Source organism: Urocitellus parryii, chromosome 5 (genome assembly GCF_045843805.1).
Source record: "Urocitellus parryii isolate mUroPar1 chromosome 5, mUroPar1.hap1, whole genome shotgun sequence".
In the NCBI taxonomy this organism is placed as follows: domain Eukaryota; kingdom Metazoa; phylum Chordata; class Mammalia; order Rodentia; family Sciuridae; genus Urocitellus; species Urocitellus parryii.
This window is the reverse complement of record NC_135535.1, coordinates 64,795,393-64,866,879: the sequence shown is the minus strand read 5'-3', so window position 1 is coordinate 64,866,879 and position 71,487 is coordinate 64,795,393. Positions and strand designations below refer to the sequence as shown.

At 43.9% G+C, this 71,487-nt stretch overlaps 2 protein-coding genes and 1 pseudogene across 2 annotated transcripts in view; 1 reads left to right on the top strand and 2 right to left on the bottom strand.

Moving 5' to 3' along the window:
- The window catches only part of Cela1 (chymotrypsin like elastase 1), a 15,187-nt gene extending 10,712 nt beyond the window's left edge, over positions 1 to 4,475 (bottom strand). Inside the window, exons 1-4 of the mRNA XM_026398626.1 lie at positions 4,436 to 4,475; positions 3,666 to 3,748; positions 2,233 to 2,333; positions 1,065 to 1,190 (exon numbers count right to left, since the gene is read on the bottom strand). Coding sequence (XP_026254411.1) covers positions 1,065 to 1,190; positions 2,233 to 2,333; positions 3,666 to 3,748; positions 4,436 to 4,475 — 350 coding nt within the window. The remainder of the gene's footprint in view (positions 1 to 1,064; positions 1,191 to 2,232; positions 2,334 to 3,665; positions 3,749 to 4,435) is intronic.
- A 13,651-nt stretch (positions 4,476 to 18,126) lies between these two features.
- Galnt6 (polypeptide N-acetylgalactosaminyltransferase 6) lies at positions 18,127 to 40,462 on the bottom strand. Its single transcript, XM_026398810.2, has 10 exons — positions 39,972 to 40,462; positions 38,061 to 38,233; positions 28,828 to 28,977; positions 27,794 to 28,028; positions 24,633 to 24,750; positions 22,872 to 23,072; positions 22,190 to 22,321; positions 21,481 to 21,582; positions 20,021 to 20,173; positions 18,127 to 18,240 (listed from the first exon to the last, which is right to left on the bottom strand). The coding sequence occupies exons 1-10, from the start codon at positions 40,460 to 40,462 to the stop codon at positions 18,127 to 18,129; spliced, it is 1,869 nt and encodes a 622-aa protein (XP_026254595.1).
- Positions 18,499 to 19,260, top strand: LOC113189814 (large ribosomal subunit protein mL46 pseudogene; annotated as a pseudogene).
- Positions 40,463 to 71,487: the final 31,025 nt, after the last annotated feature.

Sequence of the window (71,487 nt, the reverse complement as noted above, 5' to 3'; positions counted from 1 at the left end):
CTCTGATCTGTGCATCCCTGGGAAGTGGAGAATGGGTAATCAGAATGGAGCAGATGGCATGATATTGGGGGCAGCTTTTAAAGAAAGATGTGAAAGACTGCATGGCTCTGAAAGCTCTGCAGAAGTGTCCCAATACTTGTACCCATCCCCACCTCCACACTCTACAGAATTATCACCTTTTTTTCCTTTATTCTTTCTTTTAAACTTTTTCTTTCCTTCCTTCTCCCTCCCCCCTCTCTCTCTTTCTTTTTCTTTCTTTCTTCTTTCTTTCTTTTGGTGTTGGGGATGAAACCTGGGTCTTCATTCATGATAGGCAAGTGCTCTACCACTGAGGTAAATCCAAAGCCTTGAAAAAAATCACTTTAATAATTTCTTCCCCAGGGCTGGGGTTGTGGCTCAGTCGTAGAGCACTTGCCTTGCATGTGTGAGGCACTGGGTTCAATTCTCAGCACCGCATATAAATAAATGAATAAAATAAAGATCTGTCAACAACTAAAAAAAATTAAAAATAATTTCTTCCCCAAAAGTGTACAACTTGGTCTTATGTAAGGTTCATTTTAAGAAATTTCCTTTTGACACTGGGTCTTAGCCCAGTGGGAGAGCTCGTGCTTAACATGCCTGAGGCCCTGAGTTTCTTCTCCAGCACCAATAGAAAAAAAAAAATCTCCCTTTACTTATAGAGTGTATTCCATAAAGTGAATAATAAATAATAACAAACAAATAAAGCCTAGAGACATTAAAATAGAGAGAAGGGCTTTCACTTAATCAAATCACGCAAACCCACCTACATCGAACAAATCCTAAAGATCTTCAGAAATTCTCAAGCCCTCCCCAATCTAAATTCTCAAAGTTCTTCTGGATGAATGAGCCAGTTTATTACTCCCTGTAGGACATAGTGCCCAGAGATTCTCCAGACTCCTCATCAAAGGCCCCATAAGCCACCAAGTTTCAGGCAATGCAGGCCCCTCTAGCCTCTGGGAGAACACGTGAAGGGAACCAAGACCCAACTAGATCCAGCAGCTGGCTCATCAGCTCTCCACCCCCCAGTTCCACCTTGTCCCTACCCGGCAGCCACGTCCTTGCTGTCCCAGTTCGGGTGTATCACGATCTTATCCACTTCCATGTACTGCTCCGTCCCTTCTTCCTTTCCGAGGTTGTGGTCCCCAGCCACCACACGGAAGACCATTGGGCTGGAGTGAGAGGGGAAAGCCCTGAGTGATTCAGGAGGCTCCCTTTCCTCCCGAGAGGAAAGTTGAAAAGAACTCTTTTATCTTTAGGATAGGAACCCATCTTAGTTGGCCCGCAGACGAGGATGGAAGACCCTCCAAGAGGAGGAAGTAACAAGCTCTCTCATTCCTTAATTTACTACTGACTTGTGGAAGTGGGAAAACTATCAACTTCATGTTCACGGTTTATTAAGCTAAACATCTTCACCTGGGACAGCTGTAGTAAGCACAGTAAAATCATGGCTCTTAGCCACAGAAGGACTTTAAAGGAAGAACAAACTTCTCGGCTAGTAATTGTGGTCCTGGAACCAGCCTCACTCGGGACTAACCAAATCAGAAACTTTGCTGAGTGGAGCCTTGTGCTTTCCAGGTGACCCCCACACAAACACCACACACACACACACACACACACACACACACACGGGATTGAACCCAGGGGTGCTTTACCACTGAGCTACATCCCCAGTCCTTTGTATTTTTTTATTTTGAGATGGAGTTACATTAAGTTGCTGAGACTGGCCTCAAACTTGTGATCCTCCTGCCTCAGCTTCCTCCCAAGTTGCTGGGATTAGAGGTGCACCAGGTGATTCATGCTCAAATATGAGAACTTCTGCTCATGACAAATATGAACAAACTTTAGTTCTATGTTGACTAGGCACTTAGATATTTACTCACTCCTCATAACGGCTCTACAAAATAGGTATTATTACCTAGTTTTAGAGATAAGAGAATGGGAGACTAGAGGAGCTAAGCAAGTTGCCCAAGGCTACATGGGTAGGAGACAGTGCAACAAAATTTGGAAGGGATCCTTCCTGACTCCAAAACTTGTACTTTTCTCTCATACCCTTGCTCCACTGACTCCTAAACACAGATGGGCTGGGCAACAGCCCACTGCCCACACCCATATTATACTGCCCCTGTATAAGTTAAAGTTGCGTATTTCTCCAAAAAGATAACTTTTTCCCCTCCCAGAGGCTCAGAAATGTTAGTCTTTGTTTTTTCTCACTGGTCCACGCAGTGAGCCGCTGTCAACACCCAGTTCTCTTTGACGAGGGTCCCTCCACAAGTGTGAAACCAGGAACTTCCAGACTGGTACTGGAGGGAAACCTAGACGGGGAGGAAAGAAAAGAAGAATAGGCTGGTGTTTGCCCAAAGTCTTTGCCCCCAAACATGTCACCTTAAATTCCTGACTTCCCTCAGGACATCCTCTTAACTTTCTGGACTAGGGAGAGCAGGCAGGTTTCCTTTGACCAGTCAATTGCTATTGTTTGTTTGGTAATGGCTACTCAGGGGGTGTTGTTGAGAAGGGGTGCATAGATGTTTCTGGGGTCAGCTGGAAAGGGTGCTCCATTGTTTGGTGATGTTTGCTGTGCACATGGATAGGGAAATAAAGGCACAATACTGTATTTGGCATTTATAGGCTAGTGTTGCAATGGGCCTAGAGCCCAGGTCCTTTTATCTCTGTACCCTGTTGGAAAGGAAATGTATCCAGTTGTAACTCCTTCATCTAAGCCCTATACCATTTAGTTCTCAAGAGTTCTCCCTTCAATGTTTTCAAGAAGTATCCTGTACCCCCAACCCAGGGAATACTTAGAAATGCTAATGGAATGCTTTTTTTTTTTTTTTAAGTTCATGCTTCCTTGTATCACACAGCGAATCTCCTGAAGATTGGGGCTCAAACTGTCATAAATTGAATCTAGTTTAATTTCCAGGTGTGGCTATTCACCAATCAATATGCCAGTTTTTGCTTTTTTGGTACCAGGGATTTAACTTAGGGGTGTTTAACCACTGAGCTACATCCCTATCCCTTTTTATTTTATTTTATTTTTTGAGACAGAGTATTGCTAAATTGCTTAGAGTATTGCTAAGTCACTTAGCGCTTCACTAAGTTGCTGAGGCTGATTTTGACCTTGTGATCCTCCCGCTTCAGCCTCCCAAACTACTGGGATTACAGGCATGTCCCACTGCACCCAGGCTGCCAGTTTTATATATTTACATTTGCTTGGATCAGGGGCCAGCTCCTGCATGAAGCAAGTGGTAACTCTAGCCAAATAAGCACAGCGCTCAATGCGTGTGGTACTGTGTGGTGCGTGTACATGTGTACTTCATGCGCTGGTGAGGGCATGCGTGCTTGAAGGTATGTGAAGCCCAGTGTGTGGGTCTAGCACATAGTCCTGCAGGTGTGTCACAGTAGTGTCTCTGAGGTATAAAAGTCATTGTGTTTGGGTGCATGTCTGGGAGAGTATGGCTGATATTCAAACCCCTTCTTGCAAGGCTTTTGCATTTAGAAATCCACACAAGCCTGGTCCCATCCATCTTTAAAATAGACAATTGGAGAGCTGCCTGTTGATCAGGACGCACACAGACAGCACAACACTTTTTCTGAGTGTGCAGCAACTCTTATTTGGGTAAAAGTTTGGGCTGTGAAGGAACACCCACCTGAGAGGGCCAGGAATTCTTCTGGGCCTCAGTCCCTCCAACCACCCGAGCATTAGTTTCTGGAAAGTTCGGGATGCTGTTTCCTTTGTGGGACAGAAGAAAAGTGAGTGATGACTAAGCATGGGGTCAACCCTGGGTGGAAGTGGGGGTGGGGGTGGGGAGTGGTGGTTGTGTTTGAGGAATGTTAGCTTTGTCTGCAAATTCACAGCTCTTTCCTAACAAATGAGGGGCCCAGCTCTGAGTTCTCTGAGTTCTCTGAGCCTTTTTTTGAAAGTAAGGGAGTCTGCAGTGCCAGAAGTCCCAGGAGTCCTGAAATTCTGTCTTGCTGTGAAGGACCTATCCAAAATCACCAGGCTAGGGACTAGAGGACCCTGTGATCTTAGCTCACCCAAGGTCACCCCTGGGCTGGAGAAGAATCCTCTCCCATACTTTAGCAGGATTCTCCAGGGGACAGGGACAGACATGCACATCCCAGGTGGGCACTGGCTGAGGATGTCCTCTGGCGAAGGAGGCTGGTGGAGAAGCCCAGGTACCCCCAGAAGGGGCTTCTTTCTGCTTCATGATTCAGAGAACTGCCACCCAGAAGGGTCTTACCATGGCCCTCATCTTTCCTATCATGTGCTCCAGAAAAGTAGAACTTTTGCTGGATTCACAGGCAGAGCGTCCCACTCTCCTCTGGGATAGGCAGCTGGCTCCAGCATCAGGAAGGCTTTCCCACCCTCCGGATCAAACCCCCTTACTGTGGAACTCAGGTCAAATGATCCACTTACCATAAAGGACTAGGGTGGCGAACACCAGGAAGCACAGCATGTTGCCAGCAGAGTAGACCACTGTCCCTTGCCTTGAGCCAACCTCTTTATACACCTCTTATCAGCAGCTTTGCTGACCTTCTTCCTGCCAGCTGGCAGGGCTGTGGGTGGAAGGCAGGGAAAAGCACAGGTGACATGGAAGTACAAATGAAAAGATTTCTTTTCAAGTAAACTAATTAATCTGTTCTTCAAAGACAGAAGAAAGTTGGAGCTCAATTAATCATCTGCTTTCAGTTGAAAAACATCCAACAAAATTTCAGAAATAAAATGGAGAACCAGGATGGCTTTCCCCTGGGGTGCACCCCTCATCATCCTACCTTGTCATCCGTCACTGCTCCCACAGTCCTCCAAAGCACCACAGATGCAAAGACCTGCCTGGTGCACGAGTTGATGAAGGCAAGGAGGGGGGAGTGGTCAGTAAGAGGAAGGAGGAGTTAGTCATGGTGGTGCACACCTGTAATCTCTGCTACTTGGGAGCTGAGGCAGTGAAGCAAGAACAGAGATCAGGCAGTTAGTGTAAATAGATGATCAGGTCAGGAAGATAGAAGCTGAATGGGGTCTGGAAGATGGAGGCTGATTCAAAGGAAATGGAATGTTAATATCTTCAGGACACATTCCCTTCACTCATGGCCAAGTCACTTGCCACTGGAGTACTGAAATGCTAATACCTTCAGAGTCCTCTCCCCTGCTGCAACCTGTTGTCAAGGTGATCTCCTTCCAGGGAATTGTTCCTCCCAACAAGGGGCTGTTAATGAATGCCTCCTGGGCTGCTCCCTTTCTTCCTGGACCACTGGGCATTTTCATTCCCACTCTTGGCCCACCTTTTGATCATGAGTCACTTTGGTCATGGGTCATGTAAGCAGGATGGGGAGTGTGTGAGAACAAAGAAATTCTAAAATATATAAAAGGGGCAGGACACCCCCACTTCTTCAGATACCCGCTATGGACCCCTTCTTTCTCCTGGGAGAAGTCTGTTTCCATCCTTTAAATAAAACTTGCTTTCTATGCTTTCTTCAGTGTTTCTCGGGTGTTCAATCTTCACATCTGGGGAAAAGGAACTTGGCTGTGATTGATTCTCATCACCAGCCAGATCTCATTTGGAGGTCCCACCAAGATCACCACAGAGGTATACTCCTTCACATGCACCCCATATCTTTTCTTTCTTTCTGGAGTACGCCCCTTCCCTCACAGATCAGATTCTAGTTATTCGGACTCTAGGGTTTTGAGGGAGGGACGTGGAATTGTTCTTAGGGAAGTGCCTGGGTTCCCTTTGTTCATAGCATTTACAGGTAGTCGAGATTCTCCCCATTGTTGTTTCGATGTGCTTTGCTGCCTTCTTTGACTACAAAAATGGAGATTTATACCCACAGCCTTATAACAATTCTTTTGATCCACAGTGAGCATAAACTCTTTATTCCAGCCTTACCCCCTAGTGTTCTGCTGCTGCCAAATGTGATCTCAATACCAACCGTCTATGGAATAGAGAATCATGGCCATTAGAGGGAAATATAAATTTTAATACCATTCTACAGATCAGCTTGTTCTGTAAAAAAGGAAGGAGATAGTCTGAGGTTCCAACCTTGTTTAAGATACCCAAATTTTGCCAAAAATGTAAATTAGACTCAGCTATGATCCCCATTCTAAGTGAGGCCAAATTTCCCTTCCCAAAAGTTTATTAACCAATGGGAGGCTCAACACAGACAGATCAAGGTTCATTTCAAAAACATGCTGTATGTTCTCCCAGGGAATTACAAGTCATACTGTAAGCACAAATAACCGAGGCAAAAGAAGACCTCAACGTATTTAGCAATGCCGTTTATTAAGCACTGGAGGGGCTCATTTTGAGGTAGAAAATGGCTGCTGGTTACAGAAAGAGTCTGTGTTTTATAGTTTACAATGAGGGTGGCTTAATCACTGGAGACTGAAGCAGAACCTGTTGGTTTAGGCAGTCGGAAAAAGGTTGTGAAAAGTCTGAAACTGATTGTTACTGGGAAGGGATGAAAGCTCAGAGCCCAGTGCTCATTGGTTATCTTCTTCCTCCAGGATCCATTGTACCCAGAACTTCATTATTTGCTTTTCTCCTTCCAGGACTCATCAGCAATGAGAACAGTGAAAGTCCAGGGTCCAGGGCCCAGCACTCAGTATCTGCCTCCTCCCTTCAAGTCCCATTGTCACTGGAAAGGGATGAATGTTTGCCTTTTTCTTCTCTCCTTCATCCAAGGCCACACTGTCCTCCTTTCTTCCTGGGCTGTTTTGGGGGAATGTTACTTTCATATCCTTACATTCAGTAAAGGTGGATAGTCCCGAGGCTTGCATCTTTTTCATGGCCACCCATGAAAAAGCACAGGGTTCATGACCAAACTGGTAAGGCAGCAGTTAAATCCAGAGGTCACACATGGAAGGATGGGTAAAGAGGCTCCAGGAATACAGACTCTGATATCACAGAGACATCCCCTAGCCAAAGAGACAGTTGCTCAGCCAAAGAGACTGTTGCTCAGTGTAGGCACTTATGGGATCTGTTCTCTTTCCCTGCGTTTTTTGTTTTCATGTGTTCAGAGGGAAGTCTCATCCTCAGAAGTAATGGGAGAGGATGTCTCATGATTTTCTGCTTTCAAACTTGCCTTGATTACCAACTGAGGAAATAAAAATAGTTTAAAAATGCCCTCAAAACAACAGTTTCCTTTACTTAGTTTATGCCAGATCTATCTCACCAAGTCTTGCATTAAAATGTAAATTGTGGAGCCCTGGGAAGCTTGCAAATTTCCACAGGAGTCTGGTTTAGGATGGAGATAAAAAAAATGTGGATTTTAAATCCTAGCAGCTTGAGAGACATAAATGGCTGGCTGCAGCACAGGGAGGAAAAGTAAAATAAATGGTCAAGTCTTCTTTACCTTTAGAATTTTTACCCAAGGATTTTAGGGCTCTCTCTCTTTCTTTCATCTGAACTCACTTTAATCTGAGCCAGAAGTAAACTCTGATCTGATAAAAATGTTCTGCATGCTTCTTTACTAGAGTAATTAACCAACACGTCATTTTCACCCCCTAGAACTCTTGTTTTTTTTTTAAATTCTATATATTTTTGAGCTCATGGTTTTATGGTGAATTCACATTTTGATTCTGCATGCCTAATTTAATATGTTTTCCTGGCCAGTCTTATTTTATCTAATTATAGTGGTTTTTACACTGTTTTGTTCAGAGGCCAAATATTTCAAGGATTAGCTCTCAATCTAATAGAGGCTTTAGTAAATATCCGTAGCATTGCAGTGGAGCTCTACCCACAATGGTCTTTGTTTCTTGTTCGTTTTGTGTAAGTGTGCACATCTGTGTGTTGTTATGTCTACATGTGCCTGTGTCCATATATCATGTACATGGTATCAAAATTGGCATATAGATAAATGGGTGCTCATAAATTAAAATTTAAAAGTAAAATGAATCCAAATACCCCTAGTTCACGTGATTTTAAAAGTTCAATTTAAATTAGATAAACAAATGAGAATAAAGATGTCTTTAAAATTACTAACTCACAAGTTTTTCTAGGTGGTCAGAAAATGAATAGAATGTTAATTTCTACAAAATGTCTAGAATGTAATGTCCTTTGTTTCTAGGATTTTTCTTCAACAAGGAAGAGATGGCTAATACTGTTCATTACACTTGTCCGATATCTTGGCTTTTACACTTAGAAATAAGTAAATTAGGAGATAGGGATGTGGCTCAGTGGTAAAGTACTTGCCTAGCATGTGTGAGGCTCTGAGTTCAATCCCCAGCACTGCCAAAAAAAAAAAAAAAAGAAAAAGAAAAAGAAAAAGAAAAAGAAAGAAAGAAGTAAATTAGATTTAATATCAATAGCTAATTCACAATGGAGGCAGGGGAGAAAAGTGGTATTTTGGACTAAACAGAGCATAGTGAAGGTAGGGGAGGGGGCATGGGGGTGGGAATAATATTAGAATGAATTGGACTTTATTACCCTATGTGCATATATGATTACATGACCTATGTAACTCTACATTGTGTACAACCAGACAAATGAGAATTTATACTCCATTTACATATAATGTGTCAAAATGCATTCTACTGTCATGTATAACTAATTAGAACAAGTAAGTAAATTAATTAATTAATTAAAAATATTTAACACAATGGGATTAATCTTCATAAATCCGTTTGTTAAGGAGACACCTGGTTAACTTAAAAAGTCACAGTGCTAACTGATAAATATAAAATGAAAACACTTGATATCTTAAATTCCATAAGGTAATTTATTTAAATATTATGTGGGTTTTCATAAAATGGGTAAAGGAAAAAGGTTTAAGATTGTCGTATGTCAATATGTATATGGGGTAAAAATGGGAGTTCATAATCTGCTTGAATCAAATGTATGAAATATGATATGTCAAGAGCTTTGTAATGTTTTGAATAACTAATAATAAAAAAAAAGAATAAAAAAAAGATTGTCTTATGTCTAGGCCTTCACTAAAGCAAGGTTACTAAGAGTTAAAGTTCTAACAGGTGTAATTCTATATGCTAAGGGTCCAAAAAGTTTCAACTGTGTTACCATTAAAGCATTGTAAATAGTATAAAGTATTTCATCTTATTAAAGTAATTTGTCTAAATTCAGAAATTTCATAAGTGTTGTTTCAGAGTATGAATTAAGAGAAAGGATCAACAGCTAGGAAAGAAAGTTCTAGGTATGGAAATATATTTTAATATAGAAAGTAGATGGAAAAAGAAATGTTTCTGGATAAGAAAGTCTTTTATGTGATAAAATAAAATGCCTAAGCAAAGTTGCAAAGAGTTCATGAAGGGTAAATTTTAAAAAGTTAGTTTGTGTATAACTAAGTTGGTTATATGAATATAAGTAGTATAAAGAGTTAAAGCTATTCAAGTTTTCCCCTTAAGGTCAAATGTTAATGTACTGATATAAACCAAAGTTTAATCTTTGTTGAAATAACAAAGATTTCTTATCTCTCAAGATAATCTGTTGTTTTATTCTTTAGAGAAACTAGTTTTAAAGGAATTAGGGTTTGTACAACTCTGGTTAAACAGCAACTGTTATTTTAGAGTATTACACTATATTACAACATCAAGATTTTTCTTTAAAAGCTAAACTTGGTTAATATAAAAACGTTAGTGTAATTGTGGTGCTATTACTAGATTCTTTGTATACTAAATGTATTCATATCTTTCAGATACACGAGTCTTTAAAGTATGAGGTTTAAAAGAGCATTTTATCAAGTTAGTGTTCTCCAAACTAAAGTTATCTATAATGGTAATTTTAAACTTAAAAACATAGCAAATTTAATTGTGGATTTATATCATTTAATTTCTGTAACTGGACCTGTTATCAATAAGACATATATAAAATCTTGTTACTTTTTACACTGGGCTGGAAATTTAAATGTATTTTTAAAAGACAATGAGAGCCAGCTCTTTTAGCTTTTGTTTGATTCATGTATCAGATGTAATGTTATGTTATGTTACAAACACCCATAATAGACACAGGAAATGGTATATAAAAACTTTGTAATATGATATATAAAAAAGAGGCAAAAATCAGCTTCAGAATAAAACACTTTACCTAAGATTTGTCAAGAGTCCCACCTCACCTGAATTAAGACTCTACCTCTCACCTTACTTTATGTTAAGATAATTTCGAAGTAGGCTAGACTTAAGCTCATTTAAAGTTATGTTCAAAGGATAAATTTCTGCTGTAAAGATTACTGTGATCTCAAAACAAATAGGAGATATAATATATAATTAAGATTTAAATAAAGGTTTGGGATTATAGAAGTTATGTTTCTTGGTTTATAGCTATTATATAAAGTCAATATGTTTTTATTCTTGTTAATTTCATTTTGTATTTTCCATGTAAACTTTAACTGTTGTCTGTTAGTGCCTTATAGAAATACAAATTTCAATATGACAACCTGAGTTAATTGAGATAGTAGGCCATCATAAATAGACAGGATATAAGGCTAATTTTCAGTACTAATACTGACCCCAATTAAATATAAGGTTGGTAAATGACTGTAAAGTTATAGACATTAGAGTTAAAACCTAGTACTCTTTAAAACTTGTGAAACTGGCTTGCTGGATGTTTTAAGACCAAAACTTGGAGACTAAAGTTAAAAAAATAAAAGGGACAAGAAAGAAAATAGCCAATATTTGGCTCTTGCACTCCGAGTTAGCTTGAATCCAGGGAATAAGAGGAATTCTTTAGGGGCTTTGCAACTCTGGGCCACATGACCTCTCAACCAGGGAGATCACTGAGACCCTGGAGAGCAGAAAACTGATCAAAGCACATGCTGCAGACCAGCACACATGCTGCAAAGAGGAGGGTCATTGGAGAAGGGAGGCATCCCTGAATCTGCCAAGGGAAGCCACATGGTCAGCAAAACCTTGACCTGTCCTGGAAGATGGCACTAAAGGAGTTAAGAAGGCTGCTCACAAGTTCTCTGAGAGTGACCCCTTGAGGGAACTCAGCCAACTCTTAACAACAGATAGGAACAAGGTCAATTTGACCAGCTCTTGAACATCTAAAATAACAGTTAAAACTAAAGCACAGCTATCCCCGGGCATTTGAAAGGAAGACAATAGTTATTTTAATGTAACTGAAGATGTACTGTGTAAAACTGGAGGTTACAAAAGAGGGATTCTAGGTAGGAGTACCTGATAACTATCAAAAGAGACTATCAGAGTCAGAAGTTTTTTTCCAATAGTCAAAAGGCCTACAAATCTTCCTAATCTCCTACACACGTAGGCTTGATCAGTGTCTACCGGTATGATTATTTAGCCCTAAGTAACAGAAATAAAGGGATCTCTATTAAGCACAGAGGTTATGTCATTTTTTTATAAAAATCAGATGACATTAAATAGCTTAACTACAATTTATGGGGGCATCTGTGACATTATAAAAATTAAGTAGTGTGTTTACATTCCTGATAACTCTGACCATGTTAAATTTTACATTTCCAGATAAAGGCCTTGTCCTCACCCAGCCTTGTCATGGGGACAACTACTCAGCTCTTGTATCTCCTGGTGAAAGATTACTGGTTTCTATTGTCTTCATGATATTCATTGACCTATATCAGATGCTGCAACATTTATTTTGTATTAATCTCATTCCAGTACTCATGTATTTTTGCTTCTCTCATAGAAGCACTTACCCCAAGATGACTTTACAACCTGTTTTTTTCTGAACCAGACTTTTGCCACAGACCCCTCAATGAACCTGATTTCTAAAAGGGAAATCTGAACTGCTTGCCCCATGCTGCCCCCTTTCAGCTTTAAGCAGCCAGAGCAGTCATCATCCATTTTCCTTATAACTATCAGTAAGGATTCACTAAAATCAGAGGGGGGAATGAAACAAGAACAAATATCAAGTAGTTAGTGAAGATAGATGATCAGTCAGGAAGATGGAAACTGATTCAAAGGGAATGGAATGTTAATATCTTCAGGACACATCCTCCTTACTCAAGGCCAAAGTCACCTGCCCTTGGGGTACTGAAATGCTAATGCCTCCAGAGCCCTTCCCCCTGCGTAACCTGTTGTCAAGGTGACCTGCTTCCAGGGAATTGTTCCTCCGTACAAGGGGCTGTTAATGAATGCATCTGGGCTGCTTCCTTCCTTCCTGGACCCTTGGGTGGCTTTGTTCCTGGCCTTGGCCCACCTTTTGATCACAAGTCACTTTGGTCATGAGTCACTTTGGTCATGGGTCATGTAAACAGGATGGGGGAAAGGTCATGAGAACAAAGGAAATCTAAAATGTATAAAAGAAGCAGGACACCCCCACTTCAGATTCCAGCTGTGGATCCCTTCTTCCTCTTGGGAGAAGTCTGTTTCCATCCTTTAAATAAAACTAGCTTTCTACGCTTTCTTCAGTGTTTCTCGGGTGTTCAATCTTCACATCTGGGGAAATGGAACTCAGCCCTGATTCTCATCACTGGTGGTATCAGCAGGAGGATCACAAGTGGAAGCCCAGTGTGGACAACTTAGTGAGATCCTATCTCAAAATAAAATTATAAGGGCTGGAGGTGTAGCTCAGTGGAAGAGCACTTTTGGAGCATGTGAGAGGCCCTGGGTTCCATCTCCAGTACTAGGAGGGCGGGTTGGGAGGGAAAGTAGGGAGACTAACAGCGGGAGACTAAAAGCCAAGCAGGGGCTATGGAGAGATCTCTAGTAGGGAGAGAGTTCCGTAGAGATGCTCAAGTGGAGATCCAAAAAAAGTGGGGAGAGTCTTGGAGTAGGAGAATATGGGGCAGTAGAGAGAAGGGAAACCTCCGCAATAGGGAAACAGTCTGAGGGCTTGGGGGTAGAAAGCCCTGGGGGTAGAGGGCCATGAGGGTAGAGGGCCATGAGGGTAGAGGGCCCACAGGAGACGAGTGGGTGGGCCCTGCAGGAGATGCAAGAATCTGCCACCCAAGGCCAAAAGCAGAGGAAGGAAGGAGAGCATGGAGGTCGAAAGCTGGAAAGTCACCTGGGGCTTTTGTTACCTTCACAACTCCAGAATCCAGGCTTCAGGCCTGCAGGGGTGGGAGAGATCTGGGAAAGGTCTCAAGTAGTCAGACTGCCACCTTTAATGGTCCTTGAGCTGTTCAGTGGAGTTACACTTTGAGACTCAGGTCACCCCGGGGGGCGGGGGGGGGGGCTCCCCAGTCCAACCTTTAGCATTCAGACACAAAGTGGACTGCAGGGAAGAGGGCTGAGCATTGAGCTAGGGGGCCTACCTCCTGGTCTCTCTGGAGAGTAGGGAAAATGTCAGCCCAGGACCCAGAGTCCAAGAGGAGGGGCGAGGGCCTCCTGGAAGTTATGCTTTGACATCAGCATCACATACTGGAAAGTGGTGAAACTTTAAGGCAGGGCCAATTTCACATCTGTCTTTGTACCCTTGGCCTGACGCACAGAAACTCAATCCATAATTGCTTAAAACCCAAATACTAGTTGGGCATGTTAAAACATAGCTGTAATCCCAGCAACTCAGGAGGCTGACGCAGGAGGATCACGAATTCAAAGCCAGTCTTAGCAATTTAGCAAGGATGTGTTTCAAAATAAAAAGGGCTGGGGATGTGGCTCAGTGGTAGAGTGACCCTGGGTTCAGTCCCAGTACTATAAACAAAACAAAACAAAAACAACAACAATAAAAAACCCAAACTCTAGGACTCAAGCCCTTCACAACAGATACTTAATCTTCCATGTGGTCAGACTATTTTATTCTTGCTCTTAGGGTTAGGCATACAGTGGCCTTGGCTTATATTCGAGGCTCTGCAATTCTAAGTGATTCCAATGCTAGGAATGCATTCTTTTGAAATAAACACAAGCACAAAAATAAATGAATGAGGTTGTAGGTTATAGTATAGTTTGTCACCATACTTTGTGTGGTATGGTTTGTCACAAAGTTTGTCACAAAATTGGGAGATCTTAAGTATTCATCAACAGGGAATGGTTGAATAAATTGGATCTAACCCCACTAAGAAGTACTATGTGTCTTTTAAAAAGAATGAGCTAGACTTAAATGAACCAACATGAAAAGACATCCTTAGTATGTAAAGTGAATAAAGCAAGTTGCAAAAAATCTGGTACTATATGTGTGTATATTTGTACTTTAAAAAAGGCATGGAGTAGAGAAGAGGAAAAGGATGGGGAATGGGGGGAATAATGAGAAATGATAATGGCCAAATTATATTGTTATATTGTGTGCATGTATGAATATGTAACAACAAATCCCAGCATTATGTACAATTATAATGTACCAATAAAAAATATGGAAAAAATAAAGAAAAAGGCATGTAAAAGTCCATATAAAATTAACGTAAAAATAGTTATTAGTTGTAGAGAATAAATAGATAGGTCTGAAACATTTTTCTATACTATTCAACTTTTCTCCATTGTATTACTTTTGTTTGTTTTGGGTAAGGAGATAGAACTCAGGGGCACTCAACCACTGAGCCATATCCCCAATCCTATTTTGTTTTTTATTTAAAGACAGGATCTCACTGAGTTGCTTAGCACCTCACTTTTGCTGATCCTCATGCCTCAGCCTCCTGAGCCACTGAGATTATAGGCATGTGTCACTGCAGCTGGTTCTATTATATTACTTTTATAATTAAAAAAGAATAAATTTCCCGGGTATGGGGGCGCTTGCTTGTAATTTCAGTGACTCAGGAGGCTGAAGGAGGATGATCACAAATTTGAGGCCAGATTCTGCAACTCAGTGAGACCCTGTCTCAAAACTAAAAAATAAATAGGGCTGGGCATGAAGCTTAGTGGTAAAGAATGCCTAGGTTCAATCCCCAGTATCAAAATAACTAAGTAATTACAAAATAAATAAATTCTGGGATATTAAGCTATCTTTAGCAAGGGTCCAACAGTCTTCAGGTCAGGTATAGATACCCAGAGGCTTCAATGATCTGTTGTTGGGAAATAGTTGGTATAGGGCTGGCAGCAGGTTTTAAGAGGCAGAGGCTCTTGGTTAACTCTCAGAATGGTCAGGGTATGGGTTTTAAGGAAAAGTGCAGGTGTTGAGTTAGGGCAAGGCCAGCCATGGCTGGAAGGCAAGAAACTAATTTCTTAGCATTCTTACAACTCCTTTTCCTCTTCTTTACCATTGCTCCTTTCTGTCTCCCCTTGCCCAAGTTGGCATGTGTACTAGTAAGGGTTCTCTAGAGGAACAGAACCAACATATATATCCTAGACACTCTCATTGACACATCCAGAAGCCTCTTACTTTCAGGCATCTTTTAATCCAATCAGTTGACAATTCAGATTAACCGTACAGCATGTGGTCCTTTCTTCCCCTTCTGTACCTCTCACTCCCTGTGAGATGCTCTTAGCTCACTCTTCCTGGGCAATGCTATGCTATTTTTTTGGCAGGCTTGAAGAAGCTTCTTGGCACAACATAAGTTTGGTGGGCATGATATGATTTGGCTGGGGAGCTGTTGAGTGATGATATAGGTGCTGTGAGGCGAGCTGGAATAAGTGACAAAAAAAAAAGACTAATAAATGTTTGGATGTTTAATACAACCAAGAGTAGGGTCAGGAGCTGGGATTATGGGGCTGGGGCTGTAGCTCAGTGGTAGAGCACTTGCCTAGCACATGTTGAGGCACTGGGTTTGATCCTCAGCACCACATAAAAACAAATAAAGGTTTTGTGTTTACAACTAAAAATATATTTAAAAAATAAAAGATCAGGCATTATATGAGTCTATGGCTAACTTGACTTATTAGCACAGATTTTCTCAATTGGGCCCTAATCCATTCTTCTATAGAGCAGATTTACCTGGTAGGCAGAGTGCCTAAGCCCCATAATACTTCTAGGGGCCCACAAAAATGTTGAAGATTAAAAGATGTAAATAGAATCTATATTACATTCACCCTTATGCCAATGTAATCATAATTTTTTATGGAGTCAGGGTCCTATGAAGTGCCTAGGGCCCATCAAAGTTAAAACATGGCCCTTATCTTTTACCTTCTATAGCTGTTGTTCCCTTTCCCTGATGTCTTCTTGGTTTCTCAGAACCTTTTGTATCTTTGTCCTTCTGTGTCCTTGCTCATACTGTTTGTGTGACATCTCTGCTTATCGGCTCCTTCCCACCTGAGAACTCACCCATTCTTTGTAAGGCCTTTCCCAATTCCCCTGAGGGGAAGGGACTGTTCCTTCTAACACACATAGCACTTTTTTTTTCTGACTTCTCCAAGCTTCTCATGACTAATTTAGAGTAGAAGTTCCACAGGGAAATAACCTCATCTTACACTTCCTCATAACTTCATGTACTTGACATCCAATACATAGATATTTGGGAATAACAGCCAGTGACTGTAACAGAGTATTTCAAATGTATGTGGTTCTTCCCAGTCTAACTCAACAGATACAGCTAAGGGACAAAGCAGGAAAAGAACCCAACACACACTTCTTCTACCAATGCCCTAAAATCTTTATTTCCACTGGGATTCCATGCCCAATTCTCTTGTTTCTAAGAACTTCTCCTTTTCCCCACTCTAGGTCACATCCTGGCCACTTCTTTCTTTCCCTTTGGCTGGGCCACCCTAGAGTATCTTCTCTATAATGGGCTCCCAAAGGGTACCAGGGAGCTTCCTACAGGGTTGAGTTGCAGGGAACAGGAGGCAGCTGTGGTTCCATGGCACCCTCAAGTGGTGATAGCCTGCTACTGATATCAGAAGAAGACTTCCTGGTCAGAATTTGTTTTCAGCTAGTGGGGGGGGGGGCAGGGAGGGCTTTCTTTTTTTTTTTTTTTTGGTACCAGGGATTGAACCCAGGGGTGCTTAATCACTGAGCCATATCTCCAGCCCTTTTAAATATTTTATTTAGAGACAGGGTCTTGGTAAATTGCTTTAGGGCCTCACTAAGTTGCTGGGGCTGGCTTTGAACTCATAATCCTCCTGTCTCAACCTCCTGTGTGTGTCCTTGGGATTATAGGCATGTGCCACCAGTCCAGTCCTGACAGTAGGGGGAGCTTTCTACCTCGGGCGAAGAGCCAGTAGCACATTAAGTCTGCTCCATACCATGCCTATGCCAGTACAGTGGAAGGGATCAGTCTTTTAGTCTTGTTCGACTCTGCAAATTGTCCCTGCTTGAGTTCTAGTCTCACGGTTGCCAATACCTTGCTGGGTGTCCTTGGACAAATTCACTCGTCTGGTCTCAGTTTCATAATATGAAATTAAAGGATTAAAATATCAGTTTTCAAATTAGGTTCATAGACCTCTACAAGTTCATGGATTGGAGAGCATTGCCCTTCCCTCCCTCAATTTTCACCATGCTGCTTTGCTTTTTCTACTTTATATATGGGGCTTAAACTTGAGAATCACTGCTTCCATGAACTTTTTTTCAGCGTTAACATCCCAGGATTCCCAAATGTGGTTTCCTTCCACATGGCTACATAGCTCTATTGTTCTAGGCTTTATGGAAGCCAGCCAGCTGTAAATGATCAGAATGGGGTGAAGAGGGCATAGTAAAGCTGGTGGCTTGTCTAGTGTTCTTGTGTGGTGGAAGGAGCTTTGGTTCAGCAGTGAAGAGCCTCAGTCTTAGCTACAGCTATCCACTAGCTGTGTGACTACAGACTCATTTACCTCTTTCTGCTTTAGTTTCTTGTCAGTAAAATGGGCACAGTGGTTCCTGTCCTGTCTTTCTCACAGGATTATTGGACAAATGAAATAAAATAAAGGATACTCAATGGGATACTTCCTATGAATCATGATCAGTTCTACACACTTTGGGCTGTGAGCAAGGGAGGCTCTCTTTGACCTCTAATCCCTCCATGAGAGCACCCTGTTTCACTAGATTCTGCAGGTGCTCTGGGTGACCAGGGCTTCAGGATGGGGATACAGAGGTATTCTTCTTGTGTTCAGCATTGCTGTCCTGGGCCCTCCCCCAGCTGCCTTCTCTGCTTTGGAGGACTCTGTTTCTAGGGAAGAAGGAGAGCCCTAGGCCAAGTATCATGTGTCCTCAAGGACTCTTCCATCAGTGTGGAGGAAAGAAAATGGGTCCAATGTTGCAAGGAGCAAGATGGTCCTGCTTTGACATCCATTGGGTTTAGCAATCCATTTTTAAGGCCTATTGAGGAGCTAGTGTCAGTTTGTCAGACATCAGCAATCCGGTTTCCTGAGAGGATCGCAGGAGCTTGCTGGGGATGATCCAGGGCCTAGACAAAGAGCCAGAGCTGGTGGGTGTCCCTGGGATCACAGGGGGCCATAGTTGGTTTTTTGTCCTGGGATGTCAGGCAGGTACCAGATCCTGAGTTCCTGATGAGGTGATCCTAAAAGACAGAACAGCAAAGGATCAACTTGGGGGCAGACCTCTAACAGTGCTACTGGGGGGCAGTGAGATAGGGGACAATTGAAGGAGGCAAAGGAACCCAACAAGGCACAAAGAAGACATTTGCAGTTTCTCTCCTGGGAGGCAGACACTCTGATGAGCTGCATTTGTGATTCCCTGTCTGAGGCCAATTCCCCAGCCCCAGCTTTAGCTTGAGTGGCTGAAATAAAGGAAAGCAAGACCAGAGGCTAATAGAAAAATGCTTTCAGAGGGTGTAGGCAGGTAGCCTGGGTTCTTGCAGCCTGATCCTTTAGGCCACACTCTTAAGCAGTGGGTCCCAGTGGTGCCTGTTGGGTGTGTTGTCTGCAATGGCCACCGCTAATCTCCAACCCACTGACCCCATGGAAGCTCTGCTAAAACAGATATATAGAGAGAACAAACTATATTCAAACCATGAGCTAAGTCCAGTGACTAGCAAAGAAGAAAGCTGACCTTTGATGAAGAACAAGATGAACAGAATATATTACTTGGGCAAGATTTGGAAGACATGGGAGCAGAAATTCCTATTGTAAATCTGGAGCTTGTATAACAGAAGCTGATAAAACAAACAAACAAACAAACCTTATTGTACTAGAAGCTAGACTAGGAATTTATCCTATTAGAGAGAAGCCTGAAGATGAGGATGTTTAGATGCTGCCCTCTCAGACAAAGTAGCAGTCTGGGGAGCCCCTCCAAGTGACAGCTGAACAAACCCTGGCCACTCTCGCAGAAAACAATATAGAAGCCAGGTTCTTAGGAAATGCATCTTGTGGCTACTACACGTTCAAGTTCCCCGCAGGCAACGTGGACAGAAAGTAACTTTGAAGCCAAAGTATTCTTCTTCAAAGCACTACTACTAAGCAGAGACTTTTCCCAGGCCAGGAAGAAGGGCCATCATGTGTGCACCAGTAAGGAGGAACTGGGCGACTATTTGAAATCAAAACACTTGACCCAGGTTAGGAGATTTCTTTTGGATCTCTGAAGGAAGGAGCTTCCTGTGGACAATGCTCAGACAAGTCAGGGGTTAGTACTTCAAGGATGTGTGGTTACTCCATATTTGCAGGAAATATCAAGTAGCAAACTAAATTCTGAGAATTAAATGTCAAGAAAGAGAGAGAGAAAAGAAAAGGAAAGGAAAACAAAAGGAAAAAAAGAAAGAGAAAAATGCTCTAAGGGACTCCTGCCAACCTAGATGTCCAGGCTCAAAGACCTGAGGTCACTGCTGCCTGCCCCCCATTTCCTGTCTTTGATTTTATTTTGACTCCTCCCTTTCCTACAGCCTCGGGTTAGGCTCCTTTTTCCTGAGCTGAAAATGGGCTCAGCGATATGGACGCTACATTACATATCCTGGAACAGTGTGGCACCATGGAAAGAGCCTGTGCTTTCAAGCCAGACAACCTAGGTCTGAATCCCAGCCTTCCAGTTCCTTGTGATGAGTCTTGGGTCAGTTGTAAACTTGTTGAGCTTCATCTGGCTCATCCAAAGGCATGGGGCCACTGCCTACCTAAAGATGCTTGTGCCACAGCAGAACTGGCCATGGGCCATAATTGCCAACCCTATGTTTGTATCAGCCAGAACCAGTCATCACTCGACATTGATCAAGTCCTGAGAACCCTGCCTGTCATCAAGCCCACACTCAGCAGGTAACCTCATGGCATCTCAGGCAGAAGATACAGAGAGTAAGCAGCAGGCAGATGTGGCCTTGAGTTCTTGATTCCAAGATTTCTGGGCAACTGACTCACCTGGGTCAATTCCCATTCCTCATCCTTGGGCACGTGGCTATTTTTGCCAGTGAACTGACATTTCCGAAGGCCCAGTGTTCTAGCGCTGGCATGTAGACACAGCTGCTTTGCGACATTGTGGCGAAGGTCCCTCTGGGTTGTGTACTCAAAGTACTGGAAGTCAAGACAAGAGGAAGTTTTGAGGAGCAGGTGGGGAGTGGCCCACTGCCTTCCAAAGCCACATGCCCTAAGATACCATCCACAGGTGGACTGCTGGGAAGGAAAGCAAGTGGACCAGGCCATGCTAAGACTCTTAGTAATTCTTGTTGCCTTCATGATTTTTACCAAATATAGGTTATACTGGAATAACAATGAACGTATATTTATTTATTAAATTAAATTAATTAAAATTTAATTAATTAAATTAATTAAAATTTACTGTGCATGGTGGCACTTGGCTGTAATCCTAGCAACTCAGAGGGCTGAGGCAAGAAGATCACAAGTTTGAGGCCAGTCTCAGCAACTTAGCAGGGACCTGAGCAACTTAGTGAGATCCCTGTCGGAAGTAAAAAGTAAAAAGGACTGGGGACGTAGCTTAGTGGTAAAGTACTTCTGGGTTCAGTCCCTAGTACCAAAGTAAGTAAATAAAAAAGTAAAATTTAACCTAATTTAGCCTCATTTTAAGCAACATCTATGTGTAAAATCATATGTTGGATAGTTCTATCTCTGCTATTAAATTATTACTAGAATAAAAAATGCTCATCTGTGTGCCACCTAAAATCATCTTACAGGTCAGTAGTTTAAGAAACTGCTTTTGAATGGCTTTGTCTTCATTTGCACATGCTGACAGCCTGTTCAGGTCCCGAGCCACTTCTCTCCTTGCTTCAGCTCTATTTTAAGTACCTCTTATTTACCAACGGGTGTACATTTAGGGTAGTAGAGAGACAATGAATGGGGAGGATACTAGTTATTTCTCAAGGGAGTGCTGGGGCATTCTGGGGCATGGGGTAAACTTCTAGGATGCCAGGTAATTGTGAGATGTCAGTAGGTGACTGTTTGGGGGTCCCTGCTGGGTGAGAGGATCAGAGTGGTAGTTTCTGGGCAGGGGAGATAAAAATTGAATGTAGATAAAGGGAAATGTTCAAAAATTTTCACATTTTCCTGCAAATATCAGCTGGCTTCCTTCCAGCAAGGCTTCTCTGATTACAGTGCTCTCTCTCATCCTTCTCTAGCATCCAGCACTGCTGCCAGTGCGCCCTCTGTCCCCAGACTTCAGGTCTTATCTGTTTGTATCATGCATTACCCCTCAGACTGAGCTCCCTGAGACAAGAAAGAGATGGTACTTCCTCCGCCTTTCAGACCACCTCCACTCCAGTCCTTGGGAAAGGACTATTTAGGGTAGAGGAAGGGAACCGTGAGGAGAGGAAGTGCCCCAGAGATTGGCTTCTCTTGGGTCTGCCTGGTACGAGTGGGCTGTTTACCTGATTGCCACCGAGGCCATGGCAGGAATACATGATGAGGGGCTTCCCCCCATGGTTATTCTCACCCACATCCAGGCACTGATCAATGCCGAGGTTCTTGATCTGCAAGATGGTAAACAGAGAGGGGAACCAGGGTAGCGTGACTGGGAGTTTCCAATTTTATGCTGTGAAGCCCAACTGGAAAAAAACTTTCTCTTCTACTCATCTTCTCTGCTCATTAACCCAGATGCCAGGAGTTCTAGCAAAGTGAGGGAGAGGCAGGACTGAACATCCACCGTGGGACAGGATGCATAACCTCTTACGACATCAAGTTCCTTGGAAGATTTCTTCCTTGGAAGAAGTTTCTTATGAGCAGTGGTTCTCAAAGCATGTAATGCCCAGACTATCAGCTTCTGATTTTCAAATCCTATCCCAGTCATTCAGAATCAGAAACTTAGAATGGGGCCCAGCAATCTGTGTTTTAACATATCTCCTTGGTGATTCTGATGTGCACTGACATTTGGGAACCACTACTTATGGGTTGCTTCCTTCTGATCAGGTTTTTACCTATATCTAGAAGTCCCAAAGTGGACCCTCCATCCTCCTCCTGGATAAAAGATTGTGGTAGTAAAGGTCAATTCTTGTTTGCCATTCATAGTGGGGTAGGTGGTCTTGAACTTCTCAGGGGGTTGCTGTGATAATAGGTAGGCAGTTTGGTTCTCAAACTTACAGCTCCATAGAAGATGGGATTCAGGTCAGGAACAAACATCTCTGGGTAGATGTTGTGAAGGAACCAGGAGAAGTTGTGGCAATGTAGTTGTTCCCGCAGCCGCAGTCGTTCCGAAATGTCACCAAAGGATTTCTGCCAACCAACCCAGTCCCCTAAGGGTCAGTTCCACAGTCTTGACCTTCCCGTTTGGGTTGAGCAGCTCAGACAGCGTGCTGCTCCCAAGGCCACTTTCTCTCCTGTGCATTCCCATTTAGGATCTGCTAGGGCTAGTTGTTCAGCCTCATATCCAATCTCAAACTCCCTACCTTGGTTTGGGGTCACCCCCCTGCAAAAAAAACAAAAAAAACAAAAACAAAAACAAAAAAAACCCACCACTTCCTCATTTCCTTTGACTGCCCAGTAAGTCCTCCTGGTTTCCAGTCCAAGCTTCTCAGAGTGATTCTCTTGTAAGAAGTTCTTTCCCCCAAATTTCTTCTCTCCCCTCCCCTCCTAAATAATGCTGTAATTCTCCAGATAGGGACAACAAGGGCTCCTCTAGCCTTCAAGATCTATGGCCTTCCCTGGGCTCTATCTCAGGGGCTCTTCGGGCTGAGGGGAGTCACCTGCCATTCAGTCCCTGACTGGAGTCTAGGATTCTGTGCTTTACTTCATCCTAACACCTCTGAGCACCACTTCCTCTCACCTCTTGGGCCATCTTTGCTGCCTGCAGATTTCTCCTGTAGAAAATCTTCTTGTAGTTATCCAGCCAGACCTCAGCCAGGCGCACTTGGTTGCGAGCAATGACACTGGTGCCCTTGGGGAAGGTGTGGGGACTCTTGGTACGGAACACATGGCCTACCACAGAGCAGGGGATGATCTCCAGCTGGCCTCCACACTGCCACACCTGGCACAAGAGGAGACAGGACCGTGTCTTAGGAAGTGAGGTGTGGGGGATAATCTCCCCTCAGGTAGCTATGTTCAGTTTCCAGGGCACTAGACTCTAGGTCCAAGGACTCAGTTAAGTGTTTCCCTCTCTTCCTGGAAAAAGGGACATTGACCAAGTTTCTTCCTAGGCTGTGACTATTCAAATCCAGGCTCTGTGATATTGGTTCATTCTCGTTTAAGCAAATAGTGATTTACAGAATCCTGAGGTCACTATGGCCCACTTTAGAGAAGGGATAGTTGGTTCACTTTGTGCTGCCCACCTACTCTTCACTCTGATCACTTCACTTTTTGTCCTGAAGATGTGATTTTATCAGCTCACCTAGGTATTACTGGAAACTAAAGATCTCCCAAGTCAGAGAATTAGTGCACTAGTCAACAGCAAGGACTGTCAACTGCCAAGTAGCCTGGGTAGTCACCTGGTTCCTTAGCACACCAGTTTCTCAGGAGAGAGACTGAACAGTGAGTCAGAGACTCACTGAGTAGCCTAGAATCAGAATCCTGGGATTTACGATGACTGGCCAGTGACCCTTCTCCATGCCAGTGGGCTGGACAAAAACATCCCTTCCACTGGTCTCTTCTTTTGGGTTTCATGTGTGGAGATATGTTATTGTTCTCTTTAGCTTCTGTAGTACAATCATAGTTAGATTATAGCAGATATCAATTATGTGTTTATTATGTGCCACTGTAAGAGGTGACTTCAAAAATGAACTCATCTAAGAGTGGTTGGGGAAACAGAGTCCCAGGAACCACAGGCTGCTCTACCCAAGAACCAGGGAGAGGCGGGACAGGGCCAAGATCACTGTAAATGCCTGTCTGAGGCAGTATTTCCTGGTGTCAGGTGCCAGGAGAGAAAGATGCCTGGGGGTGGAGGATGATTGTAAATATATCAGCTCCACGTTATTTATAGAAAATTTACATCTGTGTGAATGTGAAATAAATGTCCTTAACTAAGAAAGAAAGAAAGAAAGAAAGAAAGAAAGAAAGAAAGAAAGAAAGAAAGAAGAAAAAATGAGCTCATCTACTTATTACTTTTTACTGGCATGGGGATTTGAATAGGTTTCATAAAGAGAAAATCCTTTCTTCCTACCCCAATCTTGATTTGCCTAATTCTTAAAATCCCTCAGAGTTCTGGCATCTACCAGAATCAGGGTCTCTTGTCTTCTCCTACAGTTATGAAGAGTTTATTTAACATAGACAGAGAAACCCTAAGGGGATGTGTCTTTTGACATGGGAAGGAGAGCCAATTAGAATCCCCAGTCCCCCCATGTCTAGTCCTTATTGCCTCTATTACCCCTTCCCTCCTAGAAGTTCTACCTAGTGATTTATTTCAAGTCATCCCGCTGATTTCCAGAACCCTTCTGCCATGGACAGGGAGGGGAGCAGAGAAAGGGCAGACCATGACAGAAAACAGCCACCCTTTCAAGTTCAGTTCCAGATGTGACATCCCTGCCTAAAGGACAGCTGCTTGTGCTGTCCCCTGGGATGTTGTAGTTTCCCCCGAAGCCCTCTTCACTCTCACCCGCAAGGACATTTCCACGTTCTCCCCTCCCCAGATCTCCATCTGATTATCATAGGTACCGATGTGTTCAAAGTAGGACTTGGAGATGGAGAAGAGGCCACCAGCAAATGTCGGGGACCTGGAGAGACAGAAGGAGAAGCATGTGCATCTTCTGCAGGGGGAGGAGCAGGAGGCTGTTGAGGAATGCTGTTTGTGAGCTCACTTCCTAGGCCTCCATAGCCTACCTCCTCTTCTTCCTGGGACATGTAGCCCCTCTTCTGCTAAGTCACCTGTCCACTTAACTTTTACTTTGTCCTTTTTCCTTTCTAATTCTGGGTCAAGGACAGATGTAATTATCATTACTCTCCTCTGAAAGGCACTCATTCATTCATTCAACCAAGAATGTATGAGACACCAGCCTCCAGCATGTGTGCTATACATGAGGGGCGACCAGAGCTGACAAGGACAATCCCATTCCCTGAGTACACAGTATAGTAGCACAGCAGGAAGCTTCATTGCTCACTTTTGGGCAGCAATGTTCTAGAATGAAGTAAATACTCAATTTTTGGAAGTTGTGTGAAATTGTTTTTGAAAATAGGCAGGAGTCAAACTGTGAATGAATGAACACATATTATCATCTGGGCTGGCCCTATTCTATGTTGGGGTCTTTGGCCCTTTGGCGACTATAAAGCCACAGTACTAGCAGGAATCTCGCCCTGGTGTTCTAAGCTGCCTGAGAAACTCAAGATGCCAGTTACCTTGAACAGGGGAAACTGATAAAAGGTGCCCCTGGAAACAATGAGAAGAAAGTGTGAGATAAGCACCATGTTTGGACTATGAGGAGCAACTAGGAGGCCATAAAAAGATTCTGGCATTCAGACAAAGGCAAGGAGGCATAGACCCAACTTAGGTAAATTGACAAAAACATCTCATTCCTAGAATTAAACACCAGGCTAAGGGCGGGGCACCTGAGTGGACAAAGGGAAGTAGAAGCATAATGGAAGGCAGAAGCACTTAGTCCTTGGCTGTTGGCTTCTGCACCTGAGCCAGGCTGGCTTGAATAGCTCTTTGCTGCCCTTCGTGGGTATCTGCATATGATAGGCCAAGCAGAAAGAAACAGAAACTTTTTGTGTAACCCCAGAACCTATCAAGGGGCCTTCATCACAGTGAGGTCCAATCAAGGTTCAGTGGGCTGATCCACCAAGGTGACTTCACAGGCACCTGACCTTGGTGTTACCCTGTAGTTGCACTCATCTCCCTCAAGTTGGCTTTTGCAGCCACTTTCTGGGAGGAATTTCAGTTGGGAAACCCGAATGCTCAGCTTGGCTTCCTGTCACTGGTTCTGTCCTCTCCCAGGGGTCCTAAGCCAGCATAAGTAGCATCCAGAGAGGCTCAAAGAGTCCTAGAACTCCAGATGGCTTTGAAGCTAACCTGCTCTTGAGAGTCTCCCCCACTGTGGCCTCTCTCATCTCCAAAAGGTCTCCTAGACTAAGTCACTGACAAATCAGCTGTGAGGATAAGCCCTACACAGGGAATATCACAATAGATTCACAACCAACAAGCAACCTCTAATAAATGCCCTCTATTTCTTAGCCCTGGGATCCTTCTGGCTCATCTGCCTCTCCCCTTATTTCTCACCTCCTCTGTGAGGAAGTCCTACAGAAGTCCTGCCATGGGCCACTCTGTGAAGTGCCTTGGGCATGCCATGACTGCCACCAGAGGATTGGAACCAAGGAGCAAATTCATTCCTCAAACACTGGAGCTTTGTTCTCCAGTTGTATGTCCCTGGATGCTGGAGCTGGGGATGTCAGTGATGAGTGGCAGCCAGGCGCCTTGTCCCTGACTGTGTTACTATGTGTCTGGCCCCAGTCTGGGTGTGGGATTTATTGCTGTACATGCCAAACAGAAGACATCTATGGAAAAAGTGGAGGGTCACTAGGGAATTCCAATTCCTTTTCTCTCTCCTGTCCTCTCTTTTCCCTCTTTGTTTCTAATGCAGACAGACAGTTGGCAGTTCAGTATCCCTGGGCACCCGAGCTATCTCAACTGAAACTCTGGTCACCATTTCTCAGGATTCTGGGCATGTGCAATGGGAGGAACCCCAAGCCTCTCCTCCTTTCAAACCTCTCTGCACCGGGCACAGTGGCACACACCTGTAATCCCAGCGATTCAGGAGGCTGAGGCAGGAGGATCATGAGTTCAAAGCCAGACTCAGTAACTAAGCAAGGCCCTAAGCAACTTAGCAAGATGCCATCTCTAAATAAAATATTTAAAAAGGTGCTATGGATTTGGCTCAATGGTTGAGTGCCCCTGAGTTCAATCCCCAGTACCAAAAAAAAAACCAAAAAAACAAAAAAACAAGCAAGATTGCATGCGGTTGGTAAAACCTGTGATCTTTACTATTTGGCCCTTTACTGAAAAAGTTCAGGGCAGCAGGGTGCAGTGGTGCATGCCTGCAATCCTAACAACTTGGGAGGCTGAGGCAGGAGAGTGGCAAGTTCAAGACCAGCCTATGCAACTTAGTGAGACTCTGTTTCAAAATTCAAAATAAAAATTTTTAAAGGCTGTGGATTTAGCTCAGTTGTAGAATACACCTAGGTCCCTAGTACTAAAAAAAAAATTCAGGGCAACTACAAATTGCAACAAACTTTAAACTGCAGAAAACTTATTTTCTTTAAATATGTTCTCAATCTCTTAAGAGACCAGTACTTAGGAATGCACGCCACCCCTACTTATTACAATGGCTATTCAACTCTGACCTCCACCTATCTCTCACCTGTTCTTCCAGCATCATTTATGACCTAAGTGTCAAAAAGAATCAATGAGATAAAGTAGAAGCCTTAGTCCAGTGCCTGGTGCAGAGTCAGTGTGAATAAGAGCAAGCTGTTTTGGTGTGCAGCCGTATAGTGCCATGGTTAAGGCTATGCGGTAGACAGAGGAGGAATATCTTTGCTACCATTTGCTACCTGCCTGATCTAAGTCAATTATTTATCACTAGAAGCCTCAGTATAAAACGGGCTATCATAGTACCTACCTCATACAGAATGAGGATTAAATAAAAATGTCAAGTACTTGACAGAGCACCTAATAAATGCTGAGGTGGGATGGCACAGGTCCCTGGAGTTGGGAGGGACTGTGGCCACAGAAGTCATGTTGGGGGCTCATCAGGCTGTGATCCTTACTTGATGGGGTAGGTCTCATCCTTGCGCCTCTGCTTCTCATGGTCAGGCAGAGTCTCCCAGCCAAAGGTCAGGCTCCAGTCAAAGTTGCCACGGCTGTGGGCTCTGCCCTGCTGGACAGGCTTGAAGAATGCAAAAGTATTCAAGTCGATGGTAACAATGTCTGGACTCACCACTGTTGTCTTGTCCTCAGCAATTCGAGCCAACAAGGGCTCCAGCCAGCCATGGAAGCACTCACCTGCAGAGCCAGACCAGGAGGTAGCAGTCAAGGTCCTCCCCACAGTTGAACCAAGCCCCACCCCAGGCTTGCATCCCTGAGACAGGTCCTTTTGACATTTTCAATGAACTTCTGCATATATTACTTCATTGGGCCTTCAGAGTAATAATTTTGTTAGGTGAATAAGATTAGTATTCTCATTCCCATTTTACAAATGAAGAAACCGAGGCTGTTTGTGGAACAGTTAGAATGGGAACCAGAGTTTCTGACTCTAAGTCTAGAGCTTTCTCTAATATATCTCACAGCTCTTACACAATACTTTTTTTTCCCCTGAAAATTATTGGAAAGAAGAATGATAGTGAAATATAAGATGGATGCTAGTTGGCTAATAAACGGGTATTCTGCTGGTTGACCTCCAAAACACCAGGAAAGTGTTTTGACTTTTATCAAGAAGAAGGCCTTTCTGACTCCACATGGCTCCATAGGAAAGCCCCACCCAAATTGTTCCCAGTTTGAGGTCTCTTTGAGGCACAGAGTTCAGAACAAAGTATAGGTCGGGGAAAGGTGGAAGAAGAGCGTCGAGGGCTCCAGAGTACACTCTCAGCAATTTTGGGTCACCAATTGTTTTAGAGTTATTCGTGCCTCCTAATTAATCATCCCTGGGATTGGGGAAGTAAGGGGCAGAAGAAGAAGAGGCTCCCAAGCTTCCTTCACTCCTGAAAAAGTTCAACAGGGTGGTCTCGGCTTTTCATTCTGCCAGGAGGGAGGGACAGGTGGTAATGTGGGCCTCCTGGGTGCCAGGCAGGCATCTCCTACTCACAGTGGGCATCCAGGAACGTGAGCACCTCTCCCTGCGCCACGCTGGCGCCCAGCAGCCGAGCAGTGATCAGCCCCTTCCGCTCCTCCTGCCGCACCACCCTTACGATCTGCAGCTGCTGCACATACTGCTCCAGCTTCTCCTTCAAGTACTCTGGAAGGGACAAGGCCACTGTTGCCAGTTCACCGCTTTTTTTGCAAACTTAATCCCCTGTGGGCACCAAGCCTAGGTGCTCTGAGGTCACCAGCACACCTGAATGCCAAATACCCGCCACCCCCACTGCATTGAGCCACTCCACAAAAGGCTGAGGTGAAAAAGGGGGACAAGGGAGGATGGCAGAGGAAGGAGGAAGTCCCATCTGCAGCTAAGTCTCCTTGGGGCTTTGTGGTGCCTGTTTACTGAGGCACCTCTCCATATTCCATGACAGCATCTCAGAGTTGTGTTTTGTGAAATGACAAAGGCTCTCAAGTGCCTCTCACAGTTTCTCTACTGTCCCTGCCACTGCCTTCAGAGCTGTGATTCCGCCTCCTTCCCCCTCACACCTGGTGGGTGCTCCCTCATTTCTCAGTGTCTATGATTCCCTGTCTTCCAGGATCTTTGGAATAAGTTTGACTGACAGAGCAAACACGGATGTTGACTGCTTGCCAGTCGGATCAACTGCTGGATCATCAGCAAGAAGTCTTAATACTTTCTTCTTCATCATCATTTTTTTTTTTTTTTTTTTGGTGCTGAGGATCAAACCTATGGCCTCACTTATGCTAGGTTAGCACTCTACTACTGAGCTACACCCTTAGCCTTTTTTATTTCTGAGACAGGGTCTTGCTAAGTTGCCCAGGCTGGCCTGGAACTTGTGATCATCCTTCCTCAGCCTCCTAAGTATCTGGAATTAGGGCTGGGGTTGTGGCTCAGCGGTAGAGCGCCTGCCTCGCACGTGTGAGACCCTGGGTTCGATCCTCAGCACCACATAAAAATAAACAAAATAAAGATATTGATGTGATTATGCAGTCTGTATATGGGGTAAAAACGGGAGTTCATAACCCACTTGAATCAAATGTATGAAATGTGATATGTCAAGAACTATGTAATGTTTTGAACAACCAATAATAAAAGTTAAAAGAAATATCTAAAACAAAAAAAAGTAAAATGCATAATTGAAAAAAAAAGATATTGTGCCCATGTATAACTAAAAAAAAAGTATATGGAATTATAGGCATGTGACACCATTCCTATAATCAATCAATCAATCTCTCTCTCTCTCTCTCTCTCTCTTTCGATACACACATACACTTTAAAAAACAACTATACACCAGTTATCTGCCATGGGCCAGTCACAGTGTTAGGGACTAAGTATACAGTGATCACAACTGTATGATATTTGACCTAAAGAACACATTGCCCCATGATCTGTCAGTGATCTACTAGGGGTAATGCAGGCTGGGCCATTCTTGCAAGAGGACCAAACATTTGAATTAGAAGGCAGCAAAAAAAAAAAAAAAAAAAAAAAAAAAGCTTTCTGAAAGGAGGGGCATCTTCATTGAGATCTCCAGCTCCTTTTGAGAGGGAGTATTCTGTTTCTTTACTGGCCTTTACACTAGCTGTTCTCCTGGTGGGGAGCATTCCGAGTGGTCTTCCCTAATGATCCTGGTACTCCACCTGAAACCCTCAGCACATTAAAAATAGCTCTATTCTGAAGGAATCTGTCTTGAAACATATTCCACATATACCTGTGCCACTGTTCTAGTCTCAGTGGTGCAGAATGGAGATTCGTGTAGTGTTAACAGCTGTGGCGAATCTGTGTCCTTTCCTTTTGGATCCTGAGATCAGCCCAGTGCACAGGCCCTGCTCTGAATTTTATAAACCCCATGAAATCAATTTAGCAGACTGCCACTAATCCTGCACACATACACACATGCACACTATAGTGAACACTTGAGTACCTACTATGTGCCATTCACTGAACTGGGTATTTTCATGTTGACTTCCTTCTTCAGTCTTTTCAATAACAGCTCTATGGAACAGGGAGTATTACCCTTGATATTAACAGATGAAAAAAAATAGATGAAAGACTCAAGAGTGATGAGCCCAGAATCACAGCAAGTGCAAAGGGCAGCTGTGGGTTCCTAACCAGCCTGCGTCTGAGGTGAGGCCACTTGGCCAGGACAATATGCATGGCTTCAAGGTGGTCTCTGCAACCTCTTGCAGTTATCTGAGGCCTTACCACTTCCCCATGTGTGAAACCCCAACAGGGAAGGAGATAGAGCAAGCTCCCCTTTTTGCTTTTTCTAAGGAGGGTAGAGCCCAGGGGAAAGAAAATATAATTTGGATTTTGTGTGTGTGTTGGGTGGGAGGCACTACTAAGGCTTTACCACTGAGCTACATATCAACCCTTTTCATTTACTCTTTTAAAAATTTGAGACAGGTTCAAATGAAGTTGCATAGCCTGGCCTTGAACTTACAAACCTACTTGTGCATCCTCCCAAGTGGCTGGGATTATAGGCGTGCCCCACTGTGCCTGGCTATAATTTGGAACTTCAACTCTTCTCTTTTCTTCAATTCCTGACATGGTGCTGCCTTCCTTGTGAACGGAATCCTTTAGGCAATCAAAAGGGGAGCTGTATCTTACTCCAGGAATGAGAATTCTTCCCTCTGGTATCAGGATCTTATGAGTCAAAATTAGCCTCCCATGGCAGCTTCAGTTCAGTGATCTCTTAGTGAACATCTGATAATGCATTTCCAGGTGCCAGATATTGTCCTGTGCAGGGAGAAACCTACCAGGTCCTGCCACCAGGGATTTTGTAGCCTTATGACCCAACCACAAGCCCAGGGGCTGGCTCTGACAGAAAAGAGGGAGGAACCCCAAGCAGGAGCCTCACCTTCTCAGCATGGCTCACATTCCCCCTGAGAACTGGTTTAACTCTGCTCACAGGAAGCTCATGGTAGTGGAGGTAACCCAGAGTCAAAACATCATAGGAAGTGGGTTTTGTGGTAACTGAGAAGCACTGAGCTGTGATCCTCAGGGGGATCTGAGCTCTGCAAAGTTCTCCCACGATTTCCTTCCAGTCTCACGTGGATAGGCTAAACCTGGGGATTCTGAGCCTGAGAGGCTCCCAGTCCAAGGCTTCTGTCCCTTCTAGGGAAATGAGACAGTTCCCTAAGAAAGACCCCCTGATAATTCTCCAATGGTCCCACCCTACTAACATACAGAGAATACCAAAACTGAGAATGGAGACAGGCAAGCCCATCTATGCTGTCTCATGTTTCTCAGATGACAGTCTTTTAATTTAGGTTCAGCACTATCACTCCAACCATGCTTACTCCTCAAGGCTCGAATCCACAAGACTGCAGTTGCCCTCAACACTCATGCCTCATGCAGCCCCATGGTTTGGAATAAATACCATCTATATGTGGAAGATTCCCCAGTCTTCCTTCCTGGCCTTGTCCTCCTCTTCATTTGGACATCTAACAGAACTGCAAACCTAATGTATGTCTCCCAAACAACTTCAGATCTTAACCCACCTCCCTACCCAGTTTCCCCCCTGTCAGCACAGGGAACCAGCATTTCTCCAGCTACTCCAACTTGGAGTCATGTGGATTCTTCTCCCCTTTTCTCACTGTCCATGACCAGCCAGCCCATCAACAGGTTCTGCCAGTTCTCTCTCTCCATCCCGTCGTTGCCCCAGCACAAATGTCTTAACGGTCTCTGGACACCTCAATTCTACACTACTCTCTCCAGATTATTCTTAACACAGTCACAGTGAGCAACCAAGCTATCTTTTAAAACTATAAATCAGATCATTTCACCAATAATGGTTTAAGGTACACTTAAAAACAAATCTAAACTCTATGGTGGTTTCTTTTTAAAACTATAGAATATCATATGAGCCAGCAATTCCATTTCTGGTTATATACCCAAAAGAATTCAAAACAGGGACTCTGATATTTGTACATCCATGTTCTAAGCAGCACTATTCACAACAGTCGAAAGGCAAAAGCAGCCAGGCACAGTGGTGTAGGATCGCAAGTTCAAAGCCAGCTTCAGCAGCTTAGGCCCTGAACAACTTGGTGGACCCTAACTCAAAACAGAAGATAAAAAGGGCTGGGGATGTAGCTCAGTGGTACAGTGGCTCTGGGTTCAATCTCTAATACCAGGAAACAAACAAACAACAACAACAAAAAAGCAGAAGCAACACAAGTATCATCAACAGATCAATGGATAAGCAAAATGTGGTATATGCATAGGATAGAATATTATTCTGACAGATGTTCTGATATAGATGAGTCTTAGATATATCACTACATTAAAGAAGATAGTCATGAAAGAACAGATGCTGTATGATTCCACCTATATGAGGTACCCAGATCCATCAAATTCACAGAGGCAGAAGGTAGAATGGTGGTTTCCAGGGCTGGGGGCAAGGAGGATGAGGAATTGTGGTTTAACGGGTACAGAGTTTCAATATGGGAAGATGAAACTGTCAGGAGCCACTCTGGACAGGAGCTGTGTACACACCTTTAAGTCCTGAGTAAAGAGGTACTGAACTGGTATTGTACCCATTGCAATGCAATTGGACTTTACCTCCGCTGGGGTAAGAAAGATGCAGCTCCAGGAGTAAGCGTCACCCGATGGGGTTGAATTACACCCACCTGTTTGTTGCAACCGTACCCTTTGCCCTTTTTTGGATAGAATCTTCCATAGATTAGCTCCCCCCATTAATAAAACCCAGGTTTGAGGTGTGCTCCCTCTCTTTCTTGCCTACCTTGCCCCCTGGTGGGAGCTCAGCTGAGGAACAGTCACTGAACCCAATGAAAAAGGTATTTCTCTGACTTTGTGTGATTATTTCATGTCAGCTCAAATTCACTTGGAGTGACCCTGATTGATTTAGTGGCAGGCAGCCACATGAAACCATTCTGGAGATGAACAGCCATGATGGTTGCACAACAATGTGAGTATATTTCATATTAATGAACTCTGTCATTAAAAATGGTGAAAATGGTGAATTTTGTTACTTATGTTTTACTCCCCCCACACACACACACACAACGACATACTGCTCACTGCTTATAAAGGTCTTGTGATTCAGTCCCACTCATCCCTTTTTAATTTAATTGCAGTGCTGAGGATTGACCCCAGGGCCTCATGCACACAGGCGAGTGCTTTACCACTGAGCTACTCACACCCTCTAACTCCTGCTCGCTCACTGTACCAGTGTTCTTTCTGCTTCCTTGCCCACTTGCTCTCGGCTTCTTTGGCCTTCTTTCTGTCCCATAAACATGCCAAGCCTTAGGGACTTTGCACTGACTGACTGTTTTGCAGACATTATTGCTGGGATGCCAATGGGGATGGAGACAGAATCTCTTTATGGGGAGAAACAGAAGAATGTAAATAGGGTTAATATGGAGACAAACTGCAAGTAATAAAGCAACTTTACTTGTTAAAACAGACGCTGGAGGTTGTAAGTCAACTACAGTCACAGCCTTTGAACAATTTCTGATTATATCACTGACAACTCTTAGGAGTTCAGGAAGCCTTAAAACGGCCACTCACTTCAGTTCTGACAAGCAAGGGATACAGAAGTGGGAGAATCTTGGGGGGTTTCCTACAGTGCATTCATAGGGTTCCTGCTGGGCACCTAGATAGGACAGAGAGCAGGGACACTGCATTTCAGCAAAGGCATAGCCCTTTTTTGTGTGTGTGTAATGAGATCTGCCCCTTTTCTCCTATCCTGTCCTTGCTCATCTCTCAACCTTCCCTACCCCACCTCCTCACTCCTAGCCTCTAAGGCTTGTGTTCATTTCTCCACTCTTTCTGGGCCCTAGGTATGTATCTGATTCCCCCAGTAAATCTCACAGGAGGGAGGTCTAGGTTGTCTCTTCCTCAGCCTCCCCCTGGGGCAGGACAGGGCCTTGAACATGGAGTGTACTGTTTAGGGTATGGCTGACTGATGGGCTTGGGGGCCAGTTTTCAGAAGCTGGTAGTGTTTGCCAGACCAGGAGACCTGGACACTGACCCAGTCACTCAGGAGTGAAATCTGTGCCCTGATTTTTGACTGGCACTGGGTCTCCACCCATCTCAGTATCAAATACCCAAATACTCCTGGTCATACGGTTCCTGCTGGGCACCTAGACTGGGACAGAGAGCTGGGACACTGCATTTCAGCCGAGGCACAGCCCCTGTTTGTGTGTGTGTAATGAGAGCCGTTTAATCTGATTGAATAGTCAAATGCATAGGAAATTTTACCCCACTGTGGACTGCAGATCTCTGACCAAGGAGCTGAGGTTTTTCTTTTGTTTTGCTTTTGCCTTTTCCCACTCAACAGTGCTTAAAGTATCTTTAGAGTCTGAAAGCCCTCAAGGTTGGGTTGTTTATTTTATTTTACTTATTTACTTCTTATTTATTTTCTGGTATTGGGGATTGAACACAGGGCCTCGTACATGCTGGGAAAGCACTTTAACATTGAACTACACCATTAACACTTTTTTATTTTTTGTGGCACTGGGTATTGAACCCAGGGGTGCTCTACCACTGATCTACATCCCCTACCCTCTTATTTCCCATTTTTTTCTTTTTTATTTATTTTTTTATTGTTTATTTATATATGAAAACAGAATGCATTACAATTCTTAGTACACATCTAGAGCACAATTTTTCATATCTCTGATTGTATATAAAGTATATTCACACCAATTCGTATCTTCATACCTGTACTTTGGATAACAATGATCATCACATTCCACCATCATTAATAACCCCTTGCCTTTATTTCTCATTTTGAATCAGGCTCTTCCTAAATTACCCAGGTTCGCCTTGAACTTGTGATTGTCCTGCCTCAGCCTCTTAAGTAGCCATGATTATAGCAAAGGCATAGCCCTTTTTTGTGTGTGTGTAATGAGAGCTGTCCCTTTTCTCCTATAGCTAGGACTGTTTAGAGTTCACAAATTATCTGTGGGGGCTGCACATTGTTGAGGGCGATGGTGCTCTAGTCTCAGTGGAGGAATAGAGTTTTCAATGAATTCTTGGAGCAGGCTGACAGAAGAATAAGGTCCAAGTTAGGTTTTTCAGGAAGATGAGCTAGGGGTGCTAGAACTGTCCTTAAGAAAAAGTCCAGGGCAACAAGGTAGGAACAACCAGAGAGAATGTGAATGTGTGTCTGACGGCTGCTAGGAGCAGAAAGAAGTTTTGGAGAGGTGTCTGGAGCTACTGCAAATTCTGCCCTACGAGGCACAGGCTGTTCTGCCCTTTAGATGCTTCCTATGCCAATCTGGCACTCTGTCATTTGTCCATCCTGGTCACAGGAGTGGCTTAACTGGGCACTTATGAACTCAGAAACTCCTGTGAATGCAGTTCATATCTCCCACCCTATGGCTCAGGGGTTGAAGCTTCAGAGGGATGAGTAGCACAGGGCTGGGGGAGCAGGGGTGCAAAAGAGTCTGGTATGAGAGGAAGCTGATACACTCGCTCCTGCTCCATACAGCCATTCCATTTGCTAGTAAGAGCCCTTTTAGACCACTCCCAAGACCCTCCCATATCTGCCCAACTTTTGCCCTTCCCTTTCCAAAAGCCAAATCTATACATTCCTTGTCCACTAGTCTCTGACCACATTCCTGACACTTACCTTTGTAAATGATGCCAAGTGTCTTCTTGCCTGGGCAAATGTTAACTCCCGAAGAAATGGGTTCGACAGTGCTCATACTCAGGCCCTCCTTTAACAGCCCTAGTCCTCTTTCAGCATCACCCACAACCCAGAGGGCAGGAGGAGGCTGGGGAAGTGAGGAGGGACAACTGCTCTACTAGAGTGGTCCAGGACACACGCTGCAGGTGTGGAGTCAGTTTCTGCCTTCAATATGGGAGTTTGGATATGGAGGCTTGTCTGGGAGAACCCCAGCCACCACAGGCCACCTGAGAGGAGGCACAAGCACCTGGAGACTCCCAGTCTGTCTATGCATCAGTCCTACAGCCCCTTTACTAGTCTGGAACCATCGTCCCACTTTCAAGTGGTTCTAAGAACTCATTCTTTGGACTCTGGGTCATCTGCCTATCTTCTTGCCAATTACCCTCCTCCAAAGCTGCCATCCTTCTGAAACAAGGTCACTGTCCAGCTTAAACACTTTCAATGACTAATTTCTCCCTAAATAAATACATTTATCCTGGTATGAATGTTAATTCAACATCTTTTTGGACTCATTTCCTACCATAGCCCAAGCTTCAGCCACACTAGATCTCTCCAACAAACAATTTCATTTCTCTAGGATTCTGTTTATGTTGTTCTCTCTCCTGGGAATGCCCTTTATCCATTCCTCTTTCCTAGACATTCATTCTTTAAGGCCCATCTCCAATCTGGCCTCCCCTGTGAACCAGGCCCAGACATGCAAGGCAGAAATAACACCTCTGTCTCTAGACTCCCATGGAACATGGCCCCCACACAATGAATAAAATGAAACCATTGCTTAGGGAGTGATTGATTATTTGATGTCAATTACTCTGTGTCACATGAATCATCTCATTTATCACCTATCTCAGACCCCTTACCTACCATATAAAGAATTCAATTGTCCTCATTTTTAGAAAAGGAAACCAAAGTTCAGAGAGGTAAAATGCTTGCCCAAGCTCACAGAGCTAGGAAGAGTCAGAGCTGGGATTTAAATTCATGGAGTTGGACTCCCAAGTCCACACCCCTTCATATGTGTTCATATGGCCATACCACTATCTGACCTGTGAGGGCTGTTAGTTGGCCTTTTCAGGATAGGGTCTGTCTTGTTTGTCAAGACACCCCGTGGGCCTGGGTCAGTGCCAGGCACAAGCACTCAGTAAATGTTTGTGGAGGTGATTGAAGTGAGCAAGTAAGTGAGCAACCTCACTTACCTATTAACAACCATAGCAAAAAGAGCTTCTGAGGTGGAGACTTCAGAAGAGTGTTCTAGCAGGCAGGCAATAGGGAAAGGCCTGTGTCTACCCTCTGCCTTGTCCTTGCCCAGCATTTCTGAGTTGAGGTTGAGCCTGGCAGCTCTCAGGGAGTCCTGAAGGCCAAAGCTGCGAAGCTCTTGGAGTTCTTGGGGTCCAGTGGAATAACGTTCAGGCTCTACGAATGTAGTCTCCCTGCCCCCCACCTGTCTTCTGCTCCTGGTGTCTATGATGAGTGCAATGCCAGGCAACAGGCCTGATTCCTTGAGAGAAACTGTCCTCCTTCTCAGAGTACCCCTGGGACCCCAGCCCCTCCTCAGGGCCCCTCAAGCCTCACCCTCAGTGCTGGCATCATCCACCAGTATGATCTCCTTCAGCAAGATGGCAGGGCTGGTGTATAAGACGCTGTACACCGTTCTCAGCAGCGTGGACCAGGCCTCATTGTGGAACACAATAATGACACTGGTGCTGAGCAGTGGGGGGCAGCGCGGGAATTTCTGGTCCACACACCTGGAAGGATGGGAGAATGGAAACAGCTGTCCAGGTCCATGGAAATTCTAGGAGTAGGAAGGGCTGGGTCTAAAGCTCCCCTAAACCATCCTTTGTTCCTCTGAACCGCTAGCTGACATCCCCTGCTGGCTCCTTGATTTCCTATCACGTGCTCTGAGCTTTGCACAGGTCCTAGCCAACACACTCCAACCTCCCCTGGTCTCCAGAGCTGGCTCAGTGCTCCAGATGCGATGCTCAGTCTTTCCCACCTCCTCCTTCCTTCATCTGTTCTCTACTATCAGGCTAGGACTTCCCAGGGCCTACTCTTTCTCTGTAGTATGTGTATTGTGTAAAGTGAAATCCAGTCTAGAAGTCCCCAAGGGGTAAGTGATAAAGGGCAAATTTGACATTTGAGAACATTGACTACAATTTTCTTACTCAATGTGAGAAAAAAAGGTTCTTCCATTTTTAATTTACAGTTCCTCTCTAATCCATTTCCCTATTAACATCCTATAATACAATTCTACTATCACAGTCAATTTCCTGCAAACGTTTCTCTATCCCCATCTACTACAACAACCATTCTGTGGCATTTGGCCACACTGCCATCTAGACACTCCATCTTTGGGTGAGAATCTGGAGCTCGGTGATCCCATGGTTTAACACCACTTCTAGTCCCCCTCTGTTGTTCAGAGAGATTGCTCATGAGCCCTCCAGAGAGATTCTCCAATTTCCTCCACTGTGCCTCAAACAATGCCCTCCTTTGCCAGCAAGCTTGCAGTAACACCAAGTGACCCTTGTTCTAGGTTATGATACTTGTGGTCCAAGTCTGAGGAATTGCAGGCTCACAGCCCTAAAGGATCCTAAATTTGGGGATGAAGAGCTGCATATGAGAAAGGCCAGAAAGAGTCTTAACATTTTTGTTATTGTTGTCACTGGGGATTGAACCCTGGAACACTCTACCACTGAACTATACCCCCAGCCCTTTGTATTTTTTTTTTTTTTTTTTGAGACAGGTCTTGCTAAGTTGTTGAGTCTGGCCTCAAACTTGGATCCTCCTGCCTTAGCCTCCCGAGTCACTAGGATTACAGGGGTGGGCCACAGCACCCATCAAGGGTGTAACTCCTAAATTGAAAAAGACAAAGGCTGAGTGGGGACTCAGAATCTTTAACTTGAAGACAGTGTGAACACAGCTGTGGCCACATTAGATGAGGTGGGAGCAGTTCAAAGATGGAAGTGTTGATTTCATCTTCAAGACTGAGAATATAAACAGTTTCAAATAAAGGCTGGAATGACTTCATGGTCTTGTGGCCTTCACTGGAGGAAACCAGGTGGTGCGGGGACATTCCAGACCTCCAGGGCTGTAGTTAGGAAACATCAGCTCTCCCACAGTCTCTGGGACAGGCCTCAGCAGAGGGCAAGGCCACTGAAACCACAGCCTGCTATCAGTCCTTTCCAGGTACCTCTGTCCCCAATACTAGTCCCAAACCCTGAGTTCCTTCTTCTCTATCCTGTCACCTTCATAACTGTGTTTCTCTCTCTCAGGTCTCTGTAGGTCTCTGACCTGCCCATAATATTCCTTTAGTTCCTGGGATAAGGACAACTGGTCAGTGAAAGAAAAGAGGGCTTATAGGAAATCCTTCCTTGTACTCTCAAATGCCCTTCAACTTTATTCCTGGCACATGGCCTGGGGCCGCAGCCCTAACTTCCAAATCTCTGGTAAAGCCTGGGCCTCCACCCAGGACTCAGTGCTACTTACTCAGGGGGTCGGGTGTCTGGCCCCAGGGCCCTGTGCAGGGAGATCCGGTCACTGGCAAAGGCATTGAAGCAGTGCTTCTTATAGCCCTCTTCCTTTTCCTGGATCTCCAGGGGGGTCCACTCACTCTTCTTAAATGGGGTTCCGTCTGCCCCAGGGCTGTTGGGGTCCTGTGGGGGCCGTTCCCAGAAAGGCTTCAGCTCAGCTGGGGTATAGAAGCCAGGCAGGCAGGACTGATTTTTGGAGACTGGAGCCTGCTGGGGCTCTGGAGCCCTGATCTGAAGCTTGGGCATTGAATCTCTAAGGTTGTTCACAGCCCCTAGCATGATGTCCAGCATGTGATCCTTCTGGTTCACCAGAGACTTCAGCCATGGTTTCTCGGTGGTCTGCTTCCTGCTACTTGTGTCCTTTTGCCGGATGAAGAGGAAAAGCATGAAGGCACTGCCCACCATGGCCAGCCGCAGGGTCATGTGCCGTCTGCGGAGGAGCCTCATCCTCCACAACCAGTGGGGACGCCAGCAGGCTCAGCTCCACGTACCAGGCCTGACCCTGAAAATAGCTTGATATGTCGTGGTGGCCACACTGTGGGGTCTCGGCCTGAGAAAGGAAGGGAGAGAGAAAAATGAGGCAAGATAGGGTGGGGAGGGAGCTGGGGTTTGGGGCTATAGTCCAGGCTCTTTTCTGAATAGTGGCCTCACCTTTAAACGGTCACAATGTGCTGGTGCTTAAATTTTGTTCATTTGTAAACTAAGAAACTGGGCTCTGTTTCTTTCTTGCCCTAAGATCCTGACTTTTCATGGATTTGGGCAATTGGAACATTGAAACTCTACAGGAAGACAATCAACATTAACATTTTAGGAAACAACTTGGTACTAACAAGTAAAATGTATGTTTGTATGTATTGGTACTAGGGATTGAACCCAGGGTCACTTTACTGCTGAGCTATATTCCAGGTCCTTTTTATTTTCTATTTTGAGACAGTTGCTAAGGGTCTCACTAAATTGCTGAGGCTAGACTTGAACTTGCAATTCTCCTGTTTTGGCTTTCAGAGACACTGGAATTTTAGCTGTATGCCACCACACCTGCCAAGTTTGTTTATTTAAAATTTTACTTGGTTAGCCAGATATAGTGGCCCACACAACTATTCCCAGAGACTCCGGAGGTCAAGGTAGGAGGATCACAAATTTGAGGGCAGCCTCAGCAACTTAGTGAGATTCCATCTCAAAAAAAAAGGTCGGGGACAAAGGCTGGGGATGTAACTTAGGGATAAAGTTACATCCCCAGCCTTTCTGAATAGTGGCATCACTATTCAGTGAGTTCTTCACTGAGTTCTATCTACCCCCAGTACTGAGTACTCCATTCCTACTTTTATGTCCCAGATAAACTCTAGTGCATGCAAACCAAGAAGCCTAGACAAGAATGTTTATAGGAGCACTGTCAAAACCACAAAAATCTGGTAACCATCTACAAGTACATCAGCAATAGAATGAATAAAGTGTGAAATAGCTGCACTATGAAGTTCTCTACAGCCATAACAAAGAATGAACCACTTCTCCATGCAACATGTAGACCTAAGGTTGGGTGGAAAAGCCAGTTGCAGAAAGACTTACATAGGGGCAGGGAATGTGGCTGAGTGGTAGAGTACTTGCCTAGCATGCATAAAGCCCTGGGTTTATTCCCTAGCACCATAAGATCAAATAAAAGGAATACACATATGGTGTGATTCCATTTACAGACAATTTGAAACCACGTTGACACTAAACAACATGTTGTTATGAATACAAATGCATTTTTGTATTCATATTCATATTAAATAGGTATTAATATAAACTATAAAGAAACTAAAGGAACAATAAAGCCAAAGTTTCTGAACAAGGAAAAAAAAGGTATGGGATTAGAGATGGGCAATAGGGAACTTAGAAATAGAGCTTGACTTTGCCCCGAATTAAATAATAGCTGCTGTTCACCAGAAGTCTTACTGATAACATCAACAGTCAATCGATCATATTCGGTATATATAATAGATATGGTGAAAAATGCGCATGAACCAGGGATCACTTTTTAGTGTGATACTCAATTTTCTGAGGAGAGAAACTGCTCATTTGAAGAAAATTAGTGTTGCATGGTGTTTTAACTGGATACTCAAAATAATGGAACTCACCATCATAGCAACAGGAGGTAGCTACAAAATTATTACAGGAGTACAATATGTACAAAGTTATTTTACGTAGTTATGATTTGTTTTTTGGTGCTGGGGATATAATTCAGGGCCTTGTGCATGCTAAATACACAATTTAACACTGACTTACATCCCCAAACCCCAGTTATGATTTAATATTGTACCTTTACATTGGCTACATTTCTCTCCATTCAAATGGTATCATGTGTGGTCTATATTTGTGGTCTTAAGTTCTGATAAAATTTAGTTTTTTACATCCGGGCACGGTGGAGCATGCCTGTAATACCAGTGGCTTGGGAGGCTGAGGAGGGGAATCACAAGTTCAAAGCCAACCTCAACAAAAGAGAGACACTAAGCAACTCAGTGAGACTCTGTCTTTAAATAAAATACAAATTAAGTCTAGGATTGTGGTTCAGTGCCCTTGAGTTCAACCCCTGATAACTCCCCCCAAAAGAAATTAACGTTTTATAATAGATTTTTGTATATTTTATGTTAGTAAATAATAAAATAGATTAAAATAAATTTTATCTACCTATATTTCACATACTCATGACATATCTAATTTTTTAAAATATTTATAGGATAAAAGATTTGTCAGTTTTTTAAACTGTTGAAAATCTCCCTCTTCACACACACACAAAATTCATGTATGAATGCACCCACATAGTTTAAACCATATTGTACAAGGACCAACTAACTGTATTCTTCCAAATCTACTCATTTATAATGAAAATTTAAAAAATATCTTTAAACTTAAGATTTTATGATACTTTCCAGGCAGGACCAAGCATGGGTGCTCATCAGTTTCCAACTTCAGGAATGTATCCCACATCTCAAAGAATGAGTATTTGCAAAACTTTCCTGGGGCCAGCTCTGGAAGTCTAAGGCTCACTGATGGAGCACTAGATGTTGGTGGCAAAAGAATGGAGCATAAATACGGTACTGCCCCTATCGTAACAGCACCTACCTCCTAGGGTTGGTATATGGATTAACTTTGAAAAAAAATGTGGAAAAACTTGGCAGTCTCTGTACATATTAAGTTCTCAAAAAGCATTAGTTGTTATCATTAGGCATGCAAGACCCTTGGTGACTTATTTAATCCCTCTAAGTCTCAAATTTCCTCATCTATAAAGAGGGAATAACTAATACCTAACTCGCACGGTGCTGATGAGGATTAAATGGGATATTGTACGTAAAATACCCAGCAGAGTGCCTGGCGTTTACTAAGCTCTCAATAAGTGGTATCAAGTATTTCTATTATGATAATTAATAAATCCCTGCTCAATGTCCCAGGAATTAACCTCAAGCATCTGGTCCCTGGCCAAAACCACCATGATCATCCCTTGCATATTTTGCTTAAAAGTAACTCTGGTTCAGCTCTTTATTTCTGCTATTTAAACCTACTCTCTCCTGCCCGTGGGGAAGCCTGGCATAGTCACTTACATCTGGGGAATACATGGCTGTCATAATCTGGACAGGGAGCAGGGTTTGCTCTGGGCATGGGGAGACTGGCACTTTCTTTCATAACATCAGATTCAGCAGCAGCATCAAAAAATCAAACAAAAGAAATCTCTTTGGGCATTTGGTTTGCATTTTTTGTATTGTCTAGGAGATGGGAGAGATTTGTTCATTCTGCCAATATTTATGGGATATCTGTTATCTGCTAGCAACTCTGCAAACTGTGGGAACATAGGGGTGAACAAGGCCCAGGGAGTGTACATCAGTTGAGGGAGTAAGATGTTAAACAGTGATTGCTCAGCAAGATGGTAACACAAGAGAGGCACCCTTAGGTGATGAAAGAGAAGGGAATCTCAACAAATATTGAAAAGCAGAGCCATCCCATCAGGGGAAGAAGCTTGTGCTGAGCTTCTTGAACACAAGAGTAGGAGTCACCCTGGTGAAGTGAGCATGTTCCAGGCAGAGAGAAGAGCACAAGCAGAGGCCTAGGGGTGGGGAACAACATGGCCAATCAGAAAACTGAGAGCCATCTGCTATGGTGGGAGTATGACATCTGATGGGAGCAGCAGCAGATGAGTCTGAACAGGCAACTGGGGAGTTTGCCCTTGACCTGAGGTGTGAGCAACAATAAAGGATTAGCTGGGAGCCCAGAATTCCACGAGAAGCAATATGACAGCTGGTAGAAAGTGTCTAGGAGAAGGACCTGCTTGGCAGCTGGATGGTCAGTTAAGAGAGGCCTGAAGGGTCTGACCCAGTAGAGCAGCAGAGCCAATGAAGAGGGGGAATGTAGTGATAAGGTGAGAGCAAAACTCCCTTGGGTGTTAGGGTGGGACACAGAGGAACATGAAGGAATGGATTCTTGTTGGAGAACAAGAGGTGGTAGCAGGGGGTCCAAGTAGCACCCGTCCCAGGAGGAGACAAGGCAGAAAAAAAAAAAAATCTTTCACAGAATCCCCTTTTGTCCTTTGAACCCTGACTATATTACCTATTCAAAAGTTCATAACAGGTGTGGTGGCACATGCCTGTAATTTCAGTGTCTCGGGAGGCTGAGGCAGGAGTTTCAAGCCAGCCTCAGCAATAACAAGGCGCTAAGCAATTCAGTGAGACCTGTCTCTAAATTTAAAAAACAAACAAACAAACAAATGAAATAGGGCTGGGAATGTGACTCAGTAGTCCTGTGCCCCTGAGTTCAATCCCTGGTGCACACACAAAAAAAAGTTTATAACATTAAAACTTAATAATAGCCTAGAGAATTAGCTGAAAAGGTAAGACTTTCCTGTGGAACTGAAGGGGGTTTAAGGGAAGGAATGAGGGTGCAATGTAATGGCAGTTTTCTGATCCTGGGTTAGAACTATGCTGGGGTCAATCCAAAGGGTTCTCATTGAGCTAAACACCTAATTAATTATGGAACTGCTGCAGCCAAGCCCAATTGGAGAGCTACAGAATGGGATAGTATGGAACATTCTGCAGGCAACATGTTTTCTGCTATCTTCTGTCTACCTTCCCCCTCCAGCAAGAAAGAGAACACAAGTTAACAATGAAGGTGTGGTAACATTGTGCTTATTACCAGTACCCACAGCTTTAGGACTCACCTCCTCTAGGAATGTGAGCCACCCAGGTCACTCCAGCTCACTCTTTCTGGCACTGCCTTCTGGTCCCCGAAGCAGGGTTCGTCTCCTTTATTTCTCCTGGAGAAAGAGAACTAGGGTCAAAATGAGCTGCTCCCAGGCATCCGCTCTCTCAGTCCAACTAGCTGTCTAAAACTTTTCTTTCTGGAATCTATAGTTCCTCAAGGTACTCACCACATCCTGAATTGAAACAAGACACCTGTGATTAGGCTTGGCAGTAATCACTGTCTGGTTTGTTTGCTCGGCATGCAGGCAACAGAATAGTCCTTCAGAAGAGACACATAATCCAGTGGGCCACAGGAGTTTGGGATTAAAAATTCCTGCCCTGTGCATAGGAGATGATTCCCACAAGTGCGGTTAGCAAGAGCTGGGTGGTCACCCCCTCCTCCAGCCTTGGAGAAGAAATAGCTCCTACTGTGGTACTTTGTTAACAAAGTGCAAGGCTTCACAGGATCCACCTGCCATGTCCTGCCTATCTCCCTCACCTTTGGGGCTCCACACCCAGGGCCACTGACAAAAAAAAAGTGCCCATAGTGCTTGTCCACTTACTCCCCTCCTGCTGTTGCTGATCATTTGTCTTTTTAATTCATCAGACTTTCAATGCACTGAGATAATGCCAGAAATCCTCTTATGGGAAGTCTTCCTAGATTAAATGAATGGGACTTGCTTCCTGGGCCCCACCAAGCAAAACAGGAATGTACCTTCTCTCGTGGGTGTGAGGACCAGGAGCCAGAGGCTAGCCAACCACTAACCAAACCTCTTACAGTGCTATAAAATAACTTAAGAATGTGGCAGATCAGCATGAAAAATAATTCTTGAAAAGAATGAATGATGAAAAAGGAATTATCAAATTGTATCTCATGTAATATGGGTAGGTATTATTCCATTAAACTTTCATTTCAGTTATTATTTATACATATATACATGCAGTTCTGAGCTTTAATAACTTCAGAAGTATGAAATTCAGAAGTATGAAGGCTACAAATGTTAAAAATGAGAATCGCTGGAAAGTTTCATTTAAATTTCCTTTGCCTTTGTTTAATCTTATCAATTTTAAATAATCAATTTTTATTTTAATCTTTATCCTCAGTTCATTGAAGATGACAAACAGTATCTGATAAAAAATTAAAACTAGAATTTTGTTGTTCAAAATTCATAAAATAAATTTAAATGATCCAAAAATAATTTTTTTTTGTACCAGGGATTGAACCTTTGGGCATTTAACCACTGAACCACATCTCCAGCCCCTTTTTACATTTTATTTAGAGACAGGGCCTCACTGAGTTGCTGAGGTTGGCCTGAAACTCCTGTTCCTCCTGCCTCAGCCTCCTACTGGGATTACAGCACCATGATGTGGCTGATCAAAAAAAAATTTTTTTTTGGGGGGGGTGGGATGGGGGGGGATGGCAGGGACCAGGAATTGAACTCAAGGGCATTCAACCACTGAACCACATCCCCAGCCTTATTTTATTTAGAGACAGGGTCTCACTGAGTTGCTTAGGGCCTCATTTTTTTTTTTTTTTTCCTGAGGCTGGCTTTGAACTTGTGATCCTCCTGCCTCAGCCTCCTGAACCACTGGAATTACAGGGTGTGCCACCATACCTGACTATAAAAATCTAAATTGTATCAGAACTTATGCACACAAATACAGACCATACATGATGCCATCTGAATGCAGAGAAATATAGCAAATGTTAAGGTAAAATATTAAATCATAACTGGGGGTTGAGATATAACCCAGTTTGGTGGGGTGTCACCCTGCCAGGCTGATCAAATTTTTGAATGACTTTTGTTGTTGTTGTTACTTTGTATAATTTATACTCCTGATGTTATTAAGGTATAAAACTGCACTAAGAGTTTTTGGGTTACCTGCCACACATATATGAGTACTAGGTCTTGTAAAGCTTCTTCCTTTCCGATCATAGAAGTTTGAAAGCCAACGATGCAGTCTACGTTGGGCAAGGGCTCCACCACTGACCTCCATCCCTAGCCCTGGCCTCCTATTTCCACCTTCACTCTGGCCTCATCACTGCCTGCCTTGAGTCAGAGGCATCTCTTCTCCCTCCTGGGACCTGAAAGTCCTTGTTGTTTCCACCTTTTTATCACTTGTAAAGCCTAGGATTCCTTTGATATGGAGTAGGTGTTCCATAAACTCTTATTAAATGAAATGAAGCCAGAGGTGTTAAACATTAAGCACTGGCTACTCTAAATGATGTTTTGAACGCACTTGCCACAGGTATTTACATTATGTGATATTCTGCTGTTAGACTCTTAGCTTGCTGTCTTGATTAGTTGTCTGAGTTCAGTACCCTCATCTTACTGGTGAGGCTATCTTGGTTAGTGACTTCACTTGGTTAGGTGACACCCCATCACTCAAAAGCCCAGAACCCTGCTGCTCTGCTAGCTAACTCTCACCTCCCCCTTGGAGGTCATGTGGGTTCTGGGCTCTAGCAGAACTTCCCTTTCCACTCCCAGATCCCCTGTGTGGCATTTGCCCTCCTCCAGCTCCCACCCAGGGATTCAAATACTTTAAATATGCAGAAACTGAGAAGTCCCAGGCAAAGTCTCTGTTTTGTGAAAGCCAGGGTCAGCCACTCAGAACACACCCTTGCTGGCCAGGTGGCCTTTTTTGTAACAAAGTTTCTTCCTGTTTATTGAATGAGCTGTTCACCTCCTGGGAGACGTGGCAGCCAGGAAGCAAGCTGATTCCTCATACCCAGGGGGATGTTTGCTCAAGTTAGTCAAACTACAGCCCAATTACAAGTCTCTTTGAAAAGTAAGGACTGTTATCACTCTCAATGAGGGCACAGGTGTCTGAAGCTGGACATCATGTTAGGGAGGGGACACGTCAACTTCAAGCTCCCGGTGGAGAAAGGGACTATGAGGCTGTTTGGCCAAATGTTGGTTGCCTATTCTTCCTGGCTAACACTTTCTCCCCATCAAGCCCAGTTCTTGTTTCCTGTCCCCAGTACCATGCTGTGAACAGAGGGGCAAATTATCTCTTCCAAAGCTCTCCTCCCACCTCTGACCCTTTTGATCACAGAATACTGGGAGGTTTCCCCCATAATTCCACCTTCAAGACACTTTTAACTTTTCCTCAAGACCAAAGCTGCAGTACTGTGGCTTATTTGTCCCCAAGAAATGTGCTGAAAGTTATTCCTGTAGCCAGTCTATTAACATTTCCCCCCCAGTATATCTAGGTTCATTCTATATTTACATTCGATATGAAGCTGAAGTTATCCAAACATAGATTCTCAACTGAAAAACCCAACCCAGCTTCGCCTCACACTGTATACCCAGATCAGTGCTTGGCATATAGTAGGTGCTCACTAAATCTTTGTTGACTTATTCTGAGCAAAAGTCACTGAAAATCAAATTGACAGGGAGACAAAGAGGAAGTTCAACAGCTTATAGGTTTTTCACTGGAGGATCTCCAGGTCCTGCCAGGTGGGGAAGAGGTGTGTCCTGGACCCCTAGGAATCCAGGGATGAAAGACGGTCCCAGGCACGGAATAAGTGGGCTTCTCTACTGGCCTAGGAATTCTGGTGACAAGCAGTGTGGACTTGAAGGAAGACAAAGAAAAAAGAAATTTTAATTCAGTTTAACCATCTGTTGGTTGCAGGGGATTGAGGAGCAGCGCAAGGTCAAAATAGAGGAAAAAAGGGTGTTCCTGAAGACTGGGACCAATCTCTAGATTGGAGAGGGTGAAACAGGTTTTTCCTTCTCACTCCCACAACCTGCTCTAGGTTGTGGAATTTCTACCCAGGGAGACTGGATACTCTATCTGCCACATTTTGAACTCAGGGTCTGGGCCCTGTCCCTTAAGGAGCCAGCCTTCCCAGTTTCCCATGGTGGCCAGTCACATCAAAATCCTTGAAACAGGGCTTGGGATGTGGCTCAAGTGGTAGTGTGTTCACCTAGCATGCATGAGGCACTGGGTTCGATCCTCAGCACCACATAAAAATAAAATAAAGATATTGTGTCCTCATAAAATTGAAAAATATATTAAAAGAAAATCATCAAAACAACCCCAACTAATTAATTAAATACTATAGAGTATTTAATCCCTTCTCCATGGTGGGTTCACCCCATGCTTACTCCCAGGTCCTGTTGATTCATTCCCTGACTCCAGGATCCGCCCCTTCCTCTCTACTTCAAAATCAGCAAATCAGCATCTGAAAGGGTACCCTTACAGCCCAGCATCTGGAGAATCAGCAGAGCTGCCAGCCAGGCTCCTTTGCCTCAAAACTGTCTCCTCCTTTTACAATCAGAACAGCCGTGTTCATGTTCCTTTGGTTCTACTTGATTGTGGCAGAAACGCAGCCTGGGCAGTGTGCTTCCTGTTTGCACATATTCTCAAACTTGACCAGATGCTTGGCACTGGCTGGCTCTCCCTCCTCAAATCCTTGCCCCTATCTCCCTGGTAAGCAGGCCATGCTTCTGTTCTTCAAATTTTTACTCCTAAGTTCCCTCTTGCAAAGAAGCCTTCTTAGACAAAGGTGTGTCTCGATGCCCCCTGGATCTAAGTGTATTTATTTGCTTCTAAGTTTCTCACTCACTTTCCCCATGTAGGAATTCCTCGTAGATTTCATGGAGGCAAACCAACAGCCCTAGATACCTACATATTATTTCCCTTCTCCCTGATCCTTATATCCTGGTCCCCAAACTTCTATTTCCTGACTCATCCATGTGGCCTTCAGTGCCTGCAGCATCCTTTTGCCCTGAGGTGTGTGGTTAGGCCATTTCCTAGCACCCAGAGTAGGCTGGACAGGGTTCAGGAGAATAATCTGACCCTTTAGGGCTCTCAGGTACCATAAAAGAGTCTTCTAACATTCCTTTTTTTTCTCCCTGGACTGAACCCGTTCTTGTTCATCACACAAGCCTTTTATATAGCACAATTACAGCATTGAGCTTGACACAGAGACAGGCACTGCCCTACACTTGACCTCTTGCTTATTCAAATCCTCACTCTCAGACCCATCAAATGAGAATGGTCATTTTGGGCTTTCCCAAAGAGGGACAGGGGCTATAGATCCAAGTTCACCCAGGCTCCGACATAGCCACTCAAGAGTCCCTCCAGCATGTACACACCCCTCTGGTCCTCAGTTTCACTTCCAGGACTAGAAATATCAGAATATATCTGTAGGAGTCATAAGATATTTAGAGAAATACTATTTTTTTAAGACAGGGTCTCACTTTGTTGCCAAACTATAAACTAGCCTCAAACTCCTGGGTTCATGTGATCCTCCTGTTTCAGCCTCCCAAGTAGCTGGGACTACAGGTACACATCACTGTATTCTATCAAATCAAGCTATAGTTATCTTCTCCATTTTACACAGAAGAAAAGTGAAACACAGGAACATTAACTAACCAAGGTCACACTGCTAGGAAGTAGCTGTGCTGAATTTGCACTCAGGCTCATCTCTCTTCAGAGCCTTCTGTCTTACCCATGGCACTATATTGTCTTGCATTTGGCTGGTGCTTGGAGCTTTGCCAAAATGCACTTTCATATATACCTTCTCATTTGCTCCCCACCCAGGGAGTGTTTATGTGATTTGGACAAGGTTATACAGCTAAATTAGTGACAGACTTGAGTCAGCAGCCTTCCACCTTCATTATACCCACTGCCTCCCTGCATGAGAAGCCCTCGGCCCTAGAATGAGCTGACCCTCTTAGTCCTGACTTCAGTTCTAGAAAATGGCTACACAGACTGCAATGATCATATCTCTTTCCCAGGTCTCTCCAGTTGAACTTGGGCTAAGATGTTTCCAATCTCAGAGGGCACCTGATAAACATCAGGGCCTCCCCTTTACAGGCCTGAGCTCTTCCATGCTGGGGCGGATAGGAGTTAGTTGTTCTGCCAACCATGGGTGGTGATTACTTGGCAGCCCAGTATCCCCCATGGTATGGTGAGTTCCAGGTTTCCATCTTCCCTTGCACTCAGCCCTGCCTGATACTCCTGAGAGCAGGTTTTTTTTTTTTTTTTTTCTGTTACCTTTGGATTATTAAAATGCATGATACTTGGGGCTGGAATTGTGGCTTGGCGATAGAGTGCGCTCGCCTAGCACGGGCGGGACCCGGGTTCCATCCTCAGCACCACATAAAAATAAAGGCATTGTGTTGTGTCCATCTACACCTAAAAATAAATATAAAAAAATGCATGGTACTGGAGCTGGGAAATGCCTGCAATGATCCTGGCCATTGTTGGATAATTAGAACAAAAGCATATTTCAAAACCCTGGCCTTGCGTTGTTTAGTAATCACATGAATTTGTCTGTGTCATCCTTCCCAACCTTTCTCTGATGAGTAGGGAAACAGCTCACCCATTGGAGAGAAGTAGGCCTACACAGTGCACACACATCCCAGGCAAAATAAGCATAAGTCCTGGAGGCTCTTTGGTGTGTCCTGAGTTATCAACCTCACCCAGTGTCTGTAAACCGCGTTTGTGGGCCTGGGGTGATCTGAGAGCACAGTGTTAAGACCCTCCTTGGGACCTCCTGGTTAATAGAGGATGTCTGTTTGAAGCTTTGTTGGCAAAGTGATCACTGCCAATGCCCACACACGTAGGACAGTCCTGTCCTACTCTCTGCAGAGCTCTGGGTCTGGGATGCCTGGCCCCTGGGGCAATACAAGCTGTTCCTCCTTTCTGTCAGCATGAGGCTTGGAACAAGTGACGAGAAATCAGGAAGTTGATGACAGCCACAGTCATGCACAACCATCAGGTCCCCTCCCACACAATACCACACAAATCCCTCCCTACTCCCGAAAGACCCAAGCATTCAGGGGAGGTCAACCAAGTAGGGCTGTAAGGGACTCCCACCAGCAAGCTTTTTGCTTGCTTGTCCCTTCTGCTCAAGTGTGACGGGGCGGCGCTGGCAGGAGGAAACCTTTCTGATAGATTTTCTGTACTGGAGCACATAAGTCCTGGGTGGTCCAATCTGGGGAGACACACGCAGAAGGAATACCAAGGAGGGGCATGATGTGAGGGGGAAAGGGGGTAGAGCCCCTGGGGGAGGACTATGGCTGGTACTCCTCCCACATCCCAAGTTCCAGAAGAGGGTCTGGGCACCCCATTCACCCCTCAGCTCTTTGGTGGAGGAAGTACCACGGATGGAGGAACTACCCGCCACCGCAACCGCCAAGAGCGCAGGCAGGAGGGACCCGTTTGGCCCTGCCCCTCATTTTACAGTGTGTGGGGTGTTGAAGAGGGACAGAAGTCTGACGGACCCGGCGGTGGGAGCGAGGGCTTGGCAGAAGCGAGCCCGACTGGTCCCGGGGAGCCGGTAAACTCTGGGTTCGGAGGCCGGGGACAGGGTCGCGGGTTCCTCTGCTGCTTACCTGTCGCGCCGAGGCAGAGCAGCCGCCGGGCCGCCGCGCCGCTCCAGGGTTTCCCGACGGGGCGGCCGGAGGGCGGGGCCGGGGCGTTCCTCCCCCGCGGCCCCGGCCCCGCCCCGCCCTCCCGGGCCAGGTGCAGCCCGCCACGCACCGCGCCGGGGAGCGGCTCGCGGTCGGGTGGAGTGGCTCCCCGCCTTTTCCAGATCTCAGCCCACCCCGGGTGCTGTTTCCGCCGCCAGACTTTCAGCTCCAAAACAGATCGGAAGGTCCTAGACACCCCAAGGGCCACAGTCATTAGCAGAGCCGTTGGCGGCGCGTGCGGAGAGTCGCGGCGCGCCCCGAGCCAGCTGGTTGACAGCGCGGCTGGAGGGTTCAGAGCCCCGAGGCTTGGCGCCAGAGTGAAAAAACGCGGCCTAGCAGGGAGGAGCCCCGAGGCTGTGTCATAGGCTTTGTCCCTTCATTTGCCGCAAGAGTTGGTATTAACTGTGTGCCCTGAGTGGTGCCAGGTCTCAGGTTAAACCCCAGCCTCAGAAGATACCTACTTATTGTCCGGGACTGTACAGGGAGGTGGCTGAGCACACAGCTAGTATTTTCTCTCAGTGTGGTCCCTTGACCCGCAGCATCAGCACCTCCAGGAAACTTTTTTAGAAATGTAGATTCTGGCCGGAGGCGGTGGCGCACGCCTATAATCCTAGCGGGGCTTGAGAGGCTGAGGCAGGAGTCCTGATCGCAAGTTCAAAGCCAGCCTTAGCAAAAGCGAGAGGCTGAGCAACTCAGTGAGACCCTGTCTCTAAATAAAATACAAAATAGGGCTGGGGAGGTGGCTCAGTGGTCGAGTGCCCCTGCGTTCAATCTCTGGTACTCCCCTCCCCCCCCAAAAAAAAATGTAGATTCTAGTGTCCTGCGGCAGAAGACCTAAATCTGAAACTCAGGATGAGACCCAGCGACTTGTTTTTTTAAAGTCCTCCAGTTGATTGCGATTCACATTCAACTTTAAGAACTCTTGAACGATAGTGTCAGGGGTGGAATTAGAATCCAAGTAACTCAGACTGGAGGTATAGTTTAGTGGTGATAGTGCATGAATGAGAACTTGGGTTTGATTTCTGGCTACACACACACACACACACACACACACACACACGTAAATTCAATTCCTAAACCTATGTTCTGAATCACCCCACCAGGACTACGGGTCTGTTCATGGATGCTCTACAGTTCTAAGATTCTTTTTTTTAAAATTAAATTTTATTGATTTTAATTTGTTATATATGACAGCAGAATGCACTTCACTTCACATTACATATATACAGCACAATTTTTCATATTTCTGTGATGTAATGTTTTGGGGTCCTTAGTAAGAGAGAGTAGCATGGGTGACTCCAAATAGCTGATAATTTGAAAACTTTGTATGGTAGAAACTTGGACTGCTAATCCAAGTTTTTTTTTTTTAATATTTTATTAGGTATCAACGCACCTTTATTTATTTATTTGTTTATATGCGGTGCTAAGAATCAAACCCAGTGCCTCACACATGTGAGGCAGGCACTCTACCACTGAGCCACAACCCCAGCCCCTCCAAGTTTTGTTTTTTAATGAATTGGTATTTCCAAGTCCCCAAGACCTGGGAGCAGGGTGCATCCAGCAAGAAGTCAGTATAAAAGGAACTTGGAAGGGCTGGGGAAACCACTTGGTGAAGGAAAGTAATCTTGTTTTCTGATCTAATGATAGGGTTGAGCTATTCAGTAGGCCAAAGACATTCCATGACCTCGCCTGGAGAGAAGGACAGCAGAGCTGGGGTTAAGAAGAGCTTGCCCAGCTACACTAGATCAGAGGGATGTTGAAGGATGACATTCCCACAGTTCTGAAAGGGAGGAGGTGTCACTCACTGTTGGCATGGTCACTCATCTTCCCTAACTCTAAGCAGTGAGGAAACAGTTCTCCCTCCCACCACTCCCTTCCTTTCACTCTATCTAGGAGTGGGGGATTAATCTTCTAAAGAGATATTTCCCACAGAGCTTCTTTGATCATTCCTTTTAGCTCCTTTCAGACCCTCAGGGCTCATTCTAACTCTGTTCCAGGTGCCACCATTCCCACCCCACCACCCAGGAGTGGTGGTGGTGGTAGAGGGGTTTACTGGGGATTTAACCCAAAGATGCTTTGCGCTGAGCTACATTTCCCAGCTCTTTATTTATTTATTCTTTTTTTTTTTAATTTTGAGACAGGATTCACTAAGTTGCAGAGGGTCTTGTTAAGTTGCTGAGGCTGGCCTCAAACTTGCAATCCTCCTGCCTCAACCTTTCAAGTCAGTGGTGGCAGCTGCCACATTCTTGTCACTTGCCTTATTCGACTGCTGTCTTTCTTAGGATAAGAATGTTTTCTGTTGAAGGTTATAAATCTTGCCCCTCACTTTTGTCTTCTTGGCAGCCAAATGCTCCCTGTACAGGTTTGACCTATCGTCTTTGTTCCATTCTTCTCATTCTGTTCTGTGACCCTCAGGAATTGTGTGATACTAAATCAGGACCCAACCTGACCTAAGGTAAGTAATCTCAGTTCTTTCGTAGGGTAGGTTCATGACCACTGACTCCAGGCTGGAGCTTGTGAGAGATTCTGCCTAGCTTGCCAAGAAGTAGCATCAGTCTCGGTGTGTATTTCACATTCTAGAAGCAAATTACTCATTCCATCTTACTTCAGCTGACTCTGATTTTAAATGTGACTTTGAGTCCTCAGAATGATTAGCTGCCTAATTTGGAGACCTATGCAGTAGACCCACCCATAATGTGTCATGCACTGAGCTGCTCTCTCTTAGCAGGAAGGACAGTACTGGCTTTCTTCTCTCTGCTCCAAAAAGGTCTGGGGATGAGTCACCTCAGAATGGTGACTGCTACCTTAACCTCCACTGGTGACAGGCCCCTTAATACACATATTTAAATGATATTTTTGTGGTACTAGGAATTTAACTCAGGAGTGTTCTACCACTGACCTACATCCCCAGCTCTATTTATCTATCTATATCTATATCTATTTTTTTTTTAAATCTCACAAAATTGCCAAGGCTGGCCTTGAACTTGTTGTCTTCCTGCCTCAGTCTCCTGGTGGTAGCTGGGATTGCAGGCATGTATCACCACGCCCAGTTAAAATGGTTTTCTTTAAATGACAAAGTTTTATACGCATGTGGTTAAAAAAAACAAACAAACTCAGGCACTCTGAAAACGTTTAGAATGAAAGCTACATCTCCTACCTTCCTGGACCTGCAGTCCTTCTCTCCAGAAATCATCCACACATGTTCTGATTCCACAGGACATGCCTGGATTCCCCTAGCTGCAAGAAACCTAAAATGACCCCTTCTCAGGAAGTACTAGGAATTTCATTTTTTCCCTTACAATCTTATTTTTACTTCCGGGCCATTTTAGACTCAGGTTTTGGGTGATCTGAATTTCACTTTTTACATCAGTGTGCTTTCAGGGGGTTTCCCCACCAACGGGGCAGGAAACAGATCTGTTGAAACCAGCAAGATGAGGGCAGCTTTGTGAGGCTGGTGATGTCAGCTCTGTGCCTTATCAGCTGTCTTCTTTCTACATTCAGTCCCTGGTGAGGAAACACCCATCTCTGGGTGGGGCGGAAGGAACAGAGACCTGCCCTGGGGGGAGAGGTGCTGGCCCCACCTACCTGGGAGAGTTTGCAGAAGACGCCACAGAACTTGCCAAGGAGATCTGGAAGAGCCCAGCTGGCCCGCCTGCCACCACTACCCATCACCTCACCCCTGGGGACAGGGCCTGCAGTAGGAATCCGGCAAGTCCCTTTAACCTTCTTGCAGCTTAGTTTCTTACCTGTAAAATGGGGTTAAGGACGCCTAGGGTTGTTGGGAAGCTCAAGTGAGACAACTGATATGAAAGTGTGATAATTCTTCTGAATTCCTTTACCTCTTTTCTTCTGATATTCACACTTCCTCCTTCTCATCTCATTCCTGGGCTCAGAAGAGAAATTGTCAAGCAAGAGATGTTTTAGGAATCAGGCAGAGCTGTTCCAAATTCTGCCATCATCACTCATGCGTTATAGTTCACTCACCTCTGTACTTCAATTTTCTCATTTGTAAAAGAGCATATTATTTTTATTACTCAGCTCTTAGGTAAGTGTTTAGCCCCAAATCTGGTAGACAATAAGCACCCACTAAGGGTCAGAATGTTAGCCATTATCATTAGCTATTTTCCTTGTTTTATTTTTTTCCTTCAACTGAATGCTGTCTAAGTCAGCCATAGGCTAGCTTCTGTGTTAGGTCTAAGATCAGGCAGAGATACACTGTCTATGTCCTCTTCTCTCTCTCTCTCCCCCCCCCCCCCCAATCAGGTGTCACTGTAAAACGAGTTATGATAGGGTAGGGCCAGGACTTGAGTGAGTCAAATGAGACATTTGCCTTGGGTGAAAAATTAAAAGGGACACCAAAATATTCAGTAATTGAGATAAATAAGATTTTAATGGCAATATTTTAAAAACATCAAAATTAATGCAAAAAATCTATGATGAAGAAAAGATTTTAAAAATCTAAGGAATTGTGGGTGGGGTGCAGTTATGGCTCACTGGTAGAGGTCTTACCTAGCACGCGCGCACACACTCACACACACACACACACACACACAGTGGGCTGGGTGTTATGCTCGAATTTGGGATCCCCAAAAGACCACCAGAGACCAAGATCGATGTAAACAGCAAAGAGGTGTTTATTGAGAGCTTACTCGGTACACACAGAGCAACTGGTGACGCTGAGAGGCCCCGAGCCCAGGGTTTGCAGCAGTTCTATACATTCATACATACATCATAGCATCTCTTAGCAAATCATCACACACCACGGGAAAATCAAATAACAACCCTAAAACATGATTAGCACATTCACTGGTGGGAACAAGTTGGGTAAGGGTGATTGGTCAGTACAAAAGTGGTATTCATTTGAACTGATTGGTTTAAGCCAAGAGGGGGTGTTAATGCTGAATTACATGGTTTCCCAACACGTTATCAACCACCATAAACTACTGGTAGGGTCATCTGGCATCCCAGGTATTTCCTTGTTTCATGCTGATTGGTGGCTGCTAGGAGGTTACTATGGGTCTCCACCTAGCCTGACTGAGTCAGGGACACCTGGCGCAGCAGATCTCTCCTGTTATTTGTAGATAAACAACTTAGCAGGGTGGGAATGTGCCTAGGAGTGCTCTGTGGCTCTTTCCAAGGACAAAGGTTATGTCCCTTCCTTGGACAGGCTTTGCTCTGAGGTAGAGGCTGGTTTTTCACTGGGGATGCAGCTCAGTGATGGGGACATATTTAACATGCCAATCCTTGGAGATGAATAGGAGGAAAGGTAGCTGGAGTGTTTTATCCAAGAGGCCCTTTGTGATGGTTAGTTGATTCTGTGTGTCAACTTGACTGGGCTATGGTACCCAGTTGTTTGGCCTTAAGGGTAAAGACAGGTTTCCTGGGAGAGGATCAGTTCTGCCTCAGGATTGCCTGAGTTTCCAGCCTGATGCCTGTCTTGAAGATTTTGGACTCAAGATGGCAACATCAACTAACACACACACACACACACACACACACAATCAATCAATCTCTTTCTCTCTCTCTCTCTCTCTCTCTCTCTCTCTCTCTCTCTCCTTCCCTCCCTCCTTCCCTCCCACTGAGCTGTAGTCCTAGCCCTTTTTGTTTTTTATTTTGAGACAGGATCTCACTAAGTTGCTTAAGGTCTTGCTAAGTTGCTGAGGTTGGCCTTGAACTTGTGATTTTCCCATTTTAGCCTCCTGAGTTGCTGAGATTACAGGCATGTACCACAGCACCAGGCTCAACATCAGCTCTTACATGATTTTCTAGCCTGCTGCACTGCCCTGCAAATTTCGGATTTGCCAGTCTCCATGATTCTGTGAGCCAATTTCTTTAAATTACTCCTTATCATTTTTTTTTTTCAAAACCCGTTGGTTCTGTTTCTTTAGAGAACTCTGACTGAAACAGTACTCCTGCATGAAATAAGACTGTGGACATTGTGACAGATACTCATAGTGGATGTTGCACTAGAAAATAGAGCTTGTTTACAATTTAGGCCCAAATTGTCCAGATCTCTGTCCCATCTGTTGCAGAAAGTGCTGATATTTTTATCTTTGATGAAGCCAGGTATAACACAGACTTCACCACAAATTAGTAACTTCCCTTCTCTGGGTAGGACTGTGAACTTCTCTTGCTTTCTACTGCAGTGGGTATTCCCATTTTTACAAGTGAGGAGTTTATAAGCACAGCAGTTTCCCATGACTGCAGAGTCTGAGCTCTTGGCCACAATTTTTTCTTTTCTTACAATTCTCCCCATTTATTCAAGTCTCTATTTTATGATCCTCAAAAAAATCTTCTCAGATTATCTTTCTCCTATCTGCACATTGGGGAGAGAGAATAATTCTTGTTAAAATGATTCTTTGGGCTTTTATAATACATTTGCTATTGTAAATATTAGACTGGCAATATTGTAAATATTAGACTGACAAAGCAGTCCTCCCAGGTGTGGTAGGAGGAGTGGGCAGAGGCCACACAGAGGTACGTCCTTCCCCTTGGTCCTCTCCTAGAATTTTTCCACCTGGACCAGTGGATACATCCAGAAGGCTTTGATCTCGAGAATTCCTAACCACCCAGAGATCTAGAGAAGAGGCCAAAAAGGAAGCTCTAAGCTAGAATAACCTTTTCTTTCTCATGGGAAATGAGCTATGTTTGCTGAAAGCTAATTAATATATATTATAATGTTTGAAATCAGGGATTTACAGAAACTCTTTGAAAGCCACTGATTATCAGATAGACTCTATAAATTCCCATTGTGGTAGTGGATAAAACAGTTGGGTACAATGGCATGTGTATAGGTGTTCTCAGAGTTGAAACCCATTGCCAGTCAGGGAGTTGGTGGTGTTTGGTGCTGGTGTTGGGTGAGGATTGGCACTAAGAAAACTATGTTTATGAGGTAATCTCCCCTCATTCCATGAAATTTTATGTTTTAAAGGATGCCCCCAAACATCTCAGGGATTCTGATCCCTTTAACCACTCAATGGAAAAGGTAACTGGGGGTATGGATTATCTAATTTGTTTATGACATAACTTTTTTCAGCAGGACCTTAGAGGAGCATAAATAAATTCCTTCACATATATTTTTTAATTCCTTTGTATCTTATCCTACTAGGAGAAGACAAATCTGACATGGTGTCTTGACATAGGTGCATTCTGCCAGACTATAGTAAGATATGACAGGCACATATTGTCACAACAAGGGATCTGCACAGTCTTTGAAATGATATTGTCTTTGCTTACTAATGATCGTGTCTTGAAATATCCTGGGGTTAGCTGCCATAAGAGGTTTATGAGAAGCTATTCCAGGCTTGCCAAACTGCTGAGGGACTTATGGCATGGAAAGCTAGAATGTCTTGAAAATTCGAGAAGCAAAGCTACACTTTGGTCGCCTTGATATTGGACTTTTGTAATGCTGACAGGCTCTGTCATTAGTTATGCTGTCCTGGCCTTTGCTGCTGTGTTGAACCCACAGGTGCTAAATTGGAAGGTTACATTGGTCAGGAGGTTGACCCCTTAGCATTTATTGATTCCTTGGTGATTTATAGACTAACCCAATGATGGGCAAGCAAAGGTCCCTGCTGGGGGTCTCTGGAACAAGTTTTCATTCTATTGAAAGAAACACATATAAGAATAAGGTGATTCCTCGGGAGCCCCCTGTGATAAAACCCAAAGAGTGAGCAGGGGATGACAAAATCTAGGCTTTGTTGATATGTTGAACTGGGGCTCAATATAATGGTCATGAGGTCTACTCCACCTTGACATCTGTTATGTGAAATAACTCAGTGGGTTGTTTAGAGCCAAAGGCAGGACCAACAGGGAATGTAGAGTGCACCAGCCGAAAAGGACCTGGACCTTCTCCAAGGGCACTGAGACTTTGCTTTGAGTCTGCAAAAACCTAGAAAGCAATAATGAATAATCCTACCTGGGGAGATAAAGAGTCTTGGAGCCATTTCGAACCAACCTTTTAACTCAAGTGGTTGAGAAAGCCATGTCTTGTGGGAGGCTTAGTCTGCTGCCCATGGATGAGCTTCTCTGAGATCTCACAGATGAGGCAAATCCTGGAGCTTGGATTTGTGCACTTTTTGGCTTTGGAACCAGAACACTAGGGACTGGGGAACATTCTGGAGGTTCCAGTTCACTTCACCTATTCTTCCCAGGGTTATCCCCTACCAGATGCTGTGGGAGAGGTGTGTCTCGGTATAAGGGTTATGACTCTGATAGAACTGACCCCAACCAAAAGAGAAGCTCTGAGAATGACTGTATGAAGTCCCACAGTTAGGTTGCAGATCCGTAATCATGGGAAAGCTGTTTAACCAGTTTTCTCTTTTTTAAAAAAGAGGATATTTATATTAATCTGTTGTGAAATTTCCATGAGATAATGTATGCAAATCACTCAGAACAGTGCTCTGAACATTATAAATGCTCTCGGTTCAACAATGGTAGCAACAGCAACACAGGCACCCAGGGCCACTCCTTCCTACCTCCAAGGGGACCCAGGATCATTGAACTACACTAAAGGTGCTGGGATCACTGAAACCAAAATAGAAGCTCAGTGGAGCCAAGGCCTGGCTTGATCTGAGCCTGTAACCCCACCAGAAAGTTTTCTTTACTTATTTTCAATTTGGACAGGTCCCTCCACAGCTCATTCATGAGCTCGGCTAGACCATAAAGTTCAGGGACTGTATGAGGATAGTCAAGTATGGCTACTAAGATAGTGCTCAGGGAGCTTTCATTTTAGTTTACTCCCAAAACAGTTGAAAGCAGTGTAAAGAATAGAAATGAGAGCAGGAACTCTCCAGGTTGGTGGTTGCTGTTCTTCTGGCCTCTTGTGTCACTCAAGGAAATGCACTCTTCAGAGCTTGGCCATGTTGGCAATCAGTGGGTGGAACTAGATATCTGCCAGGCTGTAGGAGAGAACCCTAAGTCCAATGCACCACACCCAGAAACAATAAGAATACTTAATAAGGCCATAATTCTGTTATTCCAGCCATGTCACCCAGGTACAAAGTCCAAGCCTTGAAATTCTTTTTTTTTAAATTGCTTTTATTTTTAAAATACATGACAGTGGAATGTATCACAATTCTTGCCTTAGGGCAGTTACCCCTTATCTGTGCCTGTGTTGCAGGCAGGGGGTATTGTTGGCCCATAAGGACCCTTGTATGGCATTACTAAAAGGCACTCTTTGCTCCAGCAAATGCAGATCTATAATCTGGACACTTGGCTTGACCAGCTAGGCTTGTGCAGAGCACAAGTTGCACAACCACATATGGCAGCCATGGGTAGGGCCTTGGAGTTCCCATTTTTGTTTGGGGCCTCTTACAGCAATCTCTGCCTCAAGGTTCATGAGGGAAGTCAGCTTCACACACTTTAGGGAAAAAGTTAGGACCCTTATCATTTAGCCATGGTTGTTCTTTGCTATAACACAGGAGCAAATATATATATGATGCCAGGAGCTACCAAAGGGGATGGATGGATTTGAAACCCTGGGCTGCCTGGTGAACACTGAATTGCCTGTCTGTGGAAACTGACCTATGACCAAATGGAGAAGAGACTGGAGAACTTGACTAGGTACAAAGACAGGGTCAGTCAAGTGTAAAGTACCTGCTTTTTTCTTTAGCATCTCTTTAGGGAACTTCCTTCCTTCAGTTTTAACTCACCTCACTTCCCAGCACTAGGGGTGGACCTATAACCTTTTGGCTATAGTGATTGATTTAGGGGTAGGCATATTATCCAAGCCAGGCACTCGATCATCTCTGAGACAGTCCCTGGAACTAGCAAAATTAAATAAATAAATACAACTCTCTCCCCTGTTCTTCCATCCCACGTCTCCACACAATCACTGATGGAATCATTAGCTGGGAAGGTAGGTGATAGAAGCTTAGAGAGGCTTGTGGCCATCTTTGCTACTACATAAGGAAGGAGAGTCAATTTGAACATTAAGCCAACCCTGAGAAAGCAGAGAAGGGGAAAGAGAGGGTGATATCTGTTGGAGTCCTGGATCTTTCTGTACCTGAAATCATTTATTTCTAGGTGTCTCCCTTCTTCTATTTCTTTTCCTTCCTTTCTTCCCTTTTCTCTTTTTTCTTCCTTCTTTTTCTTGTTTTGGTTGAACATGTTTGAGTGTATTTTTGTCACTTTCAACCCAAAGACTCTGACCCATAAATAATAAGATGCACTGAACTAATTTATTGCTATAGGGGAGTTGGTGAAAGGGTTGTCTATATTCTCTTAAACTCAGGTCTGACAGGGAGAAAGCCGAGAGAAACTCCCTGGAAAAACTTAGGAAATGATACTTCTAACTCTCTAGGGAACAAAGAAAGAGAATCAAGGATTTGAATAGAGAAGTGTGGCTTTATCCTGTAAGATGCTCTTGAATCAGCAATTTCCCAGGTAGGTCTTAAAGCCAGATGGGAGACCAGGAAACTAGAAGAATTTCCATTATGAGAGGAGGTGATACTCAAAATAGAGAGATAAGAGGCTGGTGCAGACTCTGGCCTCCTCTAAGTCCCTCAGGGCATGCTATACTTCAGTCCCTCCAAACACTGGTAAGATCATAATTTCTCTACTCGATTCCAACCTTAAGCTCAGGCCTGCTGGTATTCTGTTGCTAACCAAGTCCCTCAAGTTTGCTTTGGAGAGATTGCACCCAATTTATATATATATATATATATATATATATATATATATATATATATATATAGCCTCTGTAAAACCCCTCTTCACATAAATATGGCCATTTACCCTAAGGTAAACTTACAGAAGCAGAATTTACTGGGTCAAAGACTATGAACATTATTAAGGTTTTTGATTCATATTTGAGGAAGAAATATGATCCTTTTCTAATTAGCTGGGTGTAGTGGTGCATATCTGTGAATCCAGCTGCTGGGGAGGCTGAGGAAAGAGGATTGTGAGTTCAAGGCCAGCCTCAGCAACCCCATCTCAAAATAAAAATAAAAAATAGGACTGGGGATGTGGCTCAAGCGGTAGCGCGCTCGCCTGGCATGCGTGCGGCCCGGGTTCGATCCTCAGCACCACATACAAACAAAGATGTTGTGTCCGCCGAGAACTAAAAAAATAAATATTAAAGTTCTCTCTCTCTCTCTGTCTCTCTCTCTGTCTCTCTCTCTCTCTCTCTCTCTCCCTCCCTCCCTCCCTCTCTCCCTCCCTCCCTCCCTCCCTCTCCCTCTCTCTCTCATTCTCTCTTTAAAAAATAAAAAAATAAATAAAAATAAAACGGGCTGGGATGTGAGTCAGTCAGTTGCAGAGTGCCTCTAGGTTTAATCCCTAGTACCAATAAGTAAATAAACAAATATATAAAAATAAAAAAGAAATATTATCCATATCTCGAACAGAGATGTGAAAAGTTCCAGCTCTTGTCAACTAGAAGAAGGCTGATTGCCAAATAATGGATATAAGAGCTGACCTGTTTTTCAGAAAAACAGAACCACATCACAATATCTATAATAAATTAAATTAGGACCATAAAATGTGGTGTGAGTGCAGCAGATCATGTGGCATTAAGCAAATTGGATTGCCTGGTTCCCTGGAGACATACAGGACAGAAAGCACTGGAAAGATGATGTAATGGAGTTATCAGGATGCTTCCTTGAGAGTATCCCCAGAGTAAGAAAGTGTGGTGGTAATAGTGGTGGTGACAATGGTGACAGCAGCAGCTACAGCAGCTATAGTTGCTTTTCTTTCTGAATAAATGGAGTTAGGACGAGGGGAAAGTGAAGAATTTTCATTTCTCTCTCAGGAACTCTTTGTCTAATGGAGAGATCACTAACTACAAATAAAATTATCCCAAGGGAGAGATTTGGGCCCAGTATAAAAAAGAGCATTTAATAGTTGCAAAGATTAAAGTATTTGAAAGTATTGTAGAGACCATAAAACATTATTGGGGTGGGATAGGACTAGGTACTAGGGAGTCAGACATTGTGGACATGGTCCCCATGGCTGGAAGCTCCCTGGACAATCACTCTAGAATGTGGTAAGACCTGTGACAAAGGAGTGTTAATAGACCCAGTAATGGAACTAGTAAGAAAGCAGTGTTTAACTTCATCTACTGTTTTAAGAGGATTTAGAAGAGGTAACGTGAGCTGGTTCATGAAGGAATGAATAGAAGTTCACTGCCAGGTGGGTAATTGGGAGAGACACAAGTAGAGTGAAGGGCAAGCATGGACCATATCAATGGTCCCCACAGTTTGGGGTGTAAATAGCATTTCCCTACTAGTCCCCTGAATTTAGTAGGGCCCCACATAGAGTGACATTAGTCTAGTCTGTGGCCCTCTGAGGTTCTACCAGGATCCTTGGGGTTACTAATGTAGAGGGGAGGAAGTTAGTGTAGCTTGATTTTGGTTTGAAGGAGGGGGTTGAGGATTGGGGTGGGGGGTGTTACTGCAGCAGAGGGCTGTGGCTAGTGAGGAGGAGCCAGTCTAGGCCAGACTGCCCTTGGGGTAGAAGCTGGCAAAGGTTGAAGCCTGAGAACGGAAGTGGCCTTTTATTTCCCAAACTTTGGGTTATGAAATTTTTCAAAGAGAGAGAAGACTAAAAATGAGGATATTTTGTCATATCTGCTTTATTTTATTTCTTTTTGTATCTATCTAGGTGTATCTATTTATATATATTGCTGTATAATTCAGAAGAAAGGTGTAGACACCATGATACTCCACCTCCACACTGCAGCATATATCTCCTGGAACTAAGAATCATCATATAACCTCAATTGCATTATCATCTACAAATGGTGACAGTCTTTTTAAACTCTTCATTCCATTGCTGGAAGTTCTCTTAGTGGTCTAAAGTTATAGGGATGCAAGTATTTGTTGGAGATAGGAATCCTGTCCTATCATACCCTGTGCCAGAACAAGGGAGGGTATCAAAACTGGCTGCAAGTATTTGAAGGGCTCTCATGTGAAAAACTAAGTTGGAATTCCCTTTGGAGCCAGAGGAGTGCAATCGGAAAAAGAATGAAAGTTTCAAGGAGGCAAATTGAATCTGGATTGGGGCTGCCAGGCCCAATCAATGTGAGTTCCTGGTCACTGGAGATAACCAGGGAAAATTGGATGGCCCCTTCTCTGGGATGTTGGGGAGAGAAATTGTGTTGGGTAGAAACTGACTTATAGGACTTTTAAGTCCTTTCCAACAATTCTCAGGAGACAGAAATAAGAATTTCTGGAGAGACCTCCAACTGATATGTAAGTTATAATCTCATTATAACAGTTCTACTCCACTCTGCCTACCCCAATAAAGCTGATTGTTCCTACATGAGTTCTGAGATTGGATTTTTTCTCTGCAGTTCATTGACTGACCTTCTTATAGCCTGGTTGATTTTGGTAAATCTGGCAAATGCTCTTTCTTATATTTTCTATTGGCTTGGAGAAAGACTTAGAGAACTCTGCTTTCTTTAGAAAGGAGGCGGCCTTTTCATTTTGGCAAAAGATTAAAGATAGGGAAAGATAAACAAGTGAAATAAATTCAGATTCTCTGTCTGTTCCCTTCTGCTCCAACCCAGAGGTCTGAATGGGTCTCTTTTCCTTTTTATTAACTGCCTCAAGGGATGTATCACTAGACGTAAGAGTAGCTTAGATGGAATTTATATCTATGTCGATAATATGCTTCTCAAGATAAGAAGCAGCACTAGTTATTTTTAGAACTTCATGGGAGTTTGACTAATGAGCGGGTATCACTGAGGAGATAAAACTCAGGTCTGATAGGGTAAGAGAGGAGAAGCCCTGGGCTTTTGCTTGGTGGTGATGGCGGCAGGTATTGTCAGTTCTAAAGGAGGGCCACATTTTCACTGTTTGATGGAAGTCAATTTATTTTTATGCAGGAAGTGGCTGAAGGGAATTATCTTTCTAAGAAGCCACACATTTCATTGAACTGTGTGGCTCTTCTGTTAACTGGCCAGGGCAAGTCCCTATATGTAGCCATTATTTCAGCTTCCTATTCTATAAAAGCTTTGTGTACATTTTACAGACCCATTGAAGACAAATGGGAAAGTGTTAATTCTTTAAAAAGTTGAGTATATACGGTTGGGGCTGGGGCTCAGTATTAGAACGCTTGCCTAGCATGTGTGAGGCCCCGGGTTTGATCCTTAGCATCATATAAAGAAAAATAAAGGTACTGTGTCCATCACAACTAAAAAATATTTTTTAAAAAAGTTGAGTATATAGAATTACACAAATGTGAAGTATGAACTTGCTGCCACCTAAAGGATATCCCAGGCCTACTGGCTAAAAGCAAAGTAAGAACTTCCCACTTGGTATAATAAGCTTGCTTGGGAGGTCTTATCCTCAAGTAGATAAGATGTGAAGCGGAACTACTTTAAACAGACCTGATTTCTAACAAGGGTTTGGATAAAAACAGATTAGATAAATGTATTTAATATAATACAAATGTGTTCAAATCTGATATCAAAGACTTTGGCAAGTGGTCCTTGGTGAACACCTGTTTCAGGTGTTTCAAATTGCTGAATGACTTCCCGTCTGGCTTCTTGGTCCCACAGTTCCTTTCCTCTAAGGCCTATTCTTGATTTGTACACAGTGATTTTTTTACAGAATGCTTTTCTGTGTTGCTTTGCTCTCTCTGGAAGTCTTTTTCCCTACTTTTGCTTCTGTTTAAATATCTTAATTGTGACCATAAAGAAAGCAGGGGCTAGGATTTATCCTTTTTAATTGTATTCTGTCTTAGAGTCTCAGCAAGCGTAAATGAGTGCAGCATAGCCAAGCTCTATGGATGATGGTGGTGGTGGTGAACGAAGGGGGAGTGATTTTTCACACTTAGGAGCTCAGTTCTCAGTTTTTGTGCTGCTTCATATTCTTCCTTGTGATGTGCAGTGTTCCAGGCTGGCAGCATGCTGTGAACAAAGAAAATTGTATTCTATAGTCTCTTTCAATATGCTGGGACTTGGCAAGGGCTGAAAGCAAATCATGCACCTGCATAACCTTTTCAGCATGACAAAGAATCATGTCCCTCCCTTCCACAGGAAATGCTCCCAGATGACAGCACAAACACACCCTAATTAAGTCTTTCCTTGTGTTCCCAGGTCTTTTCCTTCAATCTTTTCTTGGGTTTAGATATGTAATTAAGAGGAAAGTGGAGAAACAAATCAGGTATAAGATGGAGAAGGGGATTGGCTGGGGATGTAGCTCAGTGGTAGAATACTTGCCTAGTGTGTATGAGGCCCTGGGTTTGATCCCCAGCTGGGAGCGGGAATTTGGGAGCTTGATAGCTACCTAATTACAAGTAAAGACTAGAACCTCTGGTGGCTTTTTTTTTTTTTTTTTTGTACCAGGAATTTTAACTCAGGGGTGCTTAATCTCTAAGCCACATCCTCAGCCCTTTTTATATTTTATTTTGAGACAGGGTCTCGCTAAGTTATTTAGGGCCTTGCCAAGTTGTTTAGGGCCTTGCCAAGTTGCTGAGGCTGGCTTTGAATTGGTGATCCTCCTGCCTTAGCCTCCTGAGCTGCTGGGATTAGAGGGATGTGCCACTGTGCCTGATTCTTCAGATGTGGTTGATGAAAAAATTGGTTGCAATTATAGAACATTTTCTCAAATGTTTTGAGTTTCTTGCATTTCTGTCTTTTTGTCTCTGAATAAGGGAATTTCAGTGTATTTTCAGTCAATACAGTCATGCACTGCATAAAGATTTTTTAGTCAAGAATAGATCACATATACATTGGTAGCCTTATAAGATTATATTTTTCTGTGTGGTCTCTGTCTGTATGTCACTGGCGGTGGTCTGAGGACATCTCAGAGAGGGAGACCTCTGTTCAGGACCACTGAGGTCCTTGACCAATTCTACTAAAGTTTCTAGATGCATCAGATATGGAGCCACAGAGATTTATTCAGGAAAGCAAGGAATATACATTTAGGGGAGAATGTGGGCTATTTAAAGAGTGAGATGCATGACTGGGGACAGTGGCACATGCTTGTAATCCTAGCGATTTGGGACTCTGAGGAAGGAAGATTGCAAGTTCAAAGCCAGCCAGCCTTAACAATTTAGTGAGGCCCTAAACAACTTAAAAGACCCTGTCCCAAAATAAAAAAATTAAAAAAGCTAGGGGGGAGGGGGCGGTGGCAGATGTGCTCAGTGGTAAAGTGCTCCTGGATTCAATTATCAGTACCAGAAAAAAAAAAAAAGAGAGAGTGAGATACAATTTTGGGTCCTGGGCTCTTCTTTTAAAGGAAATTTGATAAAGGGTGAAGGGATGGGCATGGGAAGGTATGTGGGGATGACATGAATATGGTCAAAGCCAAGATGGTTTATGATGGCCTGGCAATTCTCAGTTGACACCGTCTCTTATTATCTGATTAATAGATAACACTGAGAAAGTACCCTGTGTTATAAGTTTCATATTTCCCTTACTCAATCTATTCTAAAAAATACATGTGCTAATGAGATAATTAACATTGCATAGGAAAAATTTTCATAAATGGGTGAATTTCAAGCAACTTTAAGATTGTGAGTGAGGGTCTGTAGGTTTTCCAGAAATTTGGGAGTATCAAGCCTGGGAGAGAAAAACAGGCTTGGGGAGTGAAGGTATGAGGAAATTTCGCACAAGCCTTTCAGATTAAAGTTAAAGTCTCCTTGTCCTTCTTTTTGTCTTCTTTCCATCTATCTTTTTAATTTCTTCCTTCCTACCTGATCTTATTTTCCTGTCCACTTTCTGCTTCCTTCTAGGCCAAGTGAAGGCCCCAGAAGCTCAGAGTTCAGTAGAGCTGTTTTTTTTTTTTTTTTAAATATCTTATTTAGAAAAATAATCCAGTGTGAGATGGTGTCCTTAGCTGAATACTGAATGTTTTCTTTCCAGTTCCTGAAGGGGCCCATTTGCTGGACAGACCAAGATTCACACATTTGCACTTTTCTAATCAGAGTAGGGAGCAAAAGAGACCAAGAGTCTGGTGGTGCCTGAAAACAGAGTCAGTCTCCTTTGGGAAGGAGAAACCAAATCAGTCCTGGAAAGGGTGGGCCTGTCTCCTGCAATGCCCCAGTTAGCAGCAGCTTCAGGCTGTCACAGACTGCCTCTATGGCCTACTTCCTTTTGTAATTTGCACAACAGACCAGAAGATGGGGCTCTTGACCCTGGAGTCAAGGGCCAGAGGCTATGTTTTCATATTTGAACTGGAGGAAGGTCAGTTCCAACAGAGCTCATAAAAATCATCTCTACCTCCTCATTTCTCTTACTATACTATCCACTTCTACTATGGCTGGAACCTATCTTCCAGGGAAATGGGAATATAGGCATATCTTCCTTTTGGACACCATCCTAGGCACCTCTTGAATTAGTATGTTGCCTGAGTCAGTCTAACTGGGCCCCTTGTCTCAGGTTTCTGCCTCTAATCCATTGTGCCCTCATGACAGATTTCAGAGACAGCACTATTTTCATAGAACAGTATAGGACAGTATAGCATAGTGACCAAGAAATCTAGAACTAGGCCCTCTATTCATTTCAGTTAGGTGAGGCTTTCCTCATCTCAGAGAAGCTCTCCTTGGTCATCTCCCATTTTGGGAGCCCTCTATCACATAACTGTCATTTACTTCTTCTTTTTTTTTTTAATATTTATTTTTTAGTTCTCGGCAGACACAACATCTTTGTTGGTATGTGGTGCTGAGGATCGAACCCGGGCCGCACGCATGCCAGGCGAGCGCGCTACCGCTTGAGCCACATCCCCAGCCCAACATCTTTGTATGTGGTGCTGAGGATCGAACCCGGGCCGCACGCTTGCCAGGCGAGCGCTCTACCGCTTGAGCCACATCCCTAGCCCTCATTTACTTCTTAATAGCTATCAAAAATTGTAATAATCTTGTTTTTTTACTTGTTTACTGTCTGTCCACCTAGCTGGAGTACCCAAGGGGGCAAGAACCCTGTTTGTCTTTTTGCGGTTTCCCCACTGCCTAACACAGGGCTGGATACATAAAGTCTCCATAAATGTATTCTGAATTAATAAATGAATGGTCAAATCCTAGCATAATGACTGCCTTAACTTGATAAAGTTTCTTGACTTCACTAAGCCCTAGTTTTCTTAGAAGTGAAATGGAAAAATAATAAATACCATGACTATTGCAGGAATGTGTTTCCCTAAAACTTTCAGCAGAATTCTGCCCCATGTAAGAAAATAGTCTGAACTGCCAGCTCTCCAAAATTTGACAACAGGCCCCCCCACCCGCTAACTTCATCCTTTTTTTCAAGGTGCTGAGGACTGAACCCAGGGCCATGTGAATGCTAGAAAAGCACTCTGCCACTGAGCCACACCCCAAATCCTAACCTTAGCCTTTCTTTACTACAAGTTTGACTTCCTACTGATTTTCTCTTTCTTTATATGTTGACTTTAGCTTATGACAATATCATAAGTTCTTTGATGTTAATGATTATTTTTCTTATTCCTTTCTGTATATTCCACAGAGCTTTGAAGAATGCTGGATACATAGAAAGTAGTTAGCAAATATGCTGGGCACAGTGGACACCTGTAATCTCAGAGACTCAGGAGGAAGGAAGATAGCAAGTTACATACAGGGTTTGGCCCAAATAATGACTAACCTGAATGACCCATATACATTACTACTCTTTAAGGTTTTGCCCAAGACTTGAGATACTTGCCCTTCTTACCTTGGCTCAATTAAATCTTACCCATATTTTCAGACTTAGCTCAAACTCATGTCCCCTTCTGAAGAACTCCAAGTCAAAGAACATTTCTGAATTTTCATAATCTTCTAAGTTTTTGTAATCTTTGTTCCCCAAGCACATCTTTCCTTTATCCACCATCCTTGGAAGGAAGGCTTGGAAGAGATGGCTTTTTGACTTAACTTTGAAGGACAGTTATTCATATGGTTCTTA

What these genes read in the sequence shown, in the direction of transcription:
- Galnt6 (XM_026398810.2), bottom strand. Translation starts at nt 40,462, where the DNA reads ATGAGGCTCCTCCGCAGACGGCACATGACCCTGCGGCTGGCCATGGTG. An exon ending in CACGTTCCTGGATGCCCACT is followed by an intron (nt 28,029 to 28,827) that starts GTGAGTAGGAGA and finishes CTGGCTCTGCAG; the next exon opens with GTGAGTGCTTCCATGGCTGG. An exon ending in CAGCAAAGATGGCCCAAGAG is followed by an intron (nt 22,322 to 22,871) that starts GTGAGAGGAAGT and finishes GTTGGTTGGCAG; the next exon opens with AAATCCTTTGGTGACATTTC.